This window comes from Styela clava, chromosome 1, assembly GCF_964204865.1.
Source record: "Styela clava chromosome 1, kaStyClav1.hap1.2, whole genome shotgun sequence".
Classification (NCBI taxonomy): Eukaryota; Metazoa; Chordata; class Ascidiacea; order Stolidobranchia; family Styelidae; genus Styela; species Styela clava.
Genome location: NC_135250.1, coordinates 10,559,459 through 10,620,692, shown reverse-complemented (window position 1 = coordinate 10,620,692; position 61,234 = coordinate 10,559,459). Strand labels below are relative to the sequence as shown.

The 61,234-nt window shown below is 35.1% G+C and overlaps 4 protein-coding genes across 7 annotated transcripts; 2 read left to right on the top strand and 2 right to left on the bottom strand.

The window, feature by feature from the left end:
- The first annotated feature begins 6,182 nt into the window (after positions 1-6,182).
- On the top strand, positions 6,183-22,754 carry LOC120339853 (uncharacterized). Of its 2 annotated transcripts, none has more exons than XM_039408076.2 (22): positions 6,183-6,536; positions 6,986-7,154; positions 8,703-8,871; positions 9,002-9,361; positions 9,897-10,011; positions 10,502-10,722; positions 11,105-11,266; positions 11,609-11,687; positions 12,244-12,394; positions 13,452-13,575; positions 14,774-14,891; positions 15,104-15,607; positions 16,106-16,162; positions 16,522-16,642; positions 16,760-16,903; positions 17,112-17,276; positions 17,829-17,989; positions 18,302-18,414; positions 18,798-19,075; positions 19,727-19,927; positions 20,466-20,681; positions 20,768-22,754. In XM_039408076.2, the coding sequence occupies exons 1-22, from the start codon at positions 6,301-6,303 to the stop codon at positions 20,897-20,899; spliced, it is 3,996 nt and encodes a 1,331-aa protein (XP_039264010.2). In that variant the 5' UTR covers positions 6,183-6,300; the 3' UTR covers positions 20,900-22,754. The 2 variants fall into 2 exon arrangements, with proteins under 2 accessions (XP_039264010.2, XP_039264000.2); XM_039408066.2 differs by having other exon boundaries at positions 13,452-13,581.
- Positions 22,755-24,773: 2,019 nt separating this feature from the next.
- On the top strand, positions 24,774-29,318 carry LOC120348648 (uncharacterized). Of its 2 annotated transcripts, none has more exons than XM_039418834.2 (6): positions 24,774-25,059; positions 25,157-25,216; positions 25,318-25,392; positions 25,701-25,811; positions 27,996-28,222; positions 28,584-29,318. In XM_039418834.2, exons 1-6 carry the CDS (start codon positions 24,828-24,830, stop codon positions 28,767-28,769), a joined length of 891 nt encoding a protein of 296 aa, XP_039274768.2. In that variant the 5' UTR covers positions 24,774-24,827; the 3' UTR covers positions 28,770-29,318. The 2 variants fall into 2 exon arrangements, with proteins under 2 accessions (XP_039274768.2, XP_039274767.2); XM_039418833.2 differs by having other exon boundaries at positions 25,701-25,817.
- A 230-nt stretch (positions 29,319-29,548) lies between these two features.
- Positions 29,549-32,873, bottom strand: LOC120348649 (NADH dehydrogenase [ubiquinone] 1 alpha subcomplex subunit 7-like). Of its 2 annotated transcripts, none has more exons than XM_039418837.2 (4): positions 32,731-32,873; positions 31,273-31,319; positions 30,569-30,726; positions 29,549-29,824 (listed from the first exon to the last, which is right to left on the bottom strand). In XM_039418837.2, exons 1-4 carry the CDS (start codon positions 32,779-32,781, stop codon positions 29,715-29,717), a joined length of 366 nt encoding a protein of 121 aa, XP_039274771.2. In that variant the 5' UTR covers positions 32,782-32,873; the 3' UTR covers positions 29,549-29,714. The 2 variants fall into 2 exon arrangements, with proteins under 2 accessions (XP_039274771.2, XP_039274769.2); XM_039418835.2 differs by having other exon boundaries at positions 29,629-29,827; positions 32,731-32,857.
- Positions 32,874-45,693: 12,820 nt separating this feature from the next.
- On the bottom strand, positions 45,694-47,176 carry LOC120348190 (clavanin-E). Its single transcript, XM_039418318.2, has 3 exons — positions 47,038-47,176; positions 46,529-46,548; positions 45,694-45,991 (listed from the first exon to the last, which is right to left on the bottom strand). Exons 1-3 carry the CDS (start codon positions 47,082-47,084, stop codon positions 45,816-45,818), a joined length of 243 nt encoding a protein of 80 aa, XP_039274252.2. The 5' UTR covers positions 47,085-47,176; the 3' UTR covers positions 45,694-45,815.
- Between the last annotated feature and the right edge of the window lie 14,058 nt (positions 47,177-61,234).

Genomic DNA, 61,234 nt, shown 5'->3' with positions numbered 1-61,234 from the left:
AAATATTGCAGAGTGTTGTACTCCGGCGTGTAACTTGACACTGTAACTCTGACAAGTCTTGCAGATTTTCCTTAGTGGAGCGTGTTCCGTATTTGTTCCTGGTGGAGTGAGTCGCGGCGGTGTGGCCCACCGTGCTAAGCGTTAGGTTCACACGTTAGAATTCCATGCAGAGATATTTATTTGCGAGAGGATTGTTCTACTCCTCGCCGCCGTTGGGTAGTTCACGTAACCGCTGGTCGGTTACGGCTTCCTTTGCCACCAAGTCCATGCTTCCGAAAACAAATAACTAACTAATCCCATACCCGACATGGAATGGTAACCAGACGAGAGGCCGCGGCTCGCCACATGGTTAAGCCGTCTTATCGGCTATCTTCTCCCCTGGGATAAATATGTAAATCCCATCCTATCCTGAGTTTATGTCAAAAATGTTGATTCACAAAGATAGGTTGAACCAAACAATGGCCTCGTAAAATATAATTGCTGTATGATTGGAATCGCGAGCTTTGCTGCCCGTACTGCGCTGACCAGTGGATAGTTAGCGCGGTAAATTGCGTGACAAGATGTAAAATATCTCTTCGCTTTGCCGTCGCTACAATCTCCCCACAAATGAGACACACGCAGGCTGTTTTCATGGTGATAAAAATATATCCACCTCCCATTCATCGTGAAAATGATGAGTCAGGTTGATGGTTACAATAATTAATATAGTGACATTCCCAGTTTCCATATAAGTGTGATTAATACAAGAATAGCGGGACAAAATTTAATTGATGTAGCTTCCTCATAAGTGCCGTTATTAATCTTAGTTTGGAACGGACCTGCGGGCGACTCCCATAGTCTTCGCGGGCGACTTGGTGCCCGCGGGCAACGCGTTGGTGATCCCTGATTTAGTCAGTCTCACAAATGTCTTTTCCCATCAAAAGTTGTATTTTCGGTTGCTATCGTATGATGATTTCACTTCGGCATGGTGGAGGGTTTATTGAAACTAAGCAGTAATTATTGAACGATAGAACTAGAATGTACACCCGACACAATGCAGAGAAGCTGACGTCTATATAAAATGTTTATAAAAATCAAAAGACCAAATAAAAAGAAATTTAGGGCAGACAGTAATATTTCATAATTCATTCTATACAATGTACGGTGCCGCATTAGTATGTGATATACCTGTATATTTCTACTTAAACTTAGGATATACCTCAAAACATTCTCCCTATGGATTACTATTGAAAAAAGTTGCTTAATGAATGCTCAATTTGAGATCGTTTTGCAGTGTTTCCGATTATAAACTGGTTTACATTTTTAAACCATCATTTTTAAGAAGAAAAAAAATATCCAACCACGTGCCACTTACAAGTACTGTCGTACCAATAGCAAATTTTAGTCTAGTCTACCGCAGCGCTCGTGAGACTAAATTTTGATTACTGTAACCAAACTAAAGCTACTCGAAAGACATTATGACAATTAAGTTATTCAATCTACAACTATATTCTGGAAACATACCGGTAGCTAAAAACTGACACGCAAAACTATAGAAACGAGGGAATGGCTTATTGTTGCACACTAAATCTTGTAATTCGTAAGATTTTAACAATAGACACTAGAATAGTCATAAAAAGCCAATCGGAAATTCTGACGCCAAACGTGTTTTGAAAAGCCAGAGTTGTTAAATTTGGCGTTAAAAAAGTCAATATGGCAATCCTGTGCAGCAGCACGTTGATCATGCGTTGCTAAAACCACTGTTGACATGATATGACGCCTTATCGTATTAACCATTTTATCGTATTAACCATTAACCTGATTTTCTAAGTATTATGGCATAAATCATTCATTTTGTATAATGTATGATATAATTAACGGATTTTTGCGTATGTCCGCTTTTCAAAATATTTAAAGTTTTCGGTCACATTCCAGAGACATTCTGCTTTGTTTTTAGTAGGGCCGAAAGTGGATACACTGCGATGGTATGTGAAAAATGGCGGAGCTTCGCTGGTGTATTGGGCTGCCTTTCATTCAGGCTTATCGTTAGTCTTACATTTTTTGGACGAATAAACTGGGAAAAGTGATGCACTTTTGGTGTAGAGTTTGATAGGTTTCAACAATAAGCGTTTCTACTTTACGGACGATAAGATATGGACCCCACGACCTACCGTACTGACCTAGGGTAACCGTACCGGTACCCTTACTTACTGCTGTACTGGTAATGCGCTACCGTAACTGACAGACTGACACAACGTCCAGACGTCACAGTTTGCCTGATATTGGTTTAGTCGGACAGTGTTAGGGCAAATGGAGGGGTTTACAGATATATTGCCCCTCGAAATTTTCCGATCACTAGGTCTGTAGGTAGGGTAGCACAAAATGCAGAAATGGTTCACCGGCGCGGCGGTGTGGCTCAACGGGCTAAGCGTTAGGAATACGCTCGCCACCGCACCTCTAATTCCTCTGCGTGGGTTCGCAGGTTCGAATCCCATGCAGGGATGGTTATGTGCGAGAGGATTGCTGGACTCCTCGCCGTCGTTGGGTGGTTCACGTAACCGCTGGTCGGTTACGGCTTCCTCCACTACCGGCAGACCGGTACCAGTACCAAGTCCATGCTTCCGAAAACAAACAATATAACTAATCCCATACCCGACTTGGAGTGGAAACCGGACGACAGGCCGTGGTTCGCCATATGGTTCGCCTTTCCTCTCCCCCGGGATAAATATGTAAATCCTATCCTTTGACTTTCAGTCGCATTGGTAGTTGTTTGAAAATAGGTATAAGTTATATAACTTACACATACCGTAGATTTACAGATATTTAATCACCACCTGACTACAATAAGGACCAACGCACTTCACATCGTTGCGTAAATGGCAGATGTTCAACCCATGTGGAGTCGATGAGGACAATCGTAAGATTTACGGCGCGGTCGTTTCAAGTTGTTTCCGTTATTTACTAAACGCTGTCTTATAACTTTTGATCGTCTATTTTACCGATCATAGTTTTTCATCACCTAATAGGGGAAAATAACAAAATCATGTAAAAGTTGATCAAAATTTAGTCTAAAACACGAGGAATAATTTGTCATATCACTTATAATACAAAGATTATTAACATCTGGACGTTATTGTTCTGATAGCGCTTATACACTTAACATTGTATATATTCGCCAGATGAATATTATCGGGTCTTACTACTTACTGAATACAGCGCGAAACACCGCAAAGAGCGCGAAACAGCGCAAAAGAGCGCGAAACAGCGCAAAAGAGCGCGAAACAGCGCAAAACAGAGGAAACCAGCGCGAAACAGAAGGAAACCAGCGCAAAACAGAGGGAAACAGCGCAAAACAGGAGACGCAGTCATTACCACCTCCTGCCACGAAAGAACCACGGCGCCTCTCGCCATGGTTTTATGGCGCTATTTCCGGCATATTTACAAGGTTATGTACCGGATTATAGGTCATCATGCGAAATTTTATCTACCTTTTTGGTGCTCCAGAAGTATGTGCAGCAATATGTCGCACAACCTGAATCCGCTACACACACACACACACACATATACTATTTTCAGGTTGTGCGCCATCTTGGTGCACATACTTCTGGAGGTCCCTTTTTATCTAACCCTAACCCTAAAGCCAACCATATCCATGTGGAAAATGTTCTAAATTATGGTACCCAAAATGTGTCACCAGCAGGGGCAGACCTGCCATTACAGCATTACTGGCTACATACGTTGGTTTGTGTTTTTAATTTGCTGCCGTGGTACTCAAACTCAAAACAAGGTGCCCCGAACTCACTGCAAAATTTTTTTCTGCTTCACACTGTTTCCCTCTGTTTTGCGCTCTTTCGCGCTGTTTTGCGCTGTTTCCACACTGTTTCCCTCTGTTTTGCGCTGTTTCGCGCTGTTTTGCGCTGTTTCGCGCTGTTTTGCGCTCTTTGCGGTGTTTCGCGCTGTATTCAGTAAGTAGTAAGACCGAATATTATCTAGCATGTGTGTGGTCGATCGCATCATCAATTAGATCGATTTAGACAGTCGTGCATTAATTACTCTAAATTACTTTATTTATTGCTGGTTATGTTATTTATATCTACTCGGTATTATTTTGATACAACAGACTATGGCTCCCACAATTTTTCTATTTGAACTATGCCTCCATCCTAAATGGGTGGAGGAGTTTGAAATTGTCAAATCGAACGAGAACGTTTTTCGTGAATTTTCATTTTTAACATTTGACGCCCTGAATTTAAGATCCACAGAAAACTATTCATGTTTATATTCAACCGATTTTGATCCAATCAAACCAAAAGAAATTTGTTATTTTCAAATCTACGCTAAAGTTCCAGCACCCCAATGCGATACTGTGACTGTGACAAGTACAACGTATACGAAAAATACTTTTATGTATACTGATGTCTCTCACAGTTAATTTTTCATTTGCATTGATGTCCCCCTCTATCGAATGGCGGTATTTGGACGACTATAGCGTGGGTAGAATTCACGATTTGAGGCGCTTGAAAACGATTTGTCATTTTTTGACTAAACGTGATTTTTTTTGTTAAAAAATAAATTGGGCCGTACATAGCCTATTAAAGGACTTACTATTGAAACTGTAAGAAGCATAACATGGCGTAATTTAATCAAGATATAAATAATTGAAAATTTCATCTGGAGTTGCAAGGCATTGGAAGTTACCTACTTTTACAGTTTAATACCTCAAACCATTCTTCCATAAGTTGTCAGAAAAGTCCGCGGGACGAAATCTAGGTACTAATATGAATTTTAATATCAATTAAAAAAATATACAAAATAATGCACATGCATAAGTGCATATATATATTTCACATGAGCCCTATCTCTTGTTTAACTTTAGTATATTATAAATCATAGTCTACAAGAGTTTCAAGCGATTTCATATTTTCATGATAATGGCTATTATAGTGTGGTTATATCAATGCTGTATATCGGTATATGAATATTTTCTGTTGAAATTAGTAGTATGCGTTTAATATTATTTTCCCTTATTTCATCAACAGATTAGAAATATGTGGACAAAGCAATTCGCATTTTTTTTAGCATTTAGACTACTATAAACAGTGAGAAATTTAGTGCGAGTCCTCCTCAAGTTTCCCTGTAAAACAATCCATAAATAACATTGATTACTGTATATTATATTATTCAATTTGAAGCGCTCGAATCAATTTCAAATTTATTAGATTTTGTAGAAATGATCATACATAATTAAGAGCACTCAACGTTTCCTGGCATAGGAAATTATACTTGTATGAAGATATCCTATTAAATTGACTACAGCAGTTTAATAATAAAATGACAAGTTATTAGCAATTCTGGAAACTGAATTGTCAATTTTACTGTCAACGTCTTGATGTATTTCAAAATACAGAGCATGCATATGAATAACACAGGTTGAATGATTACAATTTACAACGGTGTCACTTTGGTATGCGATCACACTTGCTAACTTAATCGCAATCGCATGAAGACATTCTCAATAAATTCAGTTCCTATCAACTTATATGGGTCATTATCAATTACTTATTCTATTATAAGATAAAGTACGGTATATAGTACTTTAAAATCTATATTGAATGCTATGTTGACAGAAGTCATAAATGTATTACAATATGCAAAGCAGGTTGTAACAAGGGTTGTTAAAGCAGATGTATGACAGCAAGGAGTTCTGCAATCATTCGCCTCACAGAATTTACGGTACATTACAGAATTAATTTGAAGTCTGTCGTGAATGATTATCTCCGGTGCTGTAGCATGTTTGATGTTTCTTTTCACTAATTATAATTTTTGTTTCACTTCCACCATTAATGTGCTATTAATATTGGATAGGGATATATAGGAATTGATCATACATGTAGATTTAGGCAAAATCATTTTGTTGTATGAATGTTTCCATGAACTTTCATAAAAGAAATCATTTTCTCAATTTAAGATCTCATAGAATGGTAAAGTCTACCATCTTACTTTTTTTTACAAATGTCTACCTACCCTCAGAAGTACCTACTCTATTGCAAGACCCCTTTAGAGTCACAGTCTGTTCCGATAAAAGCCACTTTTTCAGTTGCCTGGCTGAGTAGCCTATGATATATACACCTGACTTTTTACTTTAAACTAGTTATTGCTGTAACGTTCCATAAAAAAATTATTTTTATATCACTTCATTTTATGTAGTTATACATATTGAATTAACAAATGTTTGATATAATGTAATGAGTATGCAATTGACGTGTAAAAATGCCTTGAAATCCTATAGAAGAATCTTCATATCAACACCCATATTAGGATATGACGTCTAGACAAGGGAACTACTCTGGGAGCGATGGCTCTGGAAGGAGTAAAGCGAATCGTCCAGCTTCATTTCCAAATAATAATTTAAGTTCAGTATCGTTCAAAGACTTGTCAAAAAGTTTTGGAAAACTAAAAGTACAAGGAGTTGAGAAAGAGGGAAGAAAAGGAAAAAGACCAAGTTTAACGGATTCCGAAGCCTCTGATAATGCGATAGCTTCAGTTAAATCCAGCCGGTAAATTAAATTTTTCTTTTATATTTGTAAGATTTATTTTATGATAAATTTGCAATCCTTATTTTCCTGCCTCATCTGCTGCTGAATCTTCGCACAATTTTGTGTGTTTGTGTTCAGAAGTTTATTTTACCTATTTTTAATTCTGTCATTTCATATACTTTGTTTGCATAGTTTAACTCTGCTAAACAATTTATTTTCATCATGATTTTTTCATGTCATTAACCTAAATCATATTTAAATTTAAAAAAATCAAACATAATTTTTCCTTTGTCTGAATTGTAGAAAAAGCAATGCTCTTAATTAATAAATAACACAAGTTTCAGCAACAAAGAAGAATTAATTATTTTATCATCAGTTATTATACCAGTTACTGGTGGCTGGACATAAGTTGTTTGTCATTAGCATTAGATCAGCATATTAGTTTTTCTGTAAAATATTATGTTATTTAGAAATAGAGGTGCTGGAGGAGGAGTAGTCACCACTCGAAAAGAGGATAGAAGCCATCATGCCCGTGCTCTTCGGGAAATCAAAGATAGTCTTGCTCCTTACGGTCCTTCAGATATCAGCGCAGAATCTGTCCAGAATTTGGCTTTGGAATTGAATGTAAATGTTGATCAGGTCAGTACTTTATAATATAATTTATATATATGTAATTTATAATATTTTCATGAGGCCTTTAAATTGGACACATGTTGTCAATTAGGCACAGTAATGCATTGGTTTTGTGGAAAAATATTAATATTTCGATGCAACAGGCTGCCGACTGCCAGTGTAATTCAGCTTTTTTATTGAGTTGTACCTTATGTCGGCAAAATATATATTTTTCTATTGTGATTACTGATTGATTTGAAAGAAGTCATTTGTGTGATAATGAGTACTGTATTTAGTATTAATCTTCCATATTCATTATCTATATATTGTTGGTTGGAAAATGCATTTAAAATGAAAAATTACAATTGATTTTTTGTGTTAAAAAAGGCTTTCAATATTTTGTTCATCCAACTTCTATCCACAATTTATTATCAATTTTATATTAAGAAATATGAACAAATAAATTGTATAATAAAGATATGATATTGAACAATAGATTATTATTTTGATATAGGCATCCCTATAGTTTCCAACTTCTGCCATGGTGTACTCTTTTTATATAATCTTTCATTATGTATATAACATTACACCAGTATCAACACAAACACCTTATTTTTACATCCCTGCTAATGCAAAAAAATGTTGATGTGATTTTTGAAATAAAAGAATATATAGCCAACTGCAAACAAAAGAAATACCACAATTTTTATCTATAAATATCATATGGGCCTTATATAATTGTGTCTCATAACTATGTTCAATCTTTGGCCATTCTTGAATAATTGTAAGTGAGGATTGGACTGGTTTCAGGCAGTAGATAAATAAAATAAAGATAGTAATTACAAAAGTATGTGTGGAATGTCACCCCATTGTTTACACAATCTGCCAGCAGACCTCTATAAAAGCATGTAGTAAAATTTTTTGTCTGTGGCTCTTCACAATCTCAATAAACTGGTATCGTAAATCATTATTATGTTGGAACTTGAATAAATTGAGCTTTGTGTTGTGCATTTATCTATAAAAATTTGGCCTCTGCAACATTCCTAGATTCCATTATCGATACTTATATTCTGTATTATTAAATGTGATTAATTTGTGTAATACAGATAATTAAAAATACAGTATTGGAGTTTGAAATAGTATTTAGGTTGCATATAGTTTATTGTTTTATGATTGGAAAAATTATTTTTCATTATAATTGACTGATTTTGGGGCAAACCTATAAAATATCTTTTATTTTTATATAAATATAATTTTTTTTATTCAGAATTTAAAATCTGGATAATATTATTATTTGTGATCATCTATATATGGTACACAATTTTTCACAAATATTGATTGCACAAAAAGCAGCAATTATCAGTCATTTTGAAGTATTGAATTGAAGGCCAATTATTGACTAAGTTTACAAACTATCTGATTGGTTGTAAAAAAATTACCGTAGGATACAAAAAATGCAATTAGGAATTAGATAGATCATGCTTTGTGTTATTATTTTCATATATGTTGCAAGATTAAATAAAGGATATCTCTATTTAACGCTGCTTGGCATTGAAGAATATTTACTTTTTACAGTCTGTTGCTGAAAATGTGGCGAAAAACTGCACAACACTTGAGGTTGCCAGAGAAAAACTGATTCTGATATTGCGTCGTAAAATGCAAAATGAACAATTCCTTCATCCCACCAATAATAATAACAATACTGGAATTCCTCCACCTATGTATCAGACAGATTACAATACAAGTAAGAAATGGAATTTTCATTCAAAATATTTTTCCCCTTTTATTCAACTTTTTATAATTCTAGTGTAATATTAATTCATAAAATTTAAATGTTTGTAAAATTGTTTATAATCATAACTTATTTGTTTTAGGTGACTACCACGTGCCTCAGCCGAACATGCATTTGCAGCGCGATCCGTACAGTCGAACGCATCGTGGCAGTCCAGATGGAGCTAGCCTCAGAGCAGACAGTCCGGTCGGAGTTCATGGCCACAATGGACTTCAAAGCAAAATTAGCCAAGTGAACAACTTGCGCCATAAAATCACTGCTTCTGAGTATGAATTATTGTCGAGTAAGAATCAGTTGGATCCAACAAAACAATTGCATAGGAAGTATGTGCCACTACCAGACAGGACACCTGCCACAGAGCCGCCTGCTTATCCTGGGAATCCAGCAACTTACATCAATTCTCCATATTCACGTCAAAGTTCCGCGAGTGATAATGGTTATGGTAATTATGTCAGAATTGTTACCAGATTCCAAAATTAAGGTTGAAATACAAATTGTGAACAAAAATTATTGGGATTAAAAAGTGGATATTGGTTGTTTTGATCTGAGACTGCTTTTTATTCCACGTCAATTTGTCCTACGTCCAAATAAAAATCATCTAAATTAAAATTTATTCTGTTTTTGAATCTTATTATTTGATAAGGTATATATGCAGTGCAATTGAAAACTGGAAATGTTTTAACAAAATGTGTTCTTACTTTCATCATCAATCTAAAGACATTGCAAATAGCAGCAATGCCAGTGGCAATAATACTTAGAAATTTGAAAAATTGCGAAATCCATGGCCGAATAATTTTGAATTCGGATAGTTATGATTTGCATTGAATTTTGATTTTCATATCCTATATAGATATGTTTTCAAGCAGAATGGCTATTCGTGAAATTTTACTCCCAAATAGCAGAAAATGTTTTTCTGTTGCATCAACTCCGTTGTAAGAGGTTGCTAAAGTCTCAAATAAATTTCTCTTTATTTATAGACATGGGCATGAATTCACTTCCACGCCCAAATCATCTCATGACGAATCCAACTAACACATCGGATGTTCAGTATCGTCGTGGACAAACACCTCCTCCGATGTCATATGACAACAGGTTAGTTGTCATAGTGACTCGATTACCTCAATTAGTCCACCCTATCATATATGTAATGGTATTTGACAACCATAATAAGGAGTTTATCTATAATAACTAAGATCACTGGGTGATTTTTTGGAGGTTTTCTCCAGCAAACTTGCATAGTTTTTATTTTAAATCAGATAAGGGCATATTGTTTGAATGTAAGGTTGCACGAGAGCTTTTTGTCGGTTATAAGATAAAATGGAGAATATTGAAATTTGGGGGAAAATTTTCATTCGAAATTTTCACAAATAAATAGGTGTTTTTCAAGCTAGTATCTAATAATAGTTTGCTAAACACTGCTAAACTATAAAAAAAAGTTACAGGAATTCAAAAATAAAAATGTTTGTTTTTGTCATTTTATCAAAAGAGCATTTTCAGGTTTGCCCCTCATGGTTAAAGCCCTCTATTTGTCAATCAGTCTTCTTGTGGTCTTTCTGAAGAATTTTCTGGGTTTTTTTTTCAGGGCTATCCCAAACAATCCCAATCCTCCAGTGAATGCAGGAATTGTTCCTGGACATGTACAACAAATCGTTCAGCGAATGTCACCTTCTACTCCGAGTCAGGAGGCAATGAATTTTATGCGGCCTCCAACAACAAGACAGAATCCAAATCGCCAGCCACAAAATGTGCCGCAAATGTCTTCGACAAGTGTTATGAGAGACAACCATAAACCCATTATCAAAGGTTTGTAAATAAAATAAAATTTGGGTTTTATTAGTAAGTTTTTGCTTAGATTTTACATAGGTGTACTGTAGTCCATAATTCATTCTAGCCAATTACTTTACAGGTAAAGATGTAGTAACACCAGTTTTGGGATGCTTTTTTGCATAAAGATAAGACTTTGATTTGACATAGATTATGATCTGGTAGTAAATTAAGAGTGAAGTCAATTTTTTGTTAATATGTATTAGTAGTGCATGAAGTTTTCTAAGTTTTCAAAGCACATTTCATTCAACGCTAATGTGGAATTATAATTCAACATAATTCGAACGACATTCCTGCGCATGTTGTTTTTTATTAAAATAATTGATCTTATTGAAACCACTATCTTTCTTCTGTTTTTCAGGACCCTCATCTGCCTCCAATATGTATCAATCATCAGCTGGATCTGGGGTAAACCCAGCCATGGCACGATACACCCCGAATCACCCACCACCCAGCTATACAGTAGCGCAGCAATTTCGTAACAAACAGAAGGAGCTTGACCAACCAACTTATACACACTCTGGTAAATCTACTGTATTTTTGCTCCCAAATATGTCCCGATTCCAAAAATGCATTCTTTATCATAACATTTCATAATATGTTTATACTCGAAATTGTCTCTCCCAGAGTTATTATCAAGCCAAACAATTAACATTTGTCATGCAATATATTTGGTTTGCAGATATTTTATATTTCTTATTTTTATACAGAATATTCATTCCTCCAATCTCCAAAATCTATATTATCATTTTTTATAATATGGAAAATTTGAAGAAATCATTGTGAATTTATAGAAATTTGTAATGTGTAATAGTTGAGAACTTTGGACAAACATTGTTTTTATAATTTTATTTTTATTTTTCAGATAATTCATCAAGGTATCCAGAATTGTCTAAATCTCAACAAGCACAAAACCAGATGTTGAATATTAATCCAACAAATAGGTATGTTTATTATGTTATTTGTTTAAACTTTTAATTTAAAGTTGTGATGAGGAATTTGAGCGATGAGGTTTCACTCCAGATTATGGGCTAACTCAGACTACTTTGAATTCCACTAACTCTTTACTTGAAGTTTTTTAACCGGAGAATTTCTTTCTCAGTATGGTTGATTTAATCCCAATTTCTGGTATTTTCTGCTCGAAATAATTTCTTTTTGCTCTATTAAGCTGAAAAATCATTATATGTGCCATTACCATATGCAATACAAATCGTGATTTTACTGTAAATACGGAATTCCACCTATATGTAGAGAGAACACTTAAAACAGGGGTCGGCAACCTCCGGCCCGCGACGCTTCACTGAATTATAGTAACACAACAGCTGTAACGTCTGTAACGTAACAGAATTTATTGTGAGACACATGTAGACTAAACTATATTATAATCTAACAAGTATAAAATTGACAAATACTCGTTTAATGAACTTCTAATTTAATTATAATTAGACAAATAGCAACAAAACGCTAAAAACTAAAACGTTTTTAAACCTACAAAAACAGGGGAAGTCCGTCACCTTATCAAGACCAGCACCAACAATGGACAAATCAAATAAATGGAGCTTTGATGGGAAATATCAATTACTCTACGTATCAACAACAGACATCCGGTCATTCATCCAGTCCTCAGTCTTCCATATCATCGGGATACCAGGTTTGAAATTGCTCTTTACCTACACGAACGAGTTTTTTATTAATTTTGGTTGGTAGTTCAATTTTCGGGACAACCAATATCAAAATATCTACTATTGTAACAATCAAATTTAAATGTAATACAATCGTACAATTATTAATCGATTATTTTGAATTTATTCAATGAGTTAGAATTTAAAAATGCAGAAACCTTGAATGAACAATAATTTGATTGATTTCCCTTTTTTTTCACAATTTCCATAAATTTAATGCAGGCATTTTTAGTCATATTGGGGAACTTTATGTGCTCAAAATGAAAATTTTTAAATGAAATGTTTGTGAATTATCCCTGGAATATAGAATTCAAGTTATCGAGTATATATTGATTTGAATATTTGATTCATTGTGTGCACCCTTGTTATGTATAATACTGATATAGGCCTATCATATATATTTTTACGATACCAGTCGTGTTCCATAATTATTATAATATTTATAATAATAGTGTGTTTCGAAAAGAATACTACAATCACACTATGGATAGCCCTATTACCTGGATAGGGCCTATTTCCATGTATCTTAAGTTCAGAGATATGATATTGGCACACCTCTTTTTGGATGAATTTGAGTCAATAAGATCAAAAATCGAATCTCTCAGATTAATTTATGTCGAATATTAGTATAATCTTAACCAGTGTTCTTCAAACTTTTCTCATCATGTCCCACTTGGCACTGCAAAAATTTTTTCGCAACCCTTTAGAACCAATGTGAGCTGGCATATTCTTGCACAAAAGAACGTCTCTTGGCACTGTCTCGGTTTTGGGTCTCAGTACTAGTTCCAAATCTTTTCAAATTTGATCAATATTTTGTTTTACATAAGTTAGTGTCAAAAAGATTTTATACACAGTGGAGGCAAAAGGCAGAAGAGTAAGTATGGCTCGTTCTGACAATAATGGGTACCGCGACCCCTATTGGGACCTCCAGTTAGATAGCCCTGATCCAGACAATATATATATTTCCAAAGTTGTTTTTTAAATTGAGTAAATTCCTTTTTAATTTCTGTTTTTTTTTCTTTGCAGATGGTGGGTGGAGAACCGTGTCATGCTCAATACCAAACGCTTGCCAGTCCGCCTATATTACGACCTATCTCAAGTCAGCCTGTCATGAAGTTGCAACCTATGACAGCCGAAGTACCTATGAATTGTGAGAGTAAGGATTTTTTTTTTTAGTTTTTGAATTGTGAACGTAATCAATGTATTTATATAAATTTATTTCTGTGTAATGTAATTACAATTTACATCCATAATATTTTTGATTTTACGAGTCATATTTTTGGCTTGCGTAGTAATGGGGGATTTGCCAACTTTGTTGGCATCACGTTTTTTAGTTTAATTGGCTAAATTGTGTCCAAATCGGGGGATGTTTAAGTCTTTTAAAACCAGTAGCCACCCTACTACAGTGTTACTGCTTTTATAGAGCTTTAGGATGAGAAATACTTATTATGAAACTTGATTAAAATTGGATTGCATTCAGCGATAACTTAAATTTGCGGATTTTCTGATTTTTTGAACTGTCTTCATATCTCAGTTATGTTTATGAATGCTGTATGCCGGGGGTGGGCACACCACGGCTCGCGAGCCGCATGCAGCTCGCCAGACTTTTTGTGCGGCTCTTCTCGCTAACATAAATTATTATCCAAATTTTAACTAAGAGAAAAACTTTAATGTGAATTTTTTTAATTTATTAAAAGTCGTAAAGAAGTTTTCATCAATGATTGAGACAAATTATGTTTTAGTATGAAAATCGCTGTAGCGTTGAATTTAAGTCAGTCAAGTCAGCAAATCTTTCGTCACAATGGTCAATGTTTATTGCGTCAGCGGTATTGCAGCTTGATTGCGGTTAGTTAGTATGAGTTACTCTGCGATATGTCCTCAATTAGGAAAGGAAAGTACGGAGATGAAAACAGAGTTGTCAAGTCAGAATGGGAAGAAGAATACGCATTTACCAGTCAGCAGAATAAACTTTTGTGGTTAATCCGCCATAAGCTACTAAGTCAGAATAATTAGAATAAATTCAGCAATGTTAAATGGCACCATGAATCGAATCATGAAAACTTCTTACGAGACTACCCTCGTCAATCAGCAATATGGAAACACAAATTAAATGAGCTCAAATTGTGCAAATATTTGAGCATAGCTGCCTTGTTTCTCTATTTATTGTTATTAGACTCTTGTGTGAATTTCTTTTCTGTTCATGGTATTTTAATAATATTAATAAATTCACAAATTCTGCGGCTCTTTTAAAGTTCTGACTTGCAGCATGAGGCTCTTATACTAAAAAATTGTGCCCACCCCTGCTGTATGCTTTTTTTTTCTTACATTGTGTTCTCAAATTTTTTTAGATTTGCCGCCTCACTTTGCACCAATGGTTGTGGATTCTGATAGACAGCAAGTTCCATTGTCTGATAGAAATTCACAATATCACATGACCACAACTCATGGACATTATATCACAGACAGGTATCGTTTCCATCATTTATTTCACAAAAAATTCCTAAAAGATGTTTAATCTTGTTGGGAAACAGTTAAGAATCGTAAATGGCATTGCTGGCATTATTAGCCTGTATTTATTTTTAATAAAACAACTAATAGCTTATGTCTCCCAAAACAAATAATCGTTTTTTTTTAATTTGTCTAATTGATATTGAGTTCTTGGTAATTCTTTTTGACAGAGAACCACCACCTTATGGAGAAAGCCTATCCGGTTCAACCAGTCTTACAAACAGCGATATAACCATGAACTATTCCAACCCTGACGTTAATTACGGCTGTTACCCCGATGATAATGGAAAATTGCGTAGGCCAAGCATTGCTGAAAATTACCTAAACGCAGTCGAAGGAAACGGTGCCAGTGGTGGTATCATCACCCCAGGACCGCTCAACAACCCCACTGCAAAACCACCAAAGGGTACTGAAACAGCGGTGCAAGCCGCTCGTGTTACTGGCAGCAACACCAAAAGGCACGCCAACTCGTATTCCGCAGTTAGTGCACCAAAGCAACAAAAAGCAGGGTCTATATCGGGAACTACAACAACGTCTCAACCCCGACATCGAAATCATGAACAGATGATGCCAGATGCAGACTCTACAGAATGTGTCGAAAAAACGATAAGTACATCTCCGGTGCCTGAAAGAAAGTTTTCGGGAAAATCGAAGTCTAAAAAGACTCCTAAAAGGTATCAATATCGTTTTTATTATTTTAGTGTTAATGATTGATATTTTTTTATATTCTAGAATTTTGTCTTGCCTAGTTGTGCAAAACTGTTTCATAATTCCTGGTATTTCAGCGAAACTTGGAAATTTACAGGATTATACTAGTTTTAGTTATTTTTCATATATTCATCATATGACTAATTTTGGCTATTGCTTCGAACAAAGCTCCGCACAAGGACACTGGGAATCTTTCCTGTTTGACATTGTCTACCCAATTTATTTACACCATCATGAGTGAGGTGGGAGGCGTGAGATTTGAACCCAAGATTTTTTGAACACTTTCAATTTCAAACTTTGTTCGAAATATTCTTTGTTCTTCCTACTGCAATAAATCATGGAGAAAAATCATATGACTATATACATTGCCTTAAAATTAAGTAATAAAAAATATAATCAGACTAACGCTTGGATAACTTTGCATGTATTCTAATCTAACCTACAATCCTGATTTATCATTCAAGGGATAATCAATTCTCCGATTCGGAAGATGAAGAAGAACCTCCACAAAGAACTAGCAGGTATATAATTGTTGGTTGTCTTGTAGATCAGAGATTGTGAAGATTTCCTTATAAGATATTTAAAATATGATACTAAATTTTAATTATCCCACAATATGAGTTATATACTGAAGACACTCACTATGTACGCTATTTTTGAATAATGAGCAATTAAAATTTGTCTTTCTAATGATTGTATTATATCTGGAAATGCAGACAATGTAGACTGAGATTCAGCCTCTTCCAAAATTGAGAGCACCTTATATTTCTTAAAAAATTATTGTAACCTTATTGAAATTTTTTATTATATGGACCTTCGTGTCTCTTCATCTCATACTGATACACAACAATATCAAGTCTTCTTTTGATTATGCTTTCAGAGTAAAAATGTTCTCATCGGAGGCATACAAGTTCTATATGGAACAGCACATCGAAAACGTCTTCAAGGGTTGTCATTCTCGTTCCAACAGACGGAATCAACTTGAGCAAGAAATGATGAAGGTATTAAATCCATTCTTTGCTAAAAGCTGGGGATTTAGTCTTAAAACAAATTATCCACAGTGGTGTATTTAACTTGAATTGGACGTCTGTTTTTTGAAACAAAAAATTTATTTTCAGATGAAACTGCCACCACCAGACCAAGAGCAAATGAGAGAAATGCTATTCAAAAAAGAATCAAATTATATCAGATTGAAACGTGGAAAAATTGATCTGTCAATGTTCCAGTTCTTAAAGGCACTCGGAGTTGGTGCATTTGGAAAGGTATGATGATATCTCACTTAAACTTTCAGCAATGGTGTAAAAAATTGATCAGTATTAAATTTTGCAGTTTGAAATTATCATGATGAGTTTCAAATTAAAGATACCATAGGCATATATGGTAGTCCTATGAGCCCATTTTTATTTGAATGAAATTTATTCTGAAAAGTAACATAAACAGCATGATAGTAATATACTCATTTTTATTTAGGTTTTCCTAGCTAGAAAGCGGACTTCTGGTGCACTTTATGCTATCAAAACACTGCGAAAGAAAGAAGTTTTGACGAGGAATCAGGTCGCTCATGTCAAAGCTGAGAGAGATATTTTATCAGAGGCTGACAATGACTGGGTCGTTCGACTGTACTACACATTCCAGGTACATTTCTTCACAGTTTTTGATTGGCATTTTTTCCCCGAAATCATATAATTATAAATAAGAGAGTTGTATAGAAATATTTAGTGGACACAGAAGTACAGTCTTTGTAAAATTGGGCTGTCGATCACTAATTTAACCAAAATTTTAAGTGAAACCTTTGTTTGTTGCTGTGAGAATCCCATTTTGTAAATCTCGTTGTCAGATTCAAATCAAAATACCAATCGCTATTTGAAATCACTTGACGTGTTTCGGCATTCCATTGAGATCATCTCGAATTACTATTGGTTTGGAAGCAAATTTTTCAGATCAGCAGCAGTTGAATGTAGAATTTTTTTTAACAATGTCAACCTCACACACTGCCCAGATAGCAATCATATTGTTCATTAATGCCATAAAGGTGTAAAATGTTGATGTTGTACACTGACAATGTAGGACTGTGTATGGTCAATGCTCGATCAAGAATAATTTCCAACTGACACTATTTTGTTCATTACAAGACTAATATTGGGTATTTTGTTAGTAAAAATGCTACTAATTCTGTTTTTTTGTCAGGACAAACAATTTCTATATTTTGTAATGGACTACATTCCGGGAGGCGACATGATGAGTTTACTGATCAAGAAAGGAATATTTAGTGAACAACTTGCACAATTTTATACTGCAGAATTAACTTTAGCACTGGAAAGTGTTCACAAAATGGGATTTATACACAGGTGAGTAGCACAGAATCGTGTTATATACCAAACTAGACGCCATTATTTAGAGTTGCTCTCCCTGTGTTCTATGAGATTTTTTGATGTTTCAGTACTTAGCTTCAACTCTGAATATCGAACTTCTGGTGCCAACTTAGTTCAAGTCCTACTTTGCTAATCACAAGAACATAAAGTCTATGACCATGAATTAAAAGAACTTAAGTTTCTTTGTTTGTATTATTGTAACATTTCTCTTTACCACTCATTTTTTGAAGTGGCTGATGTCTTTCACTTACTAATCGTTGTTTTGTAATTTTAAAAAATTTATTCCAGAGATATAAAACCAGATAACATATTGATCGATCGTGATGGACATATTAAATTAACAGATTTCGGACTCTGTACTGGTTTCAGGTGGACGCACGACTCCAAGTATTACCAACGAGGTAACATATGTAAAGAAAAATCATCAAGTTCTCATCTACTACTGTAAAAGAATTTATGCCATTATATGCAGAGCTTTCACAAATTATTTATTCTTTTTTCTTAGGCGATTCTAATATTCACTAAACAAGTTTTGGTATAATCATACACTGATATGTGAGGAGCCACTATTTTTGACTATCCGTCTAAATTATCGCTTAGGGAGGTGGCGGGCATGGTATTCGAACTCAAGATCTTTCACCTGCGATGCCAGCTTGGTTACGTCAAACACTCTTTCAAGTTCATGGAATTTAATTATGTGAAAATATTACAAATTTTAACATATTAATATGTACAGTCCATGTTTCGATTAGCGGACTTGATCGTGAAATGCTTTCTTTTTCAGGAGGTCACAGGCCGCAAGACAGTATGGATTTCAGTAATGATTGGGCAAAGAGTGGAAATGGTCCTCTTAAAACACTAGACAGGAGGCGGATAAGAGATGCTAATCGCCGTATTGCCCGCTCTCTTGTTGGAACTCCAAACTATATCGCTCCTGAGGTCTTACTCAAGGAGGGTTATACTCAACTGTGTGATTGGTGGAGCGTCGGTGTCATCTTGTATGAAATGGTTGTTGGTCAACCACCGTTCAATGCCAGCTCACCAGAAGAAACACAAATGAAGGTTTGGAAACACAAATATATTTGCAAATTGGAATATTTTGATCGATTGCGCTTCTGTTCTGCAGCATCTTGTAGGAATACAGTTAAATTACAGATTAAGTTTAGGTGGTTTTGGTACAGTTGGCTCATTGTGTGAGATGAACATATGGGAGGTTTTTTCTGATATATAAATGTTAGTCATTGTGACTAAATTAACAGAACCCATAAATTTTCTTATTACTTCTACGAAAAATAAGGAAAATTCCTTCTGGTTTTTGAAATATTGTACCCAAAAGCTTCAGTAATCTTGGCATGAAAGTTCTGTTTTGTGTGAAATATGTTCCTAATGACCCTGGTTAGTTTTTTTGGGGGGGTTACCCTGTACTTCTACTTCTGTCTATATACTAAGTTAGCTGTAGTCTCACCAATCGACAATTGGGAGAATTTCCGTGTTTTTGTCCTTATTTCCCTGGAATGATTACGAAAATCCTATAAACGAATATCCTGTGTATAAAAACTTCATTATTTTGTTAAACGTAAAGTTTAGTTGCAAAACAATTTTGATGAACATGCTGATAGTTGATTGTGTACAATAGTAAGAGATTTATAATACTTCTATTCTTCTTCTTCTATATAATACTTGTATTCCTAATCTGAAATTTATTCAATTTAGGTCATCAACTGGCAAAATATGCTGTATTTCCCAGAATCTGCACGACTGAAGTCCCAAACACAAAACTTTATTCTGTGTTTATGTTGCGATCAAAGACAGAGACTAGGTTGCAACGGAATAGAAGAAATAAAACAACATCCATATTTTCGAAATGTAAACTGGGCTAATTTAAGAGCAATACAGGCTCCTTACGTTCCTAAGGCAAGTTCATTTTAGTGATTGTATTATTGTACTAATACTTGTAAAATTGTGTGTTGTTATCAAAAAGGTTAGGACTGAGTGCATAATTTCTTTATTGATCGTAATTCGTAATCTAGACTTGCTTAGTCCTGCCACCTTCCCTAATCCTAAATGGACGAAGAGAATGAGATACGTCCTGAAAAGGTGGCGAAGCGCCCTCCTACTGGCATACCACTACCTGTTATCAACCAAAACCTCTTCTTATATGTAATTATCAACACCAGTTTGGGTTATGGTCAACCTTCTCGCTGCTATTTAGTAGCTTATGTGAGGATTTGGCTTTCAAGATTCACCATGCAAAAGACATCGAGTTTTGTCTTTCAATGCATTCCAAAGGCATCATGACCAAATATATAACCAATAATGCAGAAAACATTGAATGAAGTATAGTCAATTATTAACAACATAATACTAGATTGTCACACTTTATCTTTAAATTTTATAAATAAAAAAAAATAGATTTCATGATTTTTTTAACACTCTCGTTTTTGTTTTAAAGATTCGATTTCCTGAAGACACCTCAAACTTTGACACACCGGATGATTTAATGTTGAATCCAAGCCAGGCCGGAACACTGAATAGCAACACACTCTTACGAGCAGGAGAACATGCATTTTTTGAGTTCACTTTTCGGAGATTTTTCGACGAAGATGGTCGTGCGTACTCTAATAATTATCATTACAGTGGCCCAGAGAGTGGCATGATAATTGATGAGGTAATTATTTTCAAGCATTAAGCATTTCGGATAAATAATTCCAATGGATTTGTGGTATCTAAACTTTACTTATTTTAAATGTTTAGGATGCTGAAATAGCACAACAGGATGATGACTATGCGTATGGTTACTGCCAACCTGACAGACAAGAATGGGTTCAAAGTTCATCCGGTCGTGGCAGGGAGGCCAGCGATGATGGAAATGATTACTACCTCTGAAAACGGAATTGGACCTAGACCTGGACCCTGTGGTAGCCCATAATATAAATACTGGTATATATATATAATGAATTCTTAAGTATAATTATTTTCACAGACAGAAATGAGAATTTACTTATTGGCCACTGATGAATCATGACTGATTGGCATTTTCCACATATACCATACCATATATGATCAGTCGATTTTAGAAATAAGCTGACGTAATACTGCCCTAAAACCGAGGCTCGAGTCGTTAAAAGTTACTGCTTTCCGGTACCAGTTAAATGATGAGGTTAACCTATTCATTTTGTATGCATTTCTGTGTTCGAACAATCCCTTGTATAGTGAGTGCTACCTTGTTGAAAGTTCCATTTCCGACTTTTCATTAGTTTTTTCCTGCTTTTTCGGGCCTTAATATTGGAAAACTCTGGCATATTTTGTTTGCATAGACACAATGACGGTCAGCCAGAGTTATTCATGATCATGACTGATTTTCATTTCCAAACGGCAATATGCTGAAAAGGCTAATTGCTTCTGCCGGTATAATATTGCAGATTTTCAATATTTTTTCACTGTGTCGTCAGTTTGTTTTTATTTGCCAAAAAATATTTTGTTTCTCTACTCTTGTTTTTGTTTTATCTCTCCAAAAATTTGGTGTTTGTTATTGTGTATTACGGTATTAGTACGATTGTTCTTTTATTATCATTTTTATCTTGATATTTTGTCATTTTAGCGTTTTATAATCATGGTGCGAGAATTTTAGATATGAAAAAATTTCTTGTCTTAAAATCGATACATATTTTTAATGAAAATGTGCCTTTTACATAGGTAATAACTACTTTTTGCACAATTATTATGATTGATACAATTTCAAAAATACAGAATATGCTTAATTGTTCGATTGACAAAAAATGTAATGAGGAAAATTAAGAAGATGTCACTAAGTCTCTGTGTGACTCTCAACTAGATTTATCACAATACAACTATTCAGTTGGCACTTGGGCAAAATTGCTAATGCCCAAATTTTATATTCAATTGGGTTTGCAATACCAGTGTTTATATTGATTAGTATACGTACTAGAATTTCCCTTGGAACAACACTCTTGTGTTTAAAAATCTTAGTGTGGGCACATATTACGACATTTCCTAAATCCTGATTTTGCCGTTCAGATCTTAGGTCTGGTAAACTCGTAGAAAATGCTTTTTCTGTTGCGTTCGGATTTCGAATTCTCATTAAACTAGGTTCTTAGATAATTCATTGATTAGGCATACCTTTTTCTCTATTTAAAAAGGGGTGATGGCGGAAACTGGAACAAAATTGTTTTTGTATCTTTCGAACATTCTCCCTATTTCAAGAAAGTTGTAAGTAACTAGGTTCGTCAATTCTTGCCAGATAATTTTTCTTGTATCTATATTGTCCTCATAAAGTTAGCTTAACACGCTGATTCTGTCATTTTTAGACTGATGTTCAATCTAAGTTATATCCCAGTTAAAAATAGTTTTCTGTCCCCAATTGATAACGTTCAGGCGCTATAATTATAAGGCATTATACACCTACCTGTGTGTCCAATGCTCGAACCTACATGGTTCAGCATTGAAATGCTAACATTTTGAAATTGCAAAGTCATAATCATTTCTTATCTAAACACGACCCATTTCATCCTTGAAAAAATTGGGTTATGTTCATACTGCTGTAAACTTCTTATGAGCTAAGTAAACGGCATGAAATGAAATGAACATTGTTGATGCCTCAGTAACTTGTGTTAATGTTTTGCTTTATTGATCTTAAGGTAAATTTCTGGAATGATTTAATCTTTCAATGAAATAGTTTCTTGTACTTTTGTGTATATTTAAGGAATAAAAGTTAAAAATTGATAACTGTGATCCCCTTTTCTTCAACCTTTCACTTCGTGTTAAGCCGTCTACAATTTTTATTTTCTTTGTATACCCCGCAAATAACAAAGGTTTTAACAAAGTAGGAGAAAGTCATCACGAAAATCTGGGGATGGCGAAAATTCAAATATCGATGATATAAGCAGCTGATAAAGGGTTATCTTCCCTTTTTCCTGAAAATAAATTAAACACTAATCATCATTTGACAGTGTCCAAGTTTGTGTATCACATCAGTAATAAATTACCTGCTAACTAACAAAACAATCAGACAACACCTTCTGACCATTAATGAGGATTTCTTTCAATTTAAAACGCAACTATGCCTACCAATGTGGGTAGTTTTTAGGATAGAATTTATCTGTGGTTGGGGACAGATTGCAAGGTGCAACATCGTACGATTACCATTGTATGTCGGGATTAGTTAGCCAGTTATTTGTTTTAGAAGCATGGACTTGATGGTGGGGGATGTCGTAATCGACCAGCGGTCGTGTGAACCACTCTCAGTGGGAGGGGAGCTGCAATCCCCTCGAACATAACTCTCCCCGCATGGGATTGGAACCTGTGAAACTCCCAGGGGGATCAGAGATGCGGTGGCGAGCGTATTCTTAGATGGAGAATTCAATTGAATTCTGGTTATTTTTTGCATTAGCACTGGCGTTAAACTTTAGGTATCTATTCAACTTTTCACACTTACTAATAGATTACCTGCTAACTAGGGAAACAATACCTTATGGCAATTATTGATTAATACCTTACACGAGTCAAGTCTGCAAGTAGGCCTACCAATAACAGTAGTTTGTCATCTGCTTTCCATTGAAATGAGGGAGCTTATGAATATTTAAAAAAATTGATAACGGCACATTATGACTCACCATCAACGAAGTGCTGTCCGCAAACAGTGAAACACAAGTGAGATGGCGTCTGGACTTGACACCAAGCAGTCCTGCCAATAGATGATATCAACATTGCGCGACGTTCCGGATCTTTTGAAAACAGTGGAATATAACTGAAGATCCATTTCATTGTCTATACTATACGTACAACCAGCGGAACAATACGAAATAACCATTTTCAACAGCCAAGCAAAACGGAAACGTATAATCCGACTTGCAACTGACAGGAGCCAAATGGACGTTTTTGTTTTATTGCCGTCCAGTAAACAAGGTCACGTGACGCGTGCAAGTCCTCTATACCTGGGATCTGACTTGGGTATACAGCAGTGATGGGATTCAAATTTTTTGTCAGCTGGTTCCTTCACAAAAGTCATATTTTTTTGCCGGTTCTGTTACAAACAGAACATTGACAGTAACCAGTAATGCTAACCGGTTCGCTGATCTCATAAAATTCCGTGAGACGGTTCTGTAGAACCGGCTGAATCACACCACTGGTATACAGTATATATACCCAGATGAATAACACTGTTGTAGTCACATGCAGCGATACAGGGAAGGCTAGACGCAATTTGAAAGGGCTCTATAGCTAAGACTTCTAGATCTTTATTCGGAATGAAGCATTAGTTGTTAGGTTTTACTGGCGTGTAACATGCTGCCAATCAAAGTTAACCCGAGACGTAAGCATTATCAATGATATATTCGTCCATGCAATGGTCGGAATGTGGCGGGACTTAAAAATGTGTTTTGAAGATGCCCTGCAGCATTGAGTCCGAAACTTGCAAAACGAGTCTCCGAAGTAAGCGACACATTCCAACAATCCTCTTATACGCGATTATTTCAATCTGTATAATGCCATGGCGAAACGTAGTGAACGGTTCCATGGCAAGCTTGGCCCTATCATTTGATAGAGTGGTCAGACATGGATGGAAAAACCATGATGTCTTCTTACAATTAAGCAATGAAAACTGAAAATATGCAAGCTGAATAATCTCTGCCTGCAGCTATTCACATCACCTTTCCAGCAAGTAGAAATAAAACGCTTCGGAATAGCGATGTTTATACGAGAAATATAAAAACGCATTGCAGTAAATTGTTGTTTTCGCGTATCTTCGGGATTTGTTGATTTATAGGACCATTATTTGTCAAAAATTATTTACAAAATGCGAAGCAGGAAAATACCAGTCTGCTGTTTTGTGTTAGCATTGATAATAAGCTGTGTTGTGGCGACGACGTTGGACTGCTCCGTCAAACCAGGTTGCCAGATCGCAAAATGTGATCCTGCCCCAGCAGCATGGAACAGCGTCGGTTATGATGTTACTGAATATCTCTCAAAAACACAGTTCCCGATAACATGTGAAACAAGAAACACTGTCGTCGAAGAAGATATTTTAGGTGAATACTGTTTTGTCGTAAATAAATAAGTACATTTTTAATATCTATATTAATCATATTTACAATAAATTCGGTATATATATATATATATATATAGGACCGAATTTAGAACGGGACGAGAAGAAGAGAAATGAGGACAACAGAAACATAGAAGCTCGTAAGCTCAAGAATTTGTTGTTATGGTTGTTTTCTATCGTCAATAATCACGAAATTATTAACAAAGGAACCTGAGCTATTTTCAAGAGCAATTATTTTCAGAACTGAAAGAAATGCAGAAAATAAATACACAACTTCAGAAAAGAGTGGAAAAAATGGAAAGTAATTACCTTCAAGGTGAGTTCTCGCTATATTATAAGAACATCAAGTATGGCCAACATAATAGAAAATGAACTCCTCTTCATATTTCAACGTTGAAAATTCCGCGCTGATTTTATATATACTTTATTTTATATATATTTTATATATATCGAGATTTCTGGTGACTATGCCAACACACCTGGGAAAATATATTAAATGTTTTATTGATTTTATGCCGCCAGCATTTAGCCTTAACTTAGGGAACTAGCCTTATTGATGCGGGCTCCATTGACTTGGTTCAGAAAAAGGGGATTTTTATTTAATGCTTAATTTATCTGGTCTAGTTGTACAAAAGATAATGAATTTGGAACGGAACGCTGCAATGAAGACATCAAACGAGCACGTCGTTCTAAATGAAACGGATGAGAACACCGGCACATCCGAATTGATGAAAAGTTCTCGTGAATATAACATATTTTGATTATATATACATATATATATAGAATCATGTATATATATATGTTTCATCTTTGTAAGGATTAAGCCCAAAATCGGCCTTTTTTCTTATCCGTACTTACTAAGACCAACAATTATGTAATAGACTGGAATGCTGCAATCGGCGCAGTAGCTTATATATACAGGGTGTCGCAAAAGTAAGTATACACTTTTAATTTTGATTTTCTTTTAAGGTATTCATCAGAGAGCGTTCATTTCTTCAAGAAACATAGTATGGATAAGTAGTAAAATTTAGGTATTGTTTGCCTTTTTTAACAACTCACAGCATGACTATGAGATTAACCCCAGGAATGAGTTGAAAAATTGCTGTTTGGCAAGAAGCATATAAATTAGTAAGGCAAACTCAGCTCCTCTTTAACTAAGAGTTTGGAATCAATTCTGCTCCTACACGACGAACAATTTATGCAATTCATCGTAAATTTATGGAAACTCGATCTGTAGTTGATGCACAAAGATCAGGAGGACCAAAGAGCGACGATTCAGAAAACATTCAGAGTCGAATTAATTCCGTTAGAAGAGACGCTGAGTTTGCTTTACTGCTTTTTGCCAAACAGCAATTTTGCACCTCATTTCTTCGGTTAATTCTCTTGTCATCCTGTGGGTTGTTGAAAAATGCAAACAGTATATAAATTTTACTACTTATCCACACTATGTTTCTTGAAGAAATGAACGCGGTGGACAGGGGTGGACAAAATTTTTTACTATGAGAGCCGCATGTAGAAAGTCAGAAATATGTGAGAGCCGCATAATTTTTGAAATTAATAATATTAAAATACCGTGAACTGAGAAGAACTTAAATATAAACGTATAATAACAATATTGCAAAGTATATATTCTTCAACCGCTTAAATAAATTCAAATAAAAACTGTTACGCTACAGTTTCTCTTAATTGAATTTGGATAATATATACTTATTGCCAGCGAGAAGAGCCGCATGAAAACTCCGCGGCGAGCGCGGTGTATCCCAACGTTGCTCTATGATGAGTACCTGAGAAGCAAATCAAAATTACAATTGTATACTTACTTTTGAGACACCCTGTATATACCAAATGGCCCCGATCGCGAGATGGGAATCTTAAATTATTGCACATGGCTGTTGTTTCGAAGGCATTAGACGGCATTGCTGATGAACTGCAAACAGTATTGTGGGTGAACTGCAATCTCAAACTATATGATATTTCGTTATGATAAGAATAGAATGAAATATAATTTTGCTTCTCAGTATCCATCGTAAACAACACTTTCTTTGTTGGTCTATGATATATCGATGGAATTCGTCGGCTCGAATTCAGTGGAGATGATTTATCGAAAATTGTATATAAGCCAAGGGTTCGCTTTGCCGATGCTAGGTAGTTACTGTTGGGGATGGATAACATTTTCGGTTGCTCTAATGACTTTGTAGTAGAAGTTTAAAATATGGTTCATATAATGTGAAATTTCGGCGCTCCAGAAGTATTTGTATCACTGTGGAGGTAACTAATTTTGTTCGCCCATTTTACATCAAGTTGTGTAAAGGGACGAAAGCCTATGGGCAGGGGGTATATTTACTTGCTAACACAGACAGTCCCTGAACTTGTAATAGAACTAAAATAAGGAAAATCAGAATAAAACTATGGCCTAACCATAACCTGGTACACATACAGACAACTACGGGTGTACCGAAATTTCACCGAAGTAGTCTATCCGAAAATTGATGTACGAATTAACGTTATGCATATACCGTGTTTCCACGAAAATAAAACCTACTCTGAAAATAAGACTTAGCCTTAATTCTAAAAATAAAAATAATATAAGATTATAAGCCCTCCCCTTAAAATAAGTAAATGAAAAATTTGACCTAGTCGATAGCAAGAAATCTTTCCCACACGTTTTTAATGATTAATAATCATTGTTTTGCAGTTATTTTGAATAAAGACGTGTTAGTTATAAGTAAATGGATATCGGTTTTCATATTTTGTATATATATTTGAAAATATCATAATTCTCTATTTTGAAATGTTGTTTTTGATAAATGAAAATGTAAAACATCCCCCGAAAATGAGACCCAGTCTTATTTTCGGGGGAACACTGTAATAAACAAAGAAAATGTAAATTTTGTTAGGTCAGTGTATGTTTCTATTTAGAAAACTGTGAGGTCTTCGTCGACGATACTTGTTACTACACCGATGTTCGAAATCAATATTCTATAACTTTCACAAATGCCGTGAACATTTGTAGAAAAAGTGGCTCGAAAATTGCTCAGTTACGAAGTAATGTCACATTTGAACAAATATCAGAGAATTTAAGAGCAAAAATTCCGGAAGGAAATTACACAGTGTCGGTGTGGCTCGGGTCAACGATAAATACCTCGGTATGGTATAGTAAACGAAGACTAAATTTATTAAAAATAAGACGTAATGGATGTTTCCCGAGCATTTGACCTTTTTATATACTTTATTATATCGAGAGGCGTTAGTATAGTTGGAGTAATCGAAAATGAGCCTCGAAAAAGTTTAAATAGGCCTACTTTTATATATTTTTGCATTGATAAAGTATAGGAAGATTTTACCGTGAGCAAGCGTTAACATGTGAACAGTCTGACCTTCAAGATAATATATATATATATACATCTAAAAATGTAATAGATTCTAAATCAACCTATTTTACTTTCATATTTAGGGTTACGTTAAACGTTCGCAAAATATACCTAACTCTGTACTTTCATATTGCAGACTCTTCAAATCAGTGCGCCCGACAGTTTCTTAAAATGGTACCCAAATAATCCTCGAGCAGGCAACTCAAATTCGCTCTATTCCAACATTTATATCACGGTCGCCAGGAATAAGAAGCACAAATATCAGGGAATGGTCAATTATTACCCATCCTTGAAGAGACAGGGAGTCGTGTGTGAATTCTGAAATCGTGAAACGGGTTTGTTGACACTGGAGGTCGTTACTTGAAGCAGTGAAATGCGCTATTTTATAGGTTGCGTTGAAACTGTACTGGCTCAGTTATGAGCCAAGATTTTACCTTTTTCATTTTCATAGTTGTCAGTAATAACTTTCTTAAATCAGGTATTGGAGCGTTGAAACATTGCTTAATTTTAATCTGCACAGCATTTTACTCCCTGAAGGCCAGTTTCATCTATTCAATTCACCTCAACATCATTGAACACCTATCATTTTTGTCAAGCTATTTACAAACTTGATAATAAAGCGGACTACAAAAATTATGGCTATTTTTTTTTTATCTCCCCTCACTTTACTAACTTTCTGGTGCATAAATTAAAGCACAAATATAAACTGGCATATTTCAGTGGATTCTGGCACTATTTTAACAAGATTTGGGCTGAAACTTGACTATTTTGTTAGACACCTGTAGATGCACCAAAGCTTAACAATTTTAAATCAGCTGCTACATGCCACGATTGAAACTGGACTCCCATATCTTCTCTCTTCAAGGCAATGATGAAACAAGACGTAACAGAAAAAATTTTGCACCGAATTTGAAAAATCCAATCAATCTGTTGAATAAATCAATTTTAACTGAACTTACAATATAGAATAATCTAGAAGAGTGGACAATTCCAATACTGGGACTGGCAAAGTAGAATAGGGTCCAATCGAAGAATCGTGCTGATACAATCCCTTACATAAAGTGAACATAACCATTGACATGCCGGGATATTGAAAAGTGGTAACAGTTCACACTTGTTCTATTTTTTTTTTCGCATACTGATACTTCCCGATGATATCTAGGTATTTCTAATTTCCCTCATTCGCAATGTCACATTTATTACTATTAATGATAAAGAAAATAAATATCATATAGAACAATTCAAAAAAATTTGCAAACGCAGTCCTTCACCACCCTTGTTCTTTAGACTGTGTCCACCTAAGTCCCATTCCTGGAGTTGGAAATGGCGAAGAAGTACTGGGCTTTGTTTCAGTTTTGACAACATCTTTTGGACCTCCTTCTGTAAATAGGCACATATCACTCATTGATAGGCTACCACTATCTACTACAATTGGAATGGGTCACCTAACCCAGGGGTGAACAGCACAGGGCACACATGCCCAATGTCGCACACCACGAGCTCCAACGTGGCACAGTTCGGTAAAAAGTAATACTTATATTTATGAATCTATGATAAATCCTAATAATAAGTCTTGTTTATATCGAAATAAACTTATATCACCATGTTTATTCACACATCACTAGCTAATGGCCCTGTTATCATAGTAGCATTCTAACTGGAGGTAGCCTAGCCCATGGTAGCAATCGGTTGGGTAGGTTATACATGACTTTTCGATTTAGTTGAAATAAAGCGCTTTTGTGTTGCTAAAATTGAAAACAACCAGTTTATACACACATGCCTATCTCCTAGCTAGTTGCTATCATTAACATTTTTAGGACTTTATAGTAACACTAATGCTGAAAAGTTTATATTCGCATTGATTGTAGCAATGAGAAAAACCTTTTGCTGAACAAGAGATGAAACCACTCGTGAATTTGGAATTAATTGTTATGTGTTCTACGAAAGTTCGTTCACAGTACCAAAACTTATTCAACATGACGTGGCATGTGACAAAATTATTTTGAAAACTTTGGCACGCATGATCATTTGAACTGTGCGCCCCTGATCTAACCAATCAAACATGTTTCAATTTCCATGCAGGCTTATACGTTATACGAGATCAACTCAATACCAAACTACCTTCGAGCTGCTTTTGTGCTTCCAGCTGTTTTTGAGCCATTCCAGTTGCTTTTATAACAACTGGTTGACCCATTTGTCTTCTTGCATCTCTTGAACAATAATAGTTATTCGAAATTGCTGAATTTTCTGATGGAGGCATTGTGGGCTTTGGTATGGTTCTAAAGTATATAAAAATTGTCAAATGCTATATCTTGTAGCTATAACTACAAGTGATAATGCATCATTTTTATGTTGTTTATGCAAACATGCTTCGTTGGAACTTGGAAGGCAGGCAGCAATGTATTTACAATTTCAATAATGGGGGATTGTTAAATTTACAAAATAAATGCTGAGTCAATATACTAGAATGTGATGTTATAATACAATTTATACCAGTGATTGGTGGAAGTTTCGGAATCCCCAGTCACACTGACAGTTGGTTACTTGCGAGTAATCTAAATGAAATAACCCGATCCTCCCTAATACTGGTATATAGCTTGACCATCCGCCAAAATACGCAATAGAATACGAGTTTGATGTATTGTCTGTAAATTATAATCACTCAAAAATCCACTTATTCATCAATGTATATTGCAAGTCTAACAATATTAAAAGACTGATGAATGCAGTTCGATAGCATTATATTCATTTATTTACGATTCCCGCCAGTTGCTTCTCTATTCGACCAAATACAATACAATATAACACTCAAAAAATAAAATTACCTTGATGAAATATCATCTTTGTACCTCAGCCACATTCGGTGCCTTCTCTAAAATAAAATTTCCTTTTTAAATGAATCAAAAGGTTAGCTAAATTTTTAAAGACTTGATCATCTCACAAATTTTTGGTTATTTTAAGAGCATACAATTTCTCATGTTAGACTAAAGGCAAAACCGATTCAAAGTTAGCTAGTCTTAAAAGAGGGACGGACTGAAAGACGACAATTGAAAATTAGGCACTTTTTTAGGCCCCTCTCAAAAAAGGTAAATGGGAGTAATAACTTTTAAAAAGATAATGAGTTAGTTAAAATTATTTTATACAACATGTAAATTGCAACAAGTAAACCCAATGATAACATTTAAAACGTAGTATTATTGGGATTTTTCGAAGTGACCAAATCAGTGCCTAGCATATGTTGTGATCGAGCGTGTGCGCCTCCTTATAATACTACGTTTGAAATATTACCAATGGGTTCACTTGTTGCAATTTGTGTAACGATATTTAATTTGAATATTTTAAACTACTAATTCATCATCTTTTTGAAAGTTATTACGCACATTTTACCTTTTTTCCGAAGTGTCTAAATAAGTGCCAACCTGTAACAATTTATTATTCTCAAATACCACTACTAGGCTCAAGTACATTCATTGGATATTCACCTAGACTAGTCTTTGTGGCTACTATTTTTATTTTCTGTCCTTTTAATTGGTTATAATTCCCATTTTCTATATTTTTCAAAGTGCCTGATTGAGTGCCTAGCATATGTTGTGATCGAGCGTGTGCGCCTCCTAATAATACTAGGTTTTAAATATTACCAATTGGTTTACTCGTTGCAATTTACATGATCAATATTTAATTCGAATATTTTTAATTAATTCATTTTTTTATAAGTTATTACGCCCATTGTACCCTCTTTTTCGAAGTGCCTAATTTTCAAGTGTCTACTTTTAGTCAGTCCCCCTCAAAGATATTACATACCGGTACCGTACAATCCACATTTTGTACTTCAATGAATAAATTTATATTTTTTATATGCTTTCTCCACCCCATCATATACCCTGTGACTCTAGTATTGTTTTAACTACGCTACCGGTAACACATCATTAATAATTTTAAACAAAGCATTGCCAATCCAGCGATCAGAATAATTTCAACGAATATCTGAATATAGAAAATTTAGCAATGTGGCAATGACTTAATGATAATTTCAACGAATATAGAAAATTTAGCAATGTGGCAATGACTTAATGAGCAGGTCATTTTCCGATTTTGCTTTTCATTTTATAAATATTGTTTCTCAAATAAAGGTGGACCTAAATGCCTTGGTTACTAATTTATTATTGGACGCATACCGTACCTAATAAACAAATGTTTCGAACAAAATATTCACAGAATTTGCTAGAATTTTGTGCTCCGTTCTCAACATATTTAAATACTGTAAAATAAATATCGGTACTCACGTAACCAAGCCAGTGTGTAAGCTTCGCTATGAAAGGCGATTGCCCAGACATCCTTACAGCTTGACAGGTTCAACCCAAAGTGACTATAACACAAGTGAGGACATGCATTGGTAACGTTATAAGCGCTCGTGTGACGTCACACTTGCCATGTTGTGTCCAGAGTTCTATCGCTGTATGATCCTAACGATCCTAACTAAGTGATTTGAACCTGCGATCGTTAAACCGTAAATATATACTACTACGGTTAAACAGCTGATTAAAAAAAAGCTCAATAATTCGGACCAAACATTCGCAGCAGCAAAACGAATGAACATTCTTCTGAAAAATTAATTTTCCGCAGATGTTTCTCAGATAACTCGGCTCGGCGGTATGGTCAGCATATACGAAGTTAAGGTTAAAGTCATCCAACTTAACTCGATAAATCAACACCCAATAAGACCGAAAATATTAAACAAAGAGATACACATTTCATTATAAGAGTTCCTGATGTAAGTATCGCCAATTGCACAGAACTTATTTTAACAAAGTGACAGAACTACAATACAAATTACACTACAAAAACTTGTAACTATTTGTACATGATAAAATTTTCAACACGGTGTACAATCACCAAAATACACTTTTTAGAAAAAGATATTTCAGAAAAACACAATTTAATAATCAGATACCATTTTCACAACCGTATCGTGATAACAAGAGAACTATGCCCAAATATATGGAAACGTTTGAAGTAAATGAAAGTAATAGCCGTCTAAAGAAAATTTTATCTTTGAGCACTGAAAATTTCAGAGCAATTGGTCCAGTAATGAAAGAGAAAAGCGACTTTTTAGGTTCAGGTAAAAAGTGGGCGTGGCTTTCCACACGTTTTCTCACCTCTGAGGGGCGGAGGCACTTTCTCTACCCAATGCCACTTGAAAAATTACCAATACTTGGGCGAACGCTTTCCCGCTCCGAGACGAAATTTTAACGGCACCTAAACGCCAAAATCACTCTAGCGTGACTTGATCGATTGCTTGAATGACAGGTAGCCTATTCCGGGCCACTAAAAGGCTGTTTTGGCCCACTTCACTTTGCCCGATCGTTCTGAAAATTCCTGTGTCAGTTTGATAACACTTCCAGGGTTCACATCAAATTTCGTCCGGATCGGCCCGCCAGTTCTCTGGGAAGTGGTCACAGCCTTACCAGTACCTGTTGCTGTATGCCTGCTATTCGATCGTGGAACGGTTCTTTTCTGGCATATAAAAACTCAATTCAATTTGCTCTTATCAAAATTAACGAATACGGTAGGCTAGATTTGCTAGAAAATATACATTACTGCAATAGTATAATCGCATAAGGAACAAGTCAATTTCACTGTGGCACGGTAACTTAGCAGTACCGTAGGCCTACCTGCAGGCTTGGTCACGCAACCGCTTGATATAAGTATGAAAACAGTGTTCCCATGAGTAAATTTCAAAACAGCGAATTCATAGAAAAATTAGAAATAAAAAAAAGTGATAGCCTTCTGGAACAAAAAATCAAACTTTAACTACTGAAAATTTCAAAGCAATTGGTCCAGTATTCGAAGAGAAAAGCGATTTTATAATGATAATGACGAAGAAGAACAATAAAAGAGTGCCAGCATAAAATGCAAAACAATCGTTATGTCCACTACGTGTCCAATAAAATGTACGTTGAGCATCTCTGTTTCTGTGAAAAAAAAGGGCTTTTATCTCCATCTGGCGGCAGATTGAAATCTGTGAGGTGTATAACTTGAGCCACCGATTTGTCGATACATCATCTCAGCTTCTGGATCACCAATGTTGTCATTTTGCTTTAGCTGTTTTCCCCTTTTCATTGGCACAACTTTTATATACAAGAGAGCTATGCTCAAATATATGGACACGTAGCACCACATAATTTTAATGACGCAAAAAATAAAAGTAATAGCCTTTTAGCAAAAAATATAATCTTTACTTACTGAAAATTTTAAAGCAATTGGTCCAGTAATCAAAAAGAAAAGCGATTTCTTCAAAACGTGTAAAAGAACAACAACAACATAATATTGAAACGATCGTTTTGTCCACTAAGTGTCCAACAATAAAAAAACGTCTTTTTGCCGACGAGGTCTGAGCCGCCGTCGCCATTGTGACATAAAAATGGTCATTTCGACACGGCGTATTTGTACCATATAAGATTACACCACAATTTTCAGAGTGGTTCAAGTAAAGTTTATTTTTTCCAACCCGAGGAGTCTTTTTTGTGAAATATGTCATCCAGGAAACGGATTTGGTCTGATGACTATGTGCAGTATGGCTTTACCTGCTCACAGTATGTTCCCCAGGTTTTCTATTTTAATGGGTGTGTTTTCAAATTCAGGGAGTGGTAGATATTTTGTTATTAGTGATAAAACTATTTGTATTTTTGTTTTTGTATTTGACTGATTATCTTCACCGGCATGTGAGCCACCTTCTTAATATTCAAATGTATTTTTATTTACCTTAAAAATCAAAGTATGGAGTCACAGCTGAAAATTAGGGGGGTGTTTGAAATTTCAGGGGTAAGAATATCACTGCCTGCTCATCGGAACACAGCGTTCTCAGTGCATTCTTTGCAATGTTATATTGAGCATCTCCAGCCTAGCACCGGCTAAATTACGAGAACATTTTACGAGGTTGCGATCTTAGTTAAACAATTTGGGGTTCGACAGAAGCTTGCGGAATAGCGTATATGGGTTCGACAGTCTCACAAAGGTTAAGCCTAGCAAAAGCAGATAGACATAAAGTGCGTGCGCAATTACAAACACAGCTTCTAAACATATAAGCACAATTTTATTATTACATTTTCCATATATTTATAAAGTGATATTTCAACTCATCAAAATATTTTAACATTGATGAGCACTCCCTTTCATTTTTCAACACCAGTATCCTAAAGGGCATGGAGGAATTGCATTCGCTTCAACTGTCAAAATAAAAGTTTAAAATTGTGTTAATAATGTGGAAAATCAGCTTATGTTCGTTTTGTAGGTTATTGTGACTCTTATAGTGTTTCCATCAATAAATAAACCGACGTTTAGTTTTTATTAATTGGCCATAAAATCTCGCCTGACACGAGGATGATGAATTCGCATATTAATTGTCAAAATGAGCCACTCCCCGTGTCTGTATACAATATATATATATATATATATAATATTCTCAGGCAATAGCAAACAGTAGAATAAAAACTATTAATATGGTGGTAATAAATTGTTCAGTTAATTAATTAATACTTAGGACATTTGGTTGTCCAATTAGATTTTAACTTACGTTTCTCCGGAGCTGATTGAACCTCTTCCGCAAGTAGAATAGTGGTTGCAGATAGAAACGCCATGATAGAAGTGAAGATCTGACGTACAAGAGACATTATTGCCAAACAGCAGTTGTGTAACAAAAGTTCAGTTATCCTAACTTTTTTAAAAAACAAAATTTTAAAATGTGTAATAATTGATTCTAGTCTTGGATTCATGAAATATATATTATTGTTTACCAAACAATGTTGAACGGTTGTTTAGCATGTATTTGCCTGTATGAGAACATAGAAACTTATATAAAGTGGATGTTACACACTGTCGTTACTTGGTAAAAATACATCCAGTGTCAAACGTCAATTGGTACTTTTAACAAGTGTACAAGATAGTGAACATAATGAATTGTAAATTTTACAGAATCTGATATACAAAACTGTTAAAAGTATTTGAGACTATCTCCTCATTGTAAAGCGTAACTGTCGTATTCTTACTGATGTCTCAGCTCAGGATTATGCCTGTATGTCGTATATATATGCAAAAATCAACGATATATAATTTCCCAATAATTCCGGTGGTTGCAACCGACAATGTGCTGCAATGTCAGATCATAAATTTATGTTGGTGTCAAATATCATAACTCTGACAGGAACAGGATGCCGTTGTCAGGCAATTTTACGGACAGCTGTTCGATAATTTTACGTAACTGGAATTGCAGTATTATGCCAATATGCAAGAAGTCTGCTAAACTGTCAGTGTTGCAGCAATTCCAAAAGCACAACCTTTTCGTATAGCCTCTGTCAATTGTTTATAGTGCTTGGTTTTTATCGCTCCAAGTGCGATTTGATCACCTTTATTCCAATAACTTTACACCTAATTAAGTACCTGCTTAGTATTATTATCAAATGACAGCATTCCAGAAGTAGCAGAATAAGTAAATGAAGATTTGTGCCATAATTTCGTATTTCAATTGTGACTGGCGAAACAGTATCTTCAATGACTTTTTTTTAATTGTTGTAATAGGGCAGGGATGACGAACCACTGACCCGCGGGTCACAAAGTGACCCATCGCGTTTTATTGGAGATCCACCAAGGCACGAATAAAATAAAATGCTAACATATCAGTGATAAAAATTGATAAAACCGGCCTTAAATTAATCTAACAATAAATAAACTATTATAATATACCGTCAGTTGGGCAGTCAGGGCTGCGATCGCTTATATTCAAATTGTTAACTTCCGGTATATAATAATTTATAAAATGTTCATTTCTCCGTAACGTCTTGTCTCTTTCGGAAGTGCGTCTGCAGACTGTTTTAGGCGTTATACGAGAAGATCTTTGCATTTTATTAGTTTCTCACCTACAATGCCGTTGGGAAAACAAAATCTTTCAGACTTGAAATAAAAATCTATAAATCTGACGTAACAATGGGGCAGTGTAAAGTGCCCTAATGTGGTTGAAAGCTGATCGAAAAATATAACACTTCAGAGTGGAATTCCCTTCAAACTCTTCGGAACCGAAAAATAATTTGCCGCATCATCCTAAACGTAATTCGTATGAGTGTTTTCTTACTTTAATTTCATAGAATCGAGTGCCATAAAATGTCCCTGATAGAAGTGCTGCATAAGTAAAGCCCAAAACTACACCAACCGAAGCTTATAAGATTTGTTTCAGAAGTTTTTTAATAGAAACAAACATTGATTAAATATTTGTGACCCACTCTCTTCTGTTCCGCGATAAAATTATAATTTTTGACCCATTCATTGAAAAAGGTTCGCCATCCCTGTAATAGGGAATATAATAAATTTGCGGAGTTCAGGTACAGGTATCAAAGGTACAGATATTTAATTCGATAGGTTATTACTGTTGAATGGAAAATGAATGTGAAAATCATTAACTTTATAAATGATTTTACAATTGTTATAACATTGTGAATATGTATTTAGTTATATATTCATTTAATTTTTGAAAATAAGAATTAACATTAACCAAAAATGATGTTATTGTATATTAGCTTCTAACACTAATCGTTCGAAAACGCTCATGATTCACCGAACATTTTTGATTGGCCAATCTATTACGTGCTATTAAACTGATATTGCACAGTAGCCTAGATCAGGGCTTCCCAAACTTTTGAGCTCGTGGCCCCTTTCAATATATTAAAATTTTCCGCGGCCCTTGTTCGCGCTAATAATGCTAAACAGCTCGAAATATGCATTTTTGATGTTTTATTGACACAGCTATATCTCAACTTTTAGTAGGCCTACTCAATTACAAAAACAAGCACATATTTATTCAGATTAATGTTACTTAATTATTCAGTGTAATGGGTGCGAATTAGGCTTGCACGTAATTTACAGATTTACGGAATTACGGAATTATTTCGAGTTACGGAAGGGAAGTTACGAATTACGTAAAGTCGTAATTATTGGTCGAGCGCTTTCGCGATTGAAACGAGCTCTCTTCAAAGCAGTCAATTCCGTCGATTGTAAAAAGTGAAAGTTTAAAAAGAAGTTAAAGCTTCGGTATTTGCAGCCGTTTTTCTCACTTTTCTCTCTCTTGCCAATACGTCACCGTGATAATTAATGTCGCGCTTATCAAACAGCAATATGACGACGGAAGAGAAATTGCGTAATGAACCAACGCAACTTCGTCTTTTCGGCATCGGAAAGCGATTGAGACGGCAGAGAAACAACAATATGACGGGTTTTCCCGCGATCCGGTAAAAATCCTTTGCGGACCGTTGACGGTCCGCGGACCGGCGGTTGGGAAGCACTGTTTTAGAATACTTAAATCGAATCCAGAATCCTATTCTATTTTTATAGTTACCGTATTTAAATAGTGGGATTTTTCCACCACAATGATTGAAATTAAAAAAAAAAGCTAAATTGTAGCCTAAATGTTTAATGTATAACTATCTTTATGCAGTATTTAATTGAAAATGTCCTGATCATTGGATTATATTTAACCAAGGCAACGAGATTTACGAATTTCGACGATCGTTTTTTTTTGTTTTTAACAGTTCAATATTCTCAATTTAACTACTATCAAATATCAAGTATGAGCCAGTGTGTTTATTCTGTGCGAGAACCATTTTCAATTACAAAACCTTGATGTTCTGTTACCGGTTTTATCGTTTTATATCAGTCCGGACTTGTCCTTGCTCAATATATTTTCCACAATGCCTCGCAATATTTCGGCCAAATATGATTAACTGTCTTTACCAAATGCGGCAACTTATTTTGATTCTTGAAAACCACCGACACTCGACCAAATTTGTGTCAATCTTGGCCGATAGGATCGTCGACTTGAGTTAGAAAAATAAGTTAACTTTTTCGTGCGTGCAAAATAAATGTCACAATATGCATTTTTTTGCGATATAACTTTGTATTTTCGGAAAAGCCATATCATATAAGTACGGTATTTAAATTATGCGCAAATAATTAATATTTGATCTAAATTTGTTGCAAATAATGTTACAACATTTAGGCCGCGACATGATTTAATGTAAAATGAAGCATGGTAATCGGAATAACGTCAATAAGTCGGCATCAATAATTATTATAAAATGCTGACTAGGTAGTAAAGTCGAATAATGTTAAAAACGGTGCAATAACAAGTCTTCGTCGCGAGGCAAGAGCAAGTATAATCAAACGAGAGAATACGCTCGTCATGGCATTGATAAATTGGAAACCCGACATTTTTTCGAATACGATTTTAAAAAAGTCAACTATCGTTTCATAAATATCCGTATACCAGTGTCGGTAATGATAAAATTGATCGCATAAAATTGGGACGGTTAATTTGCGAAGGTGATAAAGGAAATCAAAGCTAGCACAAAAGATAACATTCAGAATAAAATTAATTTGAATTCACTCTTGTCTTAACATCTGTCCCCGGCGTGTAGTACTGCCAGGAATATAAAAACCCAAACTCGATGTCCCAATCGAAAATGAAGTGGATTCAATTGGTTGTTATGATAGGTTTAAATGTGTGAAAAAATATCGCAATTACGGGGTCATTACGTAATCGATTTGGCCGTAATTACGGAATTGATTTTTGTCAATTACGTGCAAGCCTAGTGCGAATACTTTTTGCTGCATAGCAAGTCCAGCCTTGGCTCAATGTTTGTTTATGCAGACCTAAATGATGAATTACAATGTCTGGCCACCGACGGCATGGTACTTATCTGGAATTGTTCACTCTTATTGATCAAACTTAGCATAAGACAGCAGTTTGTGTGGCGCCAAATTATCATGGAAAAAACTGATGGCGCACCTACACGAAAAATATGCTGCCTGATAATGAAACACAATTTTGTCATCGTTAATATGTACTTATCTTATCTCTGCCTGGTTTTTCTCTAAAATGCTAAAAAATTCTCATGTTCAGCAAATGAATAAACTGCAGCCTACGAAATTGCAGCATGTAGGATACCCGACGTAACAGAGCGTACAGATCATAGAACAGTAAAATGAATTTGATTCGTATACACATCATTTGCAACAATGAGAAACAATAAAACATTTAGAATAAATAAAATATGTAATATATTACGAGGCGCACTTAGCAAATCGCCTTAAAGCCGGCATTGTTATGCAAGCACACGCAAATCGGGTCTTTCGATCAGAATATGCATTGTTATGCAAGCGCGGTGATTCTACTGTGTTTCCCCGAAAATTAAACCAAGCCCGATTTTTATAAATTATTTCAATATAAGCGCTCCCTTTTACAATAAAAAAGTTTAATTACGAAAATTCGATTTTCTGTAGATAAAGATTATTTTTCTTGGTTCAAAAAGCGTTGCGGACTCCTATCCCCTTTGCGATTTCGTTTTTATATAAAGCAGACTTTTCTACCAAGGCCCATTAAGTATGATTTCACTGACTGTTATGTTTTGTTTGTTCATTCATATGAAACTCATTGCAAAAAAGTCTTTTATTGAAAGGTATCAATACGTATTTTCAAGGGTAGTCGTGACTTGAGCATATTTTTGGAGGGCGTCGCAATACAATGAAGTTCGAGAACCACTGAGTTCTAGTCGATAGCAAAAAATTTCTACTTTTTCTACTTTTTAAATGGTTAATAATCTATACGTAACAGTTATTTTAAATGAAGACGTGCTATTTATAAGTAAGGGAAATTGGTATTCATATTTGGCATAATAAAAAATCTCGTTATTCTCTGAGTCTATATCCTCCCAAAATAAGCCCTAGTGTTATTTTCGAAATAAAATTGAAGACACTGTCTTATTTACACGGTATGCTGATGTGTTCATTAGGAATCGTGAAATTTTTGTTTCACATTATTCTTAATAATTGTATTTCGAATCAAGAGTCTGGAAAAGTACAATAGATATAGTACTTTGTGTAAAATTGGTGCTCTCTTTGCGGCCCCTAAAATTCGTTTCGCGGCCCCTTCCAGGGCCGCGGCCCCTAGTTTGGGAAGCCCTGGCCTAGATGATGTATTTATTTAAAGAATAAGGATTTATTATCATATCAAAAAAACTTTATGGTACAAAAGAAGTCCAAGTTGAGTCAAAGACGATAACAAGCTTTTCAAATTTACTTCTGCTACGAATCTAACACAAGTTGGTCTCCAGACTCAGAAAACTCACTATTTAGTATTAACCACGGACAAATCACTGTCATAATTCACAAAATAAAAAGCTGCGCAAAATGTGTGCTGGTAATTAAGTTGAAATCTAGTTTGATGTTGTCAAATATCTTCCGCCTGAATGATAACTGAGATGATTTGTATCAAGATAATTGAGAACTGTTTGAGACGAGAAGTAATGTACAATGGCATAGTTAAAGACGGCGCCTATTAGCGGACAATATATTTGGTGGGCATATCTTTTAGTGCTTTAATGGCGATGGTCATACCCGTCAGGTTCTATGCATTTCAGGCACAAATGGGAAATCCAAATGATCAAAATGTTAGAAGACTTGTGGTACCGGTGTCCAATACCGTACACCAAGGGTCGGCAACCTACGGCCGGATCCGGCCCGCGAAGTAATATAATCCGACCCGCGACGCTTCACTGAATTATACTAACAAAATAGCTGTTTTGATTCTTTACGTAACAGGATTTAGTGTGAGACAAGTGTAGACTAAATTTGTCATAATCTAATAAATATAAAATTCACAATTACTCTTTTCATGAGCCTATAATTTTTTTTATAATTAGACAAATGGCATCAAAACGCGGAAAAGTTGATGCTAAGTGCAAAGGGTTCAATGGTACCGAAAATATTCAGATAGAATTTTTGAGAAGCATTGCAATGAGAAAATAAATCTATACTCTACTCGAGAGATGTATCACTGCTTTATTTTTATTATGAAAAGGATCATCCGTTCGGTTTTCCACTTTCTAAAAATATGTGAGGCCGCCAATGACATGCAATCCTTAAATTTGGCCCGCGAGCGACAAAAGGTTGCCGACTCCTGCCGTACACATAGTGTATTGGGCGTAGAGCTAACAAGAAAATGTTCGACTTGTGCCAACAGATGTATGTTACAGTTAAAATATATATATATCTCTGTAATTAAAGTTTGTTAAATTCGTCAGTCTTTCAATCCTATTTGAACCCCAAGCTATTAAACCTAATCATAAGTTTGAAGAAGTCGCTTTTCATCAAATTTGAGCATCATTGATATGTCTCAGGATCTATTACAAAAAATATAGCTGAATAGATCTAGACTTTTGTTTTTATTAAATTTTACTCATTGTTTAAAAGTTTTGTTTTATGATCTCATATGCACGAATTTCCCAGTCGACACTCATAATTGTAGTTGAGTCTGAATATCCAATTTTTTCACTATTTAGTATGTCATGCTTTTTAATAACTGTTTCACTTTCTCTTGTTAATTTCAGTATTCTCGTTTTTTATATAAAAAAATGTTTTTGGGTAAAAAATTTCCAGTTCTCGATTTTTTCTCTTGGTGGTCATCCTTGGGACCTTGTTTCGTGACATGTGGAAGTGGACACAAAAGTCGAAGTCAGAAATGTATGATACCGAATGCCAGTAACAAACGTGGAAAGATGCAAGCATGCAAAAGAAATCATTGTTAAAATATTAAGAGAAGAATGATTAAATAGAATATGAACAGTTTACAATTTTTTTAAAACACTATTAGACATAACTTGTATTTTTGGTTTGACGATTAATAATGACAAACAATCTCTGCCTATTCAGATCTGTCTGTGGAATAAATTGTAGCATCCATACTTGTTATGATGTGTGCTAACGAAAGTTTGATTTGGAAACAATTTTTTTGGACTCGCAAAACTGCTCGGAACTGGATGACCATTATCGCAAATGTTGTTCAAAAAAGGAATAGAAGTTGAGCAGAAGAGTTTACTACAGTGATACCCACTCTTCAACCTTTTTAGATTACAAGTGTTTTTGCCACACAGGAAATGGAACTCGACAAGTTAAACGCCTTGCATTAGCACAGCGGTATTAAAAATTGGTTCGCGTACGCTTAGGGATCTGCAAAGCAGTTTTAGTAGGACCGCGGAGCGGTTTCTCGCCTGTGACACACAAGCACCGTCGAGTAAATTTTGACGACATGCTAGTACAGTTTCTTGATAATGCCACTCCATTTTGAAAATTTTATTACGTATAACAAACATTGTTCAACGTGAAAAATACAGATACCTTATATCAGGGGACCAGGGGTGGCCAACAAGTCGATCGCGATCGTCCGATCGATCGCCACGTCTCGAGTAGTCGATCGTGTCTGGAGTTGGGTGAATTTTATATAATACCTCGAAAAATTTCTTTGAACCATTCCATGCAGCGAATGGTGTGTATTTTAAAACAGAAATGATACTGTACTGTACATGCGCAAAATACGATATACACATATAGTATTTGAGGCTGGACAAGTCCGATAGAGCATATTATTACGTTAAAAATGCTAACTTGGCGTAAATCTGCAGTATACGGAAGTTATTATCTTGCTCCAAGAGTAGTTTGATATATTTTATTCGCAACGATAGTAGTGGCAATCACAATATTTTCTAATTCCAATCGAACGAAGAATTGGACTCGGTGGAAATTGTAAATTAGATACTGAAGTTTGGGCAGTCATGTAACATTTATGATCTGGGAATGATTATTTTTCGCTGTTTAGATAATACATGGAGACTAAGCAATGTTTTTTGAAGAATTTTCAACACTTACGAATAAAAATTAGGCATGTGTTAGATCTAAATTGTATCATATGAATAAATCTTAAATAAATGATGAAACATTTACTCCGGGTACAAATACACCATCAAATTAAATGGGGCATAACAAATGCGAATTTTTGTGGCGATTTCAATAAAAAAAATGCTCTTAAAGAGCCGATATTATTCGCAGCAGCGGAATTTTTTGCAAGTTTGTGTGGAGTTATCTGCATATTCATCACTCATTCGTTTTGGTGTATTACCTTATTACCGATCAGTCGATCGCGAGCTATTTTGACGATTTTAGTCGATCGAGGTCGAAAGCAGATTGGTCACCCCTGCCCTATATAAATGCCGATCATTGTTTATAAAAAGCATATGCACGTGATTGTAAGTTGTGAAGAATCTGAAGTGCACAGTGTGGATTGTATATTTAGGTCAAGTCTTTATGTTAGAAATCAGTTCGCATAAAGAGAGGACGCACTGAATTTCCGTCTGTTCAAAGAACGCGATTCTGAATCGAAACTACCTTGTTGCACTCACACGCAAAATGGCTTTCAAAAGGAAAAGTTCTGAAGAAAGTTTTAGTATATATTATATATTTATATTATTTATATATTATAGGTTTTTATTATATATGCACGCTATTCCGCAAGAATTAGATCGTGAAAGGCACGAAAAACTCTTGTTTTCGGGTGTGCCTGTTTCTGGCGCGTTAGGCTATACTCGCTATTAAAATAATAATTGCAAACCATACTGGAAATGAGACATGATATAAGAGCACTGTCCTAACCAGATCCCAAAATGGATAAACTGGTAGAAGCCTAGCGATTGCACCCATTACATTGAAGTGTATCAATTACAAGCAATAAATGAATGCTTGATATATATAAGATGTTGCTATTCTAAATTTTTAAAGGAAAAATTATCATTGCGTATTCTCATCGGTTATATCATATATCATCGGAATGTATAAACTTTCACTAAGATCATGCTCGTTGGTAAAATAACCAAATATATATCTATATATATTAAATGTTTCTATTGAGAACCTCGACTTTGTGGAATCCACCCCACCTTTATGCAGTTTTTATTACAACATAGATTTGAAGTTTTGCTTCAAATCAGACTTTAACTAACCTGATCTAAATTCTGCAGGGAAGGATGTCAGTGAAACAACCTTCGAACTTACTCGAAATCCGGTCTGACACCTGGTTCACAAAATAATCAAATCCGACAGTAGATTAAAACAACCCGGCTACAACTTCTGCTCTCATTTTTGGTATAATAAAACTTTTACTCTAAAATGCCTTCGTGGGATGCCAGTTTCGGCACACTAGTTGATACTTGGTGGGTATGTTTATATCAGTGGGTAGTGACAGAATCAGAATATAGTTGACGTTATGCCCCCTGTTCTTCTGGTTAATAAAAACGGAATCGTCTACGCCTCTTGATAAAACCCGTTTGTGCCAAATTTCCCAAAACATCACTCCAAACACAATAAACATACAAATGTTGAATGCAATGTAGTGTTATATTCTGAGTAATAAGGCTAGCCTTTAATCAAAGAAAACAAGAAATATCAATGTTCTGCCGGGTCCGTCCGTCTTCAAGTCGCGTAGCTGTTTAAAACTTTTTTATTGATCCCCGGTATCATACCAATGCTTGCCATTGTCTTCTGCGTAGTGGCCATAAAACTTTCCATTATCTTGTTGGTCGTCGCCGAACACGTGGCTAAAACCATGTACAAAATTGCCAACATGATGAATAATTCTGCCAAGGAGTTTGAATAATTTCTCTTCCTCCGATTTTCCTAGTAAAAGATGGAGTTAACTCAGAAAATTGTTCGAATTCCGGGCCAATGTGAACAATTGTACAGACGAAGGAGCAATTTCATGAGCCAAAGCCGTAAAAAATCGCGAAGACCGAAATATTTTACGCTTAATTTCCCCCAAATCACACCTGAACGAAGATGGAACTATGGAATATCTACCATCACAGGATCTAGTGTAGTTTAATAGCACAAATACTTCGAGTGAGTGTGGAAAAACAATTTTTGCATGTTTAATTTATTACCCTCGCCTGGCTACCTCATCCAGACATTACAGCTCGCCACAATAGAGCGACGAGCTCCCGATTTGGCGTCTGCGACAATGATAACAAACTCATTCAATCCAGCCACCTCCCTCGTTTTGATATGATCGTGACGTCGAAATGGCGTGGTTTTTGGATGGCGTGGTCAGAAGGAGAGGGGGTGCAGTAAATAAATATGTTACAATCTCGCTGCAGACTCATAAAGAGAAGAAATAAATAGAAATGTGTTATAATTAAAATATAATTTGCAACTCACTTTCCTCCAGAGATTTTGCACTGAAAAAAGATAATTTTTGACATTAGGAAAATTACTAATATATTTGCAAATACTACATAGTATTTTCATGTTATTTAAAAAATGCTACATATAAATTGATAATCAAACTAAAAGAAACATTGTTTTGAGTTTTTGGACCAGTCGGAGAATACTTCTGCGCAATTTTTTCGTCATTGTCCGTAGAGGCACCGTGTCTCTTTTCGGCATGGGATCAATGGAACATGTATAAACAAATGTGTTTTTCATTTACTGATTATTGCCGTTTAAAAATTGAGCTAAGTCGACTGTCATAAAATATTCATTGTTATGCATATTTAGGTTTAATAATGCATTAAATTGTGAGGTGCAATGTTCTTTGCGGAAGTTGGTTAATTGGAATGATTATCTCGGCCATGCGAATGGATTCACTTGACAATTTTTTTCAACATTCCATATTAAGGGTAAGTAAGTAAAAACAGATTGACAAATATTTGTTAGATGTAACTTACTTGATGCCAAGTCCCAGTATGAGAAGAATCAAAATTGTTGTTTTCATCTTTCCTGTTGTTTGTCTGAGTTTGATTCGACGAAACTGTGATTTGCAGTGAGAAATAACGGCTTTTTATACACTTCTGCATCCGATATTTCGAAAAAAAGTTAACAATAGTCTTTCCCGTGGCAACACATAAAAAATAATTCTGCATTGAAATCCGTGGAAATAGCTTATTCAAATTCTGATAATCGATGGTGATAAAACTGATGATAATGACATCCACATATAGAAATTTTCAATCCGTGATATGAAAGCAACTTTGGCAATGAACTTAAACTATAGTTCTATTAAAATTTGATATCATTAAACCTCCATACGTTATTAAAATATTCTGATATATGTTGTGATTAATTTATAAAATTGATTTGATTTCCGCTAGACGATTATTTTTTGGTGGAAATTGGAAGTTCGTGAACGGTATTTGATAAATTCAATTCAAGGATATTCTATTCATTATCTTTTTATGGGCCATATTGGCGGATGAAGGTGATTCAAATGAGGTGTTTTGTACAATTACATTTTTGATGGAAATTTAGAGTTTAGATGTGACTCGTACGAACTACTAATAAATTACTAATATTTTTTTTGGTGCCCCCCTTCGGTTAATCTTCTCCTTGCCCAACAACTATAACAGACATTAGTTCTCGGGAAATTGGATCAAGCGAGTTGATAAATGTAACAATTAGAGTCAGGCTCAACACATTTTTTCTACCTGAATTTATTCTAGCTTTTCATACTCGAAATTTGTTCTTATGCGCTATTTTCGTTTTGCTAACGAGACCGGCAATAATCGACAGACCAAGAAAATGAACATAAACTTTAGGCGTCAGATAAAGATATTTGATAAACCTATTTTTAAAACCTCATCCCAATTATCGTCAAAGAGGGGAAAAATTTGATTTTAGAGGTATTTTGGATCTATATCACAATATTTGGGATTTTTTCACATCTATGAGAAAAAACTATCAACATTTTTCCGAAGCACAAATGAATATGGAGTGTGCAGTGCTAGTAATTAAATTTTTTGATTTCCAAGTAGCTATTTACTAATTTATAATCCAAAGCCCCTTCTTCCGCGACTATAAACGTGTATCATGACGTCATTACGTTTTTGGTTACACGACGACTTAATACAGCTTCAAACTCCTTACTCCTTACTTAAATCCAATTATAATGTAATAATAAATTTCTTGGAAAATTAAAAGTTCATAAACGTCATAATGCATTTTAAAAACAAGAATATGACGCCGTAATGGTTTTTGCAATATGTACAATACAGAATATTATGTTGTCACACATTTTTCAATTATAAATGCCCCTCTACCTTCAGAAATTTTTGGTACGCCACTACTGGTATTCTACGCGATTTAAACGTGTACCCAAATAGTCTCATTGATATATATAAAATGGTATTTTACGATAAAAACTAAATCAGATTATTCAAGATAGGTTAAAGGCAGGCATAGAATTTTTAACGATGTACATTTGTTAATACTATATAGTGAGTTTTCTGAGTCTGAAGACCAACTTGTGTTCAATTCGTAGCAGAAGTAAATTTGCAAAACTTGTTATCGTCTTTGACTCAACTTGTACTGCTTGAGTTGAATTAGGTCTTCACACTTTTCGTCGCTCATGATTTTAATTGCGCCCTCACAAATTCAGAAAACGTCACTTCTCGAATAGTCTTCAATGCTTCTTCGTAATTTCGCAGGCCTGCAAGATTTTTAAAACATGTCACGAAAACAATCATCAAAATGGCTACAAGAAGGCACCATCTTGTGGTCACATGGTACGAATGGCCGTGGCGCGGATGCAATTGTACGTGGCGATATATGTTCAGGGGTGCAATATGAGTGGGTGCAAATGTACATTGGTGCAGATGTCAATGGTGCAAATTTTCTTGGGTGTAAATATCCGTGGGAGACTTGTGCTTATTCATTAAAATGATGACTTAAACTGTATATATGTACAGTGGTAGATTCAAATATTTTGTCAGCCGGTTCCCTCACAAAAGTAATATTTTTTGAGCTAGTTCTGTTGCAAACAGAACATTGACAGTAACCAGTAATTCTAACCGGTTCGCTGATCTCATAAAATTCCGTGAGGCGCTTCTATAGAACCGGTGCGAACCGGCTGAATCCCATCACTGTATATATATATATATATAACTGATTCTCAAATTTTACATGCCATGGTGAAATCTTTTGCTATAAACACTATACTCATAATGTACATCCGATATTTTGAAAAAGTTATGGCCTGGCCTAATCAAATTCTGATAATCGATGCCAATTGAACTGATGATAATGACATCCACATATAGAAATTTTCAATCCGTGATATGAAAGAAAGCTTGGGATTAACCTTGAACTATATTTCTATTCGAATTTGATATCATTAAAATTCCATACGCTATGGAAATATCCTGAAATATATATTGGATAATTGATTTGATTTCCGCTAGTCGATTATTTTTTGGTGAAAGTTGGAAGTTCGTGAACGGTATTTGGTAAATTCAATTGAAGGATATTCTATTCATCATCTTTATAAGAGATATTATGGGCCATATTGGCGGATGTAGGAGATCCAAATGAAGTATTTGATAAAATTACATTTTTGTTGGAAATAGAGTTTAGCTGTGGCTCGTACGAGTTTGAACAAGCGACACGATCGCTTCCTAATTATCAGCCAATCACATGGGTTTATTCGATCACGTGAGGCGTTTGACATGATCACAGAGCATCGCGTGATATCTATCAATTTAAACATACACTGACTTGATTTCAGCCACGTATGGCTGTTAAAAACGATATTCCTGTCTGATCAAACATTGTGTCGTTGAAATGAATTACTAATATTTTACTTGGTGCCCACTCCGGGTATAAAGCACCTTTTCCTCGCCCAAACACTATAACAGACATTATTTCCCGAGAAAATGGATCAAACGAGTTTATAAATGTGAAAATTAGATTTATGCTCAACACCTTTTTTGAGTTTATTCTTCCTATTTATATTCGAAATTTGTCGTTATGGAATATTTTCGTTGTGCTTCCGAGACCGGCGATATTCGACAGACCAAGTATATAAACATGACCTTCAGGCATCAGATAAAGATTTTTGATAAATCTTTCAAAACTTTATCCCTCTTTGTCAAAAAGGGTAAAGCAAATCAGATTTTAGAGTTATTTCGGATATATACCTAAATATGTGACATCGTAGCATCACAGTATTTAGGATTTTTTCCCATCTTTGAGAAAAAACTATCAACATCTCTCCAAAGCACAAATGTGTGTAGTGCTAGTTATTGAATTTTTTAATCTCTAAATAGGTATTTTTCAATTTAAAAGCCAAAGGCCCTTCCTCCGCGACTATAAACGTGTATCATGACGTCATGACGTTTTTGTTACACGACGACTTAATACAGCTTTAAACTCTTTACTTGTTTTCAATTTCCAAATCGATTTGCGTAGTAAGCAATGTTCCTGATAACTGCAATTCTGTATAATGAACAAAATCTAGAAATCCAATTATGATGTCATATTAACATTAGTGAAAAATCAAAAGTTCATTAAACGTCATAATGCATTTCAAAAACAAGAATATGACGTCGTAATGGATTTTTGCAATATGTACAATACAGAATATTATGTCATCACACATTTTTCAATTATGAATGCCCCTCTCCCTTCAAAAATTTTTGGTACGCCACTACTGGTATCCTACGCGCAAAATAGTCTCATTGATATATACAAAATGGTATTTTACGATAAAAACTAAATCAGATTATCCAAGATAGGTTAAAGGCAGGCATAAAATTTTTAACGATGTACATTTGTTAATACTATATAGTGAGTTTTCTGAGTCTGAAGACCAACTTGTGTTCAATTCGTAGCAGAAGTAAATTTGTAAAACTTGTTATCGTCTTTGACTCAACTTGTACTGCTTGAGTTGAATTAGGTCTTCACACTTTTCGTCGCTCATGATTTTATTTGCTCCCTCACAAATTCAGAAAACGTCACTTCTCGAATAGTCTTCAATGCTTCTTCGTAATTTCGCAGGCCTGCAAGATTTTTAAAACATGTCACCAAAACAATCATCAAAATGGCTACAAGAAGGCACCATCTTGTGGTCACATGGTACGAATGGCCGTGGCGCGGATGCAATTGTACGTGGCGATATATGTTCAGGGGTGCAATATGAGTGGGTGCAAATGTACATTGGTGCAGATGTCAATGGTGCAAATTTTCTTGGGTGTTAATGTCCATTGGTACAAATATTCATGAGTGCCAATATCCGTGGGAGACTTGTGCTTATTCATTAAAATGATGACTCAAACTGTATATATGTACAGTGGTAGATTCAAATATTTTGTTAGCCGGTTCCTTCACAAAAGTAATATTTTTTTAGCCAGTTCTGTTACAAACAGAACATTGACAGTAACCAGTAATTCTAACCGGTTCGCTGATCTCATAAAACTCCGTGAGGCGCTTCTATAGAACGCCGGCTGAATCCCATCACTGTATATATATATATATCACTGTTTCTCGAATTTTACATGCCACGGTGAAACCTTTTGCTATATACACTATACTCATAATGTACATCCGATATCTTGAAAAAAGTTAACAATAGTCTTCCTCGTTAGCGATACATAAAATATACTACATTGAATTCCGTGGAAATGGCCTAATCAAATTCTGATATTCGATGCCAATTAAACTGATAATAATGACATCCACATATAGAAATTTTCAATCCGTGATATGAAAGAAAGCTTGGGAATGAACTTAAACTATAGTTCTATTCGAATTTGATATCATTAAAATTCCATACGCTATGGTTATATCCTGAAATATATATTGGATAATTGATTTGATTTCCGCTAGTCGATTATTTTTTGGTGAAAGTTGGAAGTTCGTGAACGGTATTTGGTAAATTCAATTGAAGGATATTCTATTCATCATCTTTATAAGAGATATTATGGGCCATATTGACGGATGTAGGAGATCCAAATGAGGTATTTTGTAAAATTACATTTTTGTTGGAAATAGAGTTTAGCTGTGGCGCGTACGAGTTTGAACAAGCGACACGATCGCTTCCTAATTATCAGCCAATCACATGGGTTTATTCGATCACGTGAGGCGTTTGACATGATCACAGAGCATCGCGTGATATCTATCAATTTAAACATACACTGACTTGATTTCAGCCACGTATGGCTGTTGAAAACGATATACCTGTCTGATCAAACATTGTGTCGTTGAAATGAATTACTAATATTTTACTTGGTGCCCACTCCGGGTATAAAGCACCTTTTCCTCGCCCAAACACTATAACAGACATTAGTTCCCGAGAAAATGGATCAAACGAGTTTATAAATGTGAAAATTAGATTCATGCTCAACACCTTTTTTGAGTTTATTCTTCCTATTTATATTCGAAATTTGTCGTTATGGAATATTTTCGTTGTGCTTCCGAGACCGGCGATATTCGACAGACCAAGTATATGAACATGACCTTCAGGCATCAGATAAAGATTTTTGATAAATCTTTCAAAACTTTATCCCCCTCTTTGTCAAAAAGGGTAAAAAAATCAGATTTCAGAGTTATTTCGGATATATACCTAAATATGTGACATCGTAGCATCACAGTATTTAGGATTTTTTCCCATCTTTGAGAAAAAACTATCAACATCTCTCCGAAGCACAAATGTGTGTAGTGCTAGTTATTGAATTTTTTAATCTCTAAATAGGTATTTTTTAATTTAAAAGCCAAAGGCCCTTCCTCCGCGACTATATACGTGTATCATGACGTCATGACGTTTTTGTTACACGACGACTTAATACAGCTTTAAACTCATTACTTGTTTTCAATTTCCAAATCGATTTGCGTAGTAAGCAATGTTCCTGATAACTGCAATTCTGTATAATGAACAAAATGTAGAAATCCAATTATGATGTCATTTTAACATTAGTGAAAAATTAAAAGTTCATTAAACGTCATAATGCATTTCAAAAACAAGAATATGACGTCGTAATGGATTTTTGCAATATGTACAATACAGAATATTATGTCATCACACATTTTTCAATTATAAATGCCCCTCTCCCTTCAGAAATTTTTGGTACGCCACTACTGGTATCCTACGCGCAAAATAGTCTCATTGATATATACAAAATGGTATTTTACGATAAAAACTAAATCAGATTATCCAAGATAGGTTAAAGGCAGGCATAAAATTTTTAACGATGTACATTTGTTAATACTATATAGTGAGTTTTCTGAGTCTGAAGACCAACTTGTGTTCAATTCGTAGCAGAAGTAAATTTGTAAAACTTGTTATCGTCTTTGACTCAACTTGTACTGCTTGAGTTGAATTAGGTCTTCACACTTTTCGTCGCTCATGATTTTATTTGCTCCCTCACAAATTCAGAAAACGTCACTTCTCGAATAGTCTTCAATGCTTCTTCGTAATTTCGCAGGCCTGCAAGATTTTTAAAACATGTCACCAAAACAATCATCAAAATGGCTACAAGAAGGCACCATCTTGTGGTCACATGGTACGAATGGCCGTGGCGCGGATGCAATTGTACGTGGCGATATATGTTCAGGGGTGCAATATGAGTGGGTGCAAATGTACATTGGTGCAGATGTCAATGGTGCAAATTTTCTTGGGTGTTAATGTCCATTGGTACAAATATTCATGAGTGCCAATATCCGTGGGAGACTTGTGCTTATTCATTAAAATGATGACTCAAACTGTATATATGTACAGTGGTAGATTCAAATATTTTGTTAGCCGGTTCCTTCACAAAAGTAATATTTTTTTAGCCAGTTCTGTTACAAACAGAACATTGACAGTAACCAGTAATTCTAACCGGTTCGCTGATCTCATAAAACTCCGTGAGGCGCTTCTATAGAACGCCGGCTGAATCCCATCACTGTATATATATATATATCACTGTTTCTCGAATTTTACATGCCACGGTGAAACCTTTTGCTATATACACTATACTCATAATGTACATCCGATATCTTGAAAAAAGTTAACAATAGTCTTCCTCGTTAGCGATACATAAAATATACTACATTGAATTCCGTGGAAATGGCCTAATCAAATTCTGATATTCGATGCCAATTAAACTGATAATAATGACATCCACATATAGAAATTTTCAATCCGTGATATGAAAGAAAGCTTGGGAATGAACTTAAACTATAGTTCTATTCGAATTTGATATCATTAAAATTCCATACGCTATGGTTATATCCTGAAATATATATTGGATAATTGATTTGATTTCCGCTAGTCGATTATTTTTTGGTGAAAGTTGGAAGTTCGTGAACGGTATTTGGTAAATTCAATTGAAGGATATTCTATTCATCATCTTTATAAGAGATATTATGGGCCATATTGACGGATGTAGGAGATCCAAATGAGGTATTTTGTAAAATTACATTTTTGTTGGAAATAGAGTTTAGCTGTGGCGCGTACGAGTTTGAACAAGCGACACGATCGCTTCCTAATTATCAGCCAATCACATGGGTTTATTCGATCACGTGAGGCGTTTGACATGATCACAGAGCATCGCGTGATATCTATCAATTTAAACATACACTGACTTGATTTCAGCCACGTATGGCTGTTGAAAACGATATACCTGTCTGATCAAACATTGTGTCGTTGAAATGAATTACTAATATTTTACTTGGTGCCCACTCCGGGTATAAAGCACCTTTTCCTCGCCCAAACACTATAACAGACATTAGTTCCCGAGAAAATGGATCAAACGAGTTTATAAATGTGAAAATTAGATTCATGCTCAACACCTTTTTTGAGTTTATTCTTCCTATTTATATTCGAAATTTGTCGTTATGGAATATTTTCGTTGTGCGTCCGAGACCGGCGATATTCGACAGACCAAGTATATGAACATGACCTTCAGGCATCAGATAAAGATTTTTGATAAATCTTTCAAAACTTTATCCCCCTCTTTGTCAAAAAGGGTAAAAAAATCAGATTTCAGAGTTATTTCGGATATATACCTAAATATGTGACATCGTAGCATCACAGTATTTAGGATTTTTTCCCATCTTTGAGAAAAAACTATCAACATCTCTCCGAAGCACAAATGTGTGTAGTGCTAGTTATTGAATTTTTTAATCTCTAAATAGGTATTTTTTAATTTAAAAGCCAAAGGCCCTTCCTCCGCGACTATATACGTGTATCATGACGTCATGACGTTTTTGTTACACGACGACTTAATACAGCTTTAAACTCATTACTTGTTTTCAATTTCCAAATCGATTTGCGTAGTAAGCAATGTTCCTGATAACTGCAATTCTGTATAATGAACAAAATGTAGAAATCCAATTATGATGTCATTTTAACATTAGTGAAAAATTAAAAGTTCATTAAACGTCATAATGCATTTCAAAAACAAGAATATGACGTCGTAATGGATTTTTGCAATATGTACAATACAGAATATTATGTCAGCACACATTTTTCAATTATAAATGCCCCTCTCCCTTCAGAAATTTTTGGTACGCCACTACTGGTATCCTACGCGCAAAATAGTCTCATTGATATATACAAAATGGTATTTTACGATAAAAACTAAATCAGATTATCCAAGATAGGTTAAAGGCAGGCATAAAATTTTTAACGATGTACATTTGTTAATACTATATAGTGAGTTTTCTGAGTCTGGAGACCAACTTGTGTTCGATTCGTATGGCAGAAGTAAATTTGCAAAACTTGTTATCGTCTTCGACTCAACTTATACTGCTCGAGTTGAATTAGGTCTTTACACTTTTCGTCGCTAATGATTTTAATCCCCCCCCCCCCTCCACAAATTCAGAAAACATCACTTCTCGAATAGTCTTTAACCGCTTGAACCCGGCAAGCCGGTTTACCGGCTTGTTTGAGTACGCTCTGTGCCCCGGCAAGCCGGTTTACCGGCTTGTTTTTCGTGACGGAAGGAATCAACTTTATGATCTCGTATCTCAAGAACCACAACGAGTATTTAAATAAATTTTATATTGCATGAAAGCTCGTTATTTGGACTAATTATATTGTAAATATCGGTGCTCTAATATACGATGTTTCAGTGAAATTGGCAATTTGAAAGTGCGTATGAAATTATTGTATGATAACAAATATTTAATATAAAGAATTTCGACTTCTTGCCTAAATAGCCACATATTCAATCGACAAGATATGTGGAGAATTTGAATAGCTTTTTAAAGACGTATCCAAAACGATTTTACGATGAGCCATTCAAATTTTATGGCCAAGTATATTAGATTATCTGTAGATTTAACAGCGACGCTGCGTCAAAGTGATGTTCTCATTGAAGAGAGGCTACGTCTCGTCACGCACAACTTTACGTATATTACGCAAATGCAACTAAACGTGACGATATCCGCAATGACGTTACGTCGAGATGTTATTATTTAAATGTCCGCAGGAAGTAATTAATTAACCTGATGCTACGCATTCAAAATTCTCACTACGCTTTGACTTTGACTGCCCGCTCAAGCCCCATTAAGTTGGGGTTACGTATACGCAATATGAACAAGATTGTGATTTTATTAGCAAATAACGGAAAAATAAAAACCATGAAAAATGTATGTACATAAAAGACTGCTTGCTAAAAATTTTAAATTGAATATTGCACTTTGTTGTGCTCGGAACAATGAAGAACATGAAAATATTATGAAGATAAAAGACACATTCTAAATTCAATATTGCACTTTGTTGTGCCAGTTATACCAATGGTTGTTGGTTTCGTTACCTATACATAGGTACTCATTACAGTATTTGTACTTATATACTGTCTCGCATCGTTTCAGCAACGCTTTGTCTTTAGCAGCTGGATTGGTTTTTTGGCAATAATGTAAATTGTGCTGCATACGACGCATCTATTATTAGAACTGGCGTTTTGCGGCAGGGTATCTAGTTCTTGCGACGCATATGATCTTGTTGGAATAAGAGTTGCTCTTTCTGCATTATTAGTTCTCTCAGATATTGATCCATCCACTTGTTCGCCTAACATTCGTACAATCAGATATTTTGATCTGCAGAGCAGGCAAGTACTTATTTTGGTTGATATTTGAACAAATACTGATGGGCGAATAAAACATTTTCCACGTGAAATTCTATATGACGATATTAACTTCCCTTCACTTCGCTATTACTGCACGCATTACTCGACGTCGGTACTTCAATCCATACAGGGTTAATATCATATCGAAACTCGGCGACCGATGTCCCGCTGAGAACGTCGTCGTGAAAGTTATTTTGCGCATTTTGCCACGCAATACGTTTCGAACGTACTTATCAACATCTTCATGACGGTAGTCACGTGATCGGCTTTTGCGTAGCTGCGTAATCAGTGCGTCATAGCCGCTTATCGAAGTTGTTCACCCGACACAATGATACACAATTAAATATTTAAATATAAAATTGGTTATATGGCAGCCACAATAGTAATTCGAATATCAACAAAAAGCTTATAAAAAACTCTTTATGAACATCAAATATTGGCAGTATATTTTGTACCAAAATAACAAAATTTCAAGCCAAAACTCACATACATGCAGAAAAATCACTGTTAGATTAGGGTCAATTTTATTAATTTTTACAAGATGTATTTCGAAATGGAAAATACATTCTGAATGCACGATAAAATTTCCTTTCGATTGAAATGTCTCACAACGTGCTACCTATAATTGGTAAAAAATTATAAGCGTGCCAAATAGCCAGTATTTAGACTTATTTTATTGTTCTGCCAATACGGCGCCGCGAACCTTCAGGGTGAGCGAGTAACTTCGCTCAGAGCCGTCAGAGTTCAAAGAGTTAATGCTTCTTCGTATTTTCGCAGGCCTGCAAGATTTTTGAAACACGTCATGAAAACAATCATCAAAATGACTACAAGAAGGCACCATCTTGTGGTCACATGGTACGAATGGCCGTGGCGTGGATGCAATTGTACGTGGCGATATATGTTCAGGGGTGCAATATGAGTGGGTGCAAATGTACATTGGTGCAGATGTCAATGGTGCAAATTTTTTTTGGTGTAAATGTCCATCGGTACGAATGTTCATGAGTGCTTTTATCCGTGGGTGACTTGTGCTTATTCATTAAAATGATGACTTATATTTGTATGATTTTTTCATATCTGTGAGAAAAAACTATGAACATCTCTGCGAAGTGGTAGGTTCAAATTTTTTGTCAGCCGGTTCCTTCACAAAAGTCATATTTTTTGAGCCAGTTCTGTTACAAACAGAACATTGACAGTAACCAGTAATTCTAACCGGTACGCTGATCTCATAAAATTCCGTGAGAAGCTTCTACAGAAACGGTGCGAACCGGCTGAATCCCATCACTGTATATATATATATTACTGTTTCTCAAATTTTACATGCCACGGTGATACCTTTTGCTATATACACTATACTCATAATGTACATCCGATATTTTGAAAAAAGTTAACAATAGTCTTCCTCGTTAGCGACACATAAAAAAATGCTACATTGAATTCCGTGGAAATGGCCTAATCAAATTCTGATATTCGATGCCAATTAAAGTGATAATAATGACATCCACATATAGAAATTTTTAATCCATGATATGAAAGAAATCTTGAGAATGAACTTAAACTATAGTTCTATTTGAAATTGATATCATTAAAATTTCATACGCTATGGAAATATCCTGAAATATATATTGGAAAATTGATTTGATTTCCGCTAGTCGATTATTTTTTGGTGAAAGTTGGAAGTTCGTGAACGGTATTTGGTAAATTCAATTGAAGGATATTCTATTCATCATCTTTATAGGAGATATTATGGGCCATATTGGCGGATGTAGGAGTTGCAAATGAGGTATTTTGTAAAATTACATTTTTGTTGGAAATAGAGTTTAGCTGTGACTCGTACGAGTTTGAACAAGCGACACGATCGTTTCCTAATTATCAGCCAATCATATGGGTTTATTCGATCACGTGATCACGTGAGGCGTTTGACAAGATCACAGAGCATCGCGTGATATTTATCAATTTAAACATACACTGACTTGATTTCAGCCACGTGTGGCTGTTAAAAACGATATTCCTGTCTGATCAAACATTGTGTCGTTGAAATGAATTACTAATATTTTACTTGGTGCCCACTCCGGTTATAAAGCACCTTTTCCTCGCCCAAACACTATAACAGACATTAGTTCCCGAAAATGCATCAAACGAGTTTATAAATGTAAAAATTAGAGTTATGCTCAACACATTTTTTGAATTTATTCTTCTTATTCATATTCGAAATTTGTCGTTATGCAATATTTTCGTTGTGCTTCCGAGACCGACAATATTCGACAGACCAAGTAAATGAACATGACCTTCAGTCATCAGATTAAGATATTTGATAAATCTTTCAAAACTTTATCCCAATCTTTGTCATAAAGGGTAAAGCAAATCTGATTTTAGAGTTGTTTCGGATATATACCTAAATATGTGACATCGTAGCATCACAGTATTTAGGATTTTTTTACATCTTTGAGAAAAAACTATCAACATCTCTCTGAAGTACAAATGTGTGTAGTGCTAGTTATTGAACTTTTTAATCTCTAAATAGGTATTTTCTAATTTAAAAGCAAAAGATCCGTCGCCCGCGACTAGTATCGTGTATTATGACGTCATGTCTTAGGTTACATGACGACTTAATGCTTCTTTAAACTACTTAATTGTTTTCAATTTCCAAATCGACTTGCGTAGTGAGCAATGTTCCTGATAACTGCAATTTTGTATAATAAACAAATGTAGAAATTCAATTATAATGTTATGATAAGTTTCGTGGAAAATTAAAGTTCATTAACGTCATAATGCATTTCAAAAAGAAGAATATGACGTCTTAATGGATTTCTCGCAATATGTACAATACAGAATATTATGTCGTCACACATTTCCCCATTATAAATGCCCCTCTCCCTTCAAAAAATCCTGGTACGCCACTACTGGCGCAATAAAAGTGTACCCAAATAGTCTCATTGATATATATAAAATGGTATATTACGAGTAAAATCAAATCAGATTATACACGATAGGTTTAAGGCAAGCATAAAATTTTTAACGATGTACATTTGTTAAGGAGGTACAAAGCTTTGTGATTCATGATATTATTTTACAGGAAGATGTTTTTAAATACATCGTGTTAAAAATGGGTGAGCGAAGAATAACTAAAATTTCGCTACTTCTAACCACGGTATATTGATCTTTTTAAGATGTTTCAAATATCCAATAAGTGCAAAGCTTTGGAATATTTCTGTTATATTACTACGTATAAAAACAAACGAAAAACGTTGACGATTAAATCACAGGATACGGCAAAAAAAATTTTATGGACCTCCTGAAGTATGCGAACCAAGATGGTGCACAACCTGAACTCAGGTTATGTACCAGGTTATGCGACATCTTGGTACGCATACTTCAGGAGTACCTTTTTTTTATTCAACCCAATACTGTAGTAATACAATACATAGTAATATTACACCGAACAATACACATTAACTTACCTGGTATTCGAAATCTGCCTGTAAAATTTAAATTACTGTGAGCTTTGATTAGAATTTTGGACCTATTCGGGAATTTTACGAGCATAACAACTGCACAAGAAGCTAGACCCTTGAAACATCTAAAGGCCCAGTAATATGATATCGTGCAACTTTTCCAACCGAGTAGATATTCTTCTCTTATAAGACAACAGCAAGGCTCGATTTACAATTAGAAAAAAAAAAACGAACAGACACCGACTCATACGAAAGAGTTTCTTTGGAAACATACTCAGATGATCTGTTTAGCTACAATCCCACGCTGAAACAAAAAAGCAATGATCAAATATATGGACATGGAAGCTAAAGATAAGTACACTAGTATCAAATCTTTTACAGGGCCGGTAGTCTGGCCACCAAATGGCTGGAATTCGATTGCGGCACCGCCACACGCTGCGCTAATTACTTATCGATTTTAATCGGTAAGTATGTTGATAGGTATTTGTCTGTTTGTTTGTCTGTCTGTCTGTGAGATGCACGCGATATCTCACGAAAGCGAGATTGAATCTGCTCCAGATTTTGCATGTGCATTCATCATATGACGGACC

Excerpts from the sequence above, each read along its gene's own strand:
- LOC120348649 (XM_039418835.2), bottom strand. The coding sequence starts at position 32,781 with ATGTCTGGGCAATCGCCTTTCATAGCGAAGCTTACACACTGGCTTGGT. Across the intron at positions 31,320-32,730 it reads TTACACACTGGCTTGGTTAC|AGAAGGCACCGAATGTGGCT; the intron begins GTGAGTACCGAT and ends ATTTTATTTTAG. Across the intron at positions 29,828-30,568 it reads AGCACAAAAGCAGCTCGAAG|AAGGAGGTCCAAAAGATGTT; the intron begins GTAGTTTGGTAT and ends GCCTATTTACAG.
- LOC120348648 (XM_039418833.2), top strand. The coding sequence starts at position 24,828 with ATGCGAAGCAGGAAAATACCAGTCTGCTGTTTTGTGTTAGCATTGATA. Across the intron at positions 25,060-25,156 it reads CGTCGAAGAAGATATTTTAG|GACCGAATTTAGAACGGGAC; the intron begins GTGAATACTGTT and ends ATATATATATAG. Across the intron at positions 25,217-25,317 it reads CAACAGAAACATAGAAGCTC|AACTGAAAGAAATGCAGAAA; the intron begins GTAAGCTCAAGA and ends AATTATTTTCAG.
- LOC120348190 (XM_039418318.2), bottom strand. The coding sequence starts at position 47,084 with ATGAAAACAACAATTTTGATTCTTCTCATACTGGGACTTGGCATCAA. Across the intron at positions 46,549-47,037 it reads ATACTGGGACTTGGCATCAA|TGCAAAATCTCTGGAGGAAA; the intron begins GTAAGTTACATC and ends ATCTTTTTTCAG. Across the intron at positions 45,992-46,528 it reads TGCAAAATCTCTGGAGGAAA|GAAAATCGGAGGAAGAGAAA; the intron begins GTGAGTTGCAAA and ends ATCTTTTACTAG.
- LOC120339853 (XM_039408066.2), top strand. The coding sequence starts at position 6,301 with ATGACGTCTAGACAAGGGAACTACTCTGGGAGCGATGGCTCTGGAAGG. Across the intron at positions 17,277-17,828 it reads GACTGTACTACACATTCCAG|GACAAACAATTTCTATATTT; the intron begins GTACATTTCTTC and ends TTTTTTTGTCAG. Across the intron at positions 20,682-20,767 it reads GTGGCATGATAATTGATGAG|GATGCTGAAATAGCACAACA; the intron begins GTAATTATTTTC and ends TTAAATGTTTAG.